The sequence below is a fragment of the Erinaceus europaeus genome, chromosome 9 (genome assembly GCF_950295315.1).
Source record: "Erinaceus europaeus chromosome 9, mEriEur2.1, whole genome shotgun sequence".
NCBI lineage: Eukaryota > Metazoa > Chordata > Mammalia > Eulipotyphla > Erinaceidae > Erinaceus > Erinaceus europaeus.
In genome coordinates, this window is record NC_080170.1 from 9,437,964 (window position 1) to 9,508,796 (window position 70,833).

General features: G+C 48.8%; 1 protein-coding gene across 4 annotated transcripts; it reads left to right on the forward strand.

The window, feature by feature from the left end:
- The first annotated feature begins 14,852 nt into the window (after positions 1-14,852).
- On the forward strand, positions 14,853-44,609 carry SFXN1 (sideroflexin 1). Of its 4 annotated transcripts, XR_009551484.1 has the most exons (12): positions 14,853-14,948; positions 23,882-24,053; positions 28,981-29,151; positions 30,864-30,962; positions 32,153-32,228; positions 33,022-33,107; positions 34,969-35,096; positions 36,043-36,092; positions 40,766-40,815; positions 41,792-41,839; positions 42,506-44,228; positions 44,260-44,609. XR_009551484.1 is itself a non-coding variant. In XM_007524366.3 (10 exons), exons 1-10 carry the CDS (start codon positions 23,890-23,892, stop codon positions 42,600-42,602), a joined length of 969 nt encoding a protein of 322 aa, XP_007524428.2. In that variant the 5' UTR covers positions 23,882-23,889; the 3' UTR covers positions 42,603-44,609. The 4 variants fall into 4 exon arrangements, 1 of the variants encoding a protein (XP_007524428.2); XR_009551485.1 differs by lacking the exon at positions 14,853-14,948 and having other exon boundaries at positions 42,506-44,226; XR_009551486.1 differs by lacking the exons at positions 14,853-14,948; positions 36,043-36,092.
- Positions 44,610-70,833: the final 26,224 nt, after the last annotated feature.

Consider the following 70,833-nt stretch of genomic DNA (forward strand, 5'->3'; position numbering starts at 1 on the left):
TCATAAATTCAGACACAGGAAAACAGATTCTGGGGGGGGGGGGGGAATCTCGCTTTCTAGAGCAAGGAAACTCCCTCCAGAAGACTCCCAGCAGATTTCCTTTGACAATCCATTCGCCAGACAGAGTTACCTGGAACCAAACATCGGCAAAGAAAGAAGTTGAGATGGACAGTACTGACTTAGAGTAATCAAGCTTTATTCTTGGGTGGCATGTGGAGAGAGAGAGTAAATACAGTCAAATGAAACAGAGGGTCTCTTGGGTCAGAGAGGTATGTGGTTAAATATTTACCAACCAGTACTCAGAAATAGATAGATGATTGATAGGTAGATGATTGATAGATAGATAGATAGATAGATAGATAGATAGATAGATAGATGCACTCTACAACTTTTTGCAGATTTATTTTGTTGATTTCATATAAGGTCAAGAGAAATAGAAAGTTTCACATGAAAGAGAGAAGCCGCTTTAGTACATGTGGCACCTGGGATTGAACCCAGAGCTTTAGACACACAACTCCTGCACTCTAACAGCTGAGCTATTTTCCCACAACAGTGTGTGTTTAGATATTCATACAAAGGATGTGAAGAGCAAGACTGACAAATCATAAGAAATTATATAACACAAATCAATTTGTCCAAGGCCATTCTAGAAAGTTCTTTCCTGCCCCAGAGCAGGTGTTCATTGAAGGAATCAGCCCTGAACAGCTGAGGAAGACAACCAAAGAGTGTGGGGGAGAAAGTCTATCGATTAACTATCCTCTCAAAGAAAAAAATAATTACCAGCTTCCCACCTGCAGGGAGAACGCTTCACAAGCAGTGAAGCAAGTCAGCAAGTGTCTCCCTTTCTCTCTCACTCTCTATCTCCCCATCCTCTCTCAATTTATCTCTGTCCTATTCAATAAAAATGAAAATTGAACAGCATTTTTTTTCTAGGCTTCTTGGTGATATTTCCAAATGCATAAAATATGAACCGGCTATTACCCAGCTTTCGAGGCCTATCCTAAACTCTGACACTATTTTCCCAGACAATATTTTTAGTCCACATGCATGTTAACTGTTGGGCTCAGGCAAAAAAGTATTAAAGTCATGGGCCACACTCCCAGCCTGTCTCTCTCTTTCCCTAGTGGGACAGGAATCTGGGGTGGTGGGTTTCAGAACACATTGGTAAGGTCATCTGCCAAGGGAAGTCAGGTTGGCATCATGGTAGCATCTACAACTTAATGGCTGAAAAAGTATTAAGATACTGTGGTTGCACAGTAGATAAAGCATTGGACTCTCAAGCATGAGGTCCCAAGTTCAACCCCCAGCAACACATGTACCAGAGTAATGTCTGGTTCTTTCTCTCTCTTTTCCTATCTTCCTCATGAATAAATAAATTCTTTTTTTAAAAAAAAGATATAACGCAGAACAAATTGTTTAATAAACAGGAACTTGGTTTGAAAAAAGCTAGTAGGTCTATTTTAGGTATATTCCAAGGGGCCTGTGACTTTACTAATTTTTGCCTGAGCCTGACAGCTAACATGCAGATGGGCTAAAGTTATTGTCTGGGGAGATGGTGTCAGAGCTGGAAGTAGGACAAGAAAGCTGGATCAGGGAAGAGAGTAGCTCCCAAATCTGGGAAAAGTACATAAATATTGTTAACTGTAATCCCCATTGATTTGATCTGGGGCCCATATTCAGCACAGGAGCCTGTGTGACCTCTGCATCCCTGTGGGTCTGAGCTCGCATTCTGTGGTCACGGCGAGGAACATTCCAGGCTGCACCAATTTCAGGACCCGTCTTCCTTGAGTGCCAGAGTTTGTTGACCAAACCTCCCTTCAGCGAATGGGGCAGTCCCAACCAATACAGTGGATCAAGCTCTTTCTTAACAGCCAAAAGGACGAGATGGGGAGCAGTCCCCAGATTCAGGGCTGTCTCCAGAGGTGACCTCCTGTCAGAGAAGCAAATCTTATCTATACAGCAGAGCAAGCACGTGACCACAGAGCATCTGGCCTCTGTCACATGAATCACCCTTTCCCTGTTATATGGGTCCTTCTCTCTTTCTGAAGACCACTCCCCTACCTTATTTCTTTCTTCCTTTTTTTTCTTGCCTCCAGGGTTATTGCTGGGGTTCGGTGCCTGCACTACAAATCCCCTGCTCCTGCAAGCTATTTTTCCCATTTTGTTGCCCTTGTTATTGTGCTTGTTGTAGTTGTTATTGTTATTATTGTCATAGCTGTTGTTGTTGGATAGGACAGAGAGAAATGGAGAGAGAAGGGGAAGACAGAGGAGGAGAGAAAGACAGACACCTGCAGACCTGCTTCACCGCCTGTGAAGCGACTCCCCTGCAGGTGGGGAGCCGGGGGCTTGACCCGGGATCCTTACGCCGGTCCTTGTGCTTTGCACCACCTGTGCTTAACCTGTTGCACTACTGCCCAGCCCTCTCTTTATTTATTGATTGATTGATTTGCCTTAGTGATTCTAGATTCATTCTCAATTTATATTCTAGTTTATTTATTACTTATTTTTCATTGAAGGTTTAATGATTTACAATCTAGTCTTTTTTTTTTCTCACCACTCCCACCACCATCTCTACCCCCATAGACAACCACTATCGCTTGTCCACAGTCTTAGTCTTAGGTTAACATTTTAAAATATTATTATTATTATTATTATTACTGGATAGACAGAGACAGAAATTGAGAGAGGAGGGAGAGATAAAGAGAAAGAGATAAAGAGACACCTGCCGCCTTGCTCCACCACTCATGAAGCTTTCCCCCTGCAGGTAGGAACCAGAAGCTTGCACCTGGATCCTTGTGCACTGTGGTGTGTAAGCTTATCCAGGTGTGCCAGCGCCTGGCCACCAAGGTTGACCTCTTCTTTTCACAGTCATGTGTTCAACTCTCTATATTCTGCATATGAGTGAAACCATTCTGTAGTTGTCCTTCGACTCCTGACTTGCTTCACTAAGCATCATCGTCTCCAGTTCCATCCACTTCATCCCAAAGGACACGGTATCATCTTTTTTATTGCTGAGTAATACTCCTTTGAGTATATGTCACAAAACTTTTTTTTTTTATCCAGTCATCTGTCGAAGGGCATTTTGGTTGTTTCCAGGTTTTTGCTATTGTGAATAAAGCTGCTGTGAACATGGGGGTACACATATCCCTTCGAATCAGTGTTGTTATCTTTTGGGTAAATGCCTAGCCGTGCAGCTGCTGGGTCCTGTGGCATTTCCGTCTGTGTTTGTGTAAGGATTCTCCACACTGTTCTCCAGAGTGGCTGCACCAGTCCGCACTCCCAGCAGCAGTGCAGTAGAGCTCCTCTCTCTCCACGTCCTCTCCAGCACTGACCTTCTCTTGTCTAGTGATGGAGCCCATTCTCACAGGTGTGAGGTGGAACCTCAGTGTGGTTTCAATTTCCATTTCTCAGGGGTCGGGTGCTAGCGCAGTGTGTTAAGCACATGTGGTACAAAGTGCAAGGACCGACTAGGGACCCCAGTTCGAGCCTCCGGCTCCCCACTTGCAGGGGAGTCACTTCACAGGCGGTGAAGCAGGTCTGCAGGTGTCTATCTTTCTCTCCCCCTCTGTCTTCCCCTCCTCTCTCCATTTCTCTCTGTCCTATCCAACAACAAACGGCATCAACAACAACAATAATAACCACAACAAGGCTAAACAACAAGGGCAAAGAAAGGGGGGGAAATAGCCTCCAGGAGCAGTGGATTCATGGTGCAGGCACCAAGCCCCAGCAATAAGCCTGGAGTAAAAAAAAAAAAAATTGCATTTCTCTGATGCTGAGTGAACTAGAGTATTTCTGCATCTGTCTGTGGGCCATGTGTATCTCCTCTCTTTAGAGAACCATCTATTCAAATCTTCTGCCCACTTTTTTATTGGGTTGTTCTTTTTCATTTTCTGGAGCTGTTTGAGTTCTCTAGCCCTATTTCATTTCCCATCTTAGCATGAGAACCCTGGCTCTGTCCCAGTTTGTCTGGAATTGGCATCCATATCCACGTAGATACTCCTTATGCACATAATCAACTCTGCTCTTCTCTCCTACGAATCTACCTGGCATCAGTGTGATTCATAGGCCAGTTGAAGATGAATCCAGAAGAAAGTGTAAGGGGGGGATTATCCATCATTTATTCATCTTCTTCGATGGCACTTTTCACCACTGAAACCTCCCATGTCTTTATTTACTGTACTATCTCCATGGCAATGGCAGCTCTGTGCAGGGGAGTCTCCGTTATTGGTCCTGCCTGATTCCAGCACTTAGTAGATCCTCAGCCCATAGATGCTGGGTGAGTGGATGAATAGGACCTAAAGACCATGTATCATATTCTCCTCAGAATAAAGAAATGGAACACCAATGGCCGGGCAGTGGCACACTGGTTAAGTGCACAGGTTACCATGCACAAGGATCCAGGTTCAAGCCCCCATGCCCCACCTGCAGAGGAGAAACTTCACAAGCAGTGGAGCAGGACTGCAGGTGTCCCTCTGTCTCTCCTCTCCCTCTAGCCTCCTTCCCTGTCAATTTCACTCTGTCCTCTTGAATTAAATAAAGTTTAAAAAGAAGAAGGAAGGAAGGGAAGGAGGAAGGGAGGGAGGAAGGGAGGGAGGGAGGGAAGGAGGGAACACCACCCCAGCTGGTTAACCAGAACAAAAAAGACATGGGAAGTCTTAGCACCCCGCTCTTTGTGCCCCGTTATGTTAGGATTAATTTGTCTAATGAACCAGTCCCAGAAAGCCCGTAAGGGCATGACTCAGCTCTCTCAGAATGATCAACATTGTGCTTAGCCTCCAGGACCTATTTAAGACAATAATTGGCTTCCAGGGGCTATTTCACATTGCTTTATTTTAAAACAAAGAGTTGATTCATGCTGTGTTTTTTGTTTCTTTTTCAGATGTTTAGTATAGGAGCTGCTCTGAGCTTTTGCTCCCAAACTCTTTTAGGATAATTGTGGGCATATCTGAGGAAGGACTGACTAGTTTACCTCTGGCAACAATCCAGACCAGGTGATGAGTAAGTAGTAGGTGGCGGGTCAATTCTACAATTATCCTGGGGCTCCAGGATTGGAAGGGAACCGCTGTGAACCCACTGAGCAGGGATTCTCTGGGCCTTTCTAATTTGGCCCATCTCTTCAACTTGGTGGCTCCTGCCTCTGGCTGCAATGTGCTCATGAGGGTAACAGGAAAAGGTGCCCTCGTGTGCTGTCGGTGGGGAGTATAAATCCACACAGCCAGGGCTATTGGTAATGCACCTGGCTGAGCGCACTCATGACAGTGTACAAGGACCCAAGTTCAAGTCTCCAGTCCCCATCTGCAGGGGAAAACTTTGTAAGTGGTGAAGCAGGGCTGCAGGTGTCTCTCTGTCTCTCTCCCTCCCTGTCTCTCCATTCCTCTTGATTCCTGGCTGTCTCTATCCAATAAATAAAGATAACAAAATTAAACATTAATTAATTAATTTACACAGCCCACAGAAAGCTGTGTGAACATTGCTCAGACATTTTAAGCCAGGAATTCCATGAGATCCAGTTGGCCTGCTTCTCAGTGTCTACGTTAAATCCACAAAGACACGGGCTCCAAGTGCTGTGGGTATCTCTAGTCATACCACAGAAATTACTTAAGATGGCCGATAGCTGGATGCAATCCAAGGGAAGGTGGATGGGACCCAGAGGAATCATGTGAAGTCAGACAAGAAGAAAGACAAATAACAGATGACATAATTGTAACAGCCAAAACCTGGAAGCAACCCAGGTGTCCAACAACAGATGAGTGGCTGAGCAAGGTATGGTATATATATGTTTCATCAGCTATTAAAAAAGGATGAATTCACCTTCTTCACCTCATCTTGGATGGGCTTAAGGGAATCCTGTGAAGTGAGATCAGCCAGAAAGAGAAGGATGAATATAGAATGATCTCACTCATAGACAGAAGTTGAGAAATAAGAATAGAGGGGAAAACACAGAGCAGAAGTTGGACTGGATTTGGTTCATGGCACCAAAGTAAAGGACTCGGGGGGGGGGGGTTAAGGTCCTGGTCTGTGATGGTGGAGGGGGACCTAGGCTGGGAGTGAGAGTGTTTCTGCTTAAAACTGAGATATTTTACACATGTGCTAAGAAAGAAAGAAGGGGAAAAAAGAAGGAAGGGAGGGAGGAAGGATAGAGGGAAGCTTAGACTAGCTGTGGCCTGTTGCAGCAGAGTCAATGACTCTAAATGAAGGAGGTGGGAGGGGTTCAGAGAGAGTCGGGGTCCAGTGGACAGTGGTGGAGGAAGACCGGTTGGTAGTGGGAGTGGTCTGTAGATACCTATCTTGGAGAGAAAAGAAATTCAACTTATGTGACAGCTGTCTTGTAAATCATTCCTTCCCCTAATGAAGGGATCTGGAAACACATCTTCACTTAAAAGTCAAAAAGGAGGAAGAGGAGGAGGAGGAGGAGGAGGAAGAAGGAAGTGATATATATACACAATGGGATAGCAAAGAGCTGTGAAAATAACAAAAATCCTGCCACCTGCAATCACTTATCCTCATTCAAAAATAGCGGAATGTGGGGGACTGGGCACCCCCGAAAGGCTCACATAGTACTAAGCACAAGGATATGCACAGGGTCTGGGTTCAAGCCCCCACTCCCCACCTGCAGGGGGATCGCTTCAGAAGCAGTGAAGCAGATCTGCAGATGTCTTCCTCTCTCCCTCTCTATCTCCCTCTCCTCCCTCAATGTCTCTCTGTCCTATCCAACAAAAATGTGTGTGAGTGTGGGGGAAGGAGTCCACCAGGAGCAGGGGATTCCTAGTGCCAGCGCCAAGTGCCAGCGATAACTCTGGAGGGAAAGAAAAAAAACCACAATTTTAAAAAATGACAGAATTTGACATACTTTACAGATGCCTAGTTTCTGTCAAAACCAATCAAAAGACGCAGGGTCACAGAACCAGTGTGCCGTGAAATGATTAACTGGGATGGGTGGACTCTGCACCCTGACATGGGGGGTGTCCTCCCTTCTTGGTCCAGCTCCAGGTTTAGCTGAGCCCGGCTGACCTTGAGGACCTTGGAGCCAGGAGCCTGGAGGCTGCGTTCACCATGTGGTACGATGGTGTGAAGAGTACTGACCTTGGCAGCGGAGGTGGCTTGGTGCATGGAGCACTGTTATTTGCTCATGTGCCATCCTGGGCTCAGTCCCCAGCACATCGTGCGCTAGAATGATGCCCTGATTCCCCCCCACCTCCTCATACAAGAAATAGATCTCTTGGGAAGTCGGGCAGTAGCGCAGTGGGTTAAGCGCAGGTGGTGCAAAGCACAAGGACCAGCTTAAGGATCCCGGTTCGAGCTCCCGGCTCCCCACCTGCAAGAAAGTCACTTCACAGTTGGTGAAGCAGGTGTCTATCTTTCTCTCCCCCTCTCTATCTTCCCCTCCTCTCTCCATTTCTCTCTGTCCTATCCAACAACGATGACATCAATATTAACTACAACAATAAAACAACAAGGGCAACAAAAAAGGGAGTAAATAAATAACTATAAAAAATTAAAAAATAATAATTGTTAAAAAAAGAAATAGATGTCTTTAGGAGACAAAAAATAAAAATAAATATAAGCAGTGAGTGAATCTATATTATAGTGCACAAGGATCTAGGTTCAAGCCCCCACTCCCCACCTGCAGGGGGAAAGCTTCACGAGTGGTGAAGCACGGCTGCAGGTGTCTCTCTGTTACTCTCCCTCCCCTCTCAAATTATCTCTGTCTCAAATAAATAAATAAATAAATACCATGAGCCTAGAGTCAAGCCAACTTGTGTGGCCTTATACAGCTGACAGCTCCAAGCCTCCTCCTTCTCCTCCAACATCTCACAGCAAAGCACGGGGTGGGGGGTAGGGGGATGGGTACCTCAAGTCAACATCACCCGATGCCATGCGATGCCATGCGATGCCATGCGATGCCATGCTTCAAGGACATCCATACCGAGGCAGGGACCATCCCAATTGTTCATACCAAGATGTGTTCCAGGGGGCAAGGCACGGTCAAGTGACCACACATCTCAAGAAGGCTTCCTGGTGGAGCTGCTGTCTTTGAACCAAGCACTGAAGGATGTACAGAAATTTGTCCAAGAATTAATAAATGCCTCCGCAGGATGGCATTCCGGGCAAAGTGTGAGAATGGAGAGAGAAAGAGGAGAGAAAAGTGTGCTGTGTTCTGGAACGGTGGGCTGATGGGTGAGTGAGCATCTGGTGTGAGGCAGGCGAAGTGGGTCTGAGGGTGGGGCCAGTGTGGAGGCTTCGACTTCTCTGGAGAAGAAGAACCAAGAGGTGGGGCGTCAGGAGCTGAGGGCAACTTGAGCTTCTGATCTGATGGCAAAAATTAAATTGAAGCACGCCCACCCAACAGTGGAGAACTAAAAAGTCTGTCCAGGAACCAAACACACCCATCCAAAAAGATGTGTGTACACCTGTATTCATAGCAGCACAATTTGTAATAGCCAAAACCTGGAAGCAACCCAGGTGTCCAACAACAGATGAGTGGCTGAGCAAGTTGTGGTCTATATACACAATGGAATACTACTCAACTGTTAAGAAAGGTGATTTCACCTTCTTCACCCCATCTTGGATGGAGCTTGAAGAAATCCTGTGAAGTGAGATAAGACAGAAGCAAAAGGATGAATATGGAATGATTTCATTGACAGAAGTTGAAATACAAGATCAGAAGGGAAAACACAAAGCAGAACTTGAACTGGGTTTGTTGTATTGCACCAAAGTAAAAGACTCTGGAGTGTGTGTGTGTGTGGGGGGGGGGTTCAGGTCCTGGAACATGATGGCAGAGGAGGACCTAGTGGGGGTTGAATTGTTGTGTGGAAAACTGGGAAATGTTATGTGTGTACAAACTATTGTATTTTACTGTAGAATGTAAACCATTAATCCCCCAATAAAGAATTTTTAAAAAAGGTCTGTCCAGGTACATCTACAACAAATGTATTCATAATAACTGAGAACCCAGAAACATTACAAGTGTCCACCAGCTGGGAAATAGATGCAAAGAATTGCAGTAGATCCATAGAAAGCAGACTTGTGCACACAGTGATCAAAAAGACACCACAGCTAAATCCAACCACGTGCAAAAATCTCCAGAAATACATTGAGGAAAAAGAAATCAGGTTTCCAGAAGTAAGTACCTGAACCCAGGGTAAGGACTTTTGCAAGTTGTAGGGTTCTGTATTTCTTTTATCACAGAAAGAGAAAGTTAACTTTGTTGACTGGGAAGATATAAAGTGGTAACATACTAGATTTGCCTTCCTGAGGTCTCAGGATCAATCCCCAGCAGCCCCTTATGCCAGAACTCAGTTCTGTGCTGGTCTCTCTCTGTCTTTCTCACTCACTCTCTTTCTCTGTCTGTCTTTCTCCTGAGAACAAATAAATTGATAGTTTCAAAATATTTGTTTATTTATTTTCCCTTTTGTTGCCCTTGTTTTTTTTTCAATTGTTGTTGTTATTGATGTTGTTGTCATTGTTGGGTAGGACAGAGAGAAATGGAGAGAGGAGGGGACAACAGAGAGGGGTAGAGAAAGATACACACCTGCAGACCTGCCTCGCCACCTGTGAAGCGACTCCCCTGCAGGGGGAAGCCGGGGGCTTGAACCGGGATCCTTAGGCCGGTCCTTGTGCTTTGTGCCAAGTGCGCTTAACCCGCTGTGCTACTGCCGACCCCCTCAAAATTGTTTTAAAGGAACTTCGCTAAGAAGGAGTCACCATAGTTAGCAAGTCATGGTGCACCGTTTCAACCATAAGGTTCCCTTTAAAATTTACAAAGGCCTTCCAAAATGGAGACCTCAAATCTCATCTGCTGTACTCTCACCTTTAGGTTCCTGATTATCAAACAATTTCTTCTCCTTTACCTCTTACTGCTTTTCAGCCATCATGCTGCAGTTGCCACTTTGACTCCGACCTGACTTCCCTGGGCAGTCGACCCCATCAATGAGTCCTGGAGCCCCACCTCCCCAGAGCCTTGCCCCACTAGGGAAAGAGAGAGACAGGCTGGGGGTGTGGATGCACCTGCCAACCAACACCCATGTCCTGTGGAGAAGCAATTACAGAAGCCAGACCTCCCACCTTCTGCACCCCATAGTGACCCTGTGTCTATACTCCCAGAGGCATGAAGCTTCTCATGGAGGGGGTGGGATGCGGAACCCTAGTGGTGGGAACTGTGTGGAATTGTACCCCTCTTATTCTATGTCTTGTTGATCATTATTAAATTGATAATGAAAAAAAATAATAAAGTAAAATGTTACAGGGCCAATGTGGCTTCTTCCTGCCTCCCGTGCTCTGTCATGTGTTATTGTTCTCCTTGTGACACATTCAGCAAGTTCTCTTCTTCAACGCACTGACCTTCTATCCTGCTCAGAAATGTCTTTGCTGACACAGCTGGGTTTGTTTTTGGGTTCATGGTCCAAAGTCCGTGTTAAAAGGCAACGTATAAAAATGGCAGCCTTTATCAAAGATCTGAGTCAGACAAGAATTCCTAGGAGGTGTCGTGACCCACAGGACTGCAGAGAACACTTGTACTTTCTGTGGAAGCTGTTCTGGAAAGCCACCTGTTGAGGATGGTGCCGGGAAGACGTCTGAATGTTTGCTTCCTAGCCTTCAACCTCCAGCTCCTCTCCATATCCTTTCCCTACATATTTATATGGCTTATTTATGTTGGTTAGACACAGAGAGAAACTGAGAAGGAAGGGAAGAGCGAGAGAGAGAGAGAGAGAGAGAGAGAGAGAGAGAGAAGCAGGCCCTGGAGGCCAGGCAGCAGTACACCTGGTTAAATGTACATATCACCAAGCACAAGGACCTTGGGGTTTGAGCCCCTGCTCCCCACCTGCAGAGGGGCTCTGCAGGTGTCTGTGTTTCTCTTTCCCCCTCCCCCAATTTCTCTCTGTCCTGTCAAATAAAAATAGAAAGAAAAAGAAAAAAAAAAAAAGGCTGCTAGGAATGGTGGATTTGTAGTGCTGGCACTAAGCCCGGTGGTGTCAGAGAGAGAGACAGAGAGAGACAGAAACTGTTTCACCGCTTGTGAAGCTTCCCCCTTGTGGTGAAGACTGGGAGCTTGAACTCAGATCTCTGCACATAGTAACATGTGCACCACAGACCAGACCCATGTGGGTATTTTTATTGGTTTCCATAATAGGAAGCCCATCTGGCTTCAGATTGGCTGAGACCCGGGCCCTGAAATAATGTCATCTGACAGCCTGTGCCTCTCTGTCCTATCCCAAAATGAAAGAAAAAAATGGCTGCCAGGAGCAGAGGGTTCATATTGCACAGAGCCCCAAAGATAACCTTGGAGAATAATAATAATAATAGCAATAATAATAATTAATAATAATAGACTCTCTCAGCTTCCCCTGACCTGGGATGCCAGTTCAGAGAGCAGGCCTCTGCACAAGGCTGATGTCCTGCCTGTCTGTCTGCCCGCACTCAGCAGGTGTGTTAGTTAGAGGGCACATACATATTAGCCACCTTATTTTGCCCTTTCTGAAAGCATTTCTGGCCCTTTCTTACCCGCTTACACCACACAGTCTTTTATCAAGTCACACACACGGTCTGGGACACGCCAAAGGTATGTGGAGGTTAACTTGGTTTTCTTACTTTTTATATAATTTAAAAAATAATTTTATTATCTTTATTGCTTTATAAGATAGACACAGCCAGAAATTGAGAGGGAAGGGGGTGACAGAGAGGGAGAGAGACAGAGAGACACAGCTACAGCCCTGCTTTACCACTCTTGAAGCTCTTCTCATGCAGGTGAGCAGTGGGGGCCTGAACTGGGGTCCTTGTGCATTGTAACATGTGCGCTCAAACAAGCGCACCAACACCCAGCCCCGGGAGGTTGATTTGGAACTGTATTCTGCTTACATGGAGGAAGGACTTACTGTTTCAAGATGGAGTCTCTCTCTCTCTTTTGTCTTCCTCCAGGGTTATCACTGGGGCTCGGTGCCAGCATAACCAATCCACTGCTCCTGGGGGCCATTTTTCCATTTTATTGGATAGGACAGAGAGACACTGAGAGAGGAGACAGAGAGAGAAAGAGAGAGGACAGACAGCTGCAGACCTGCTTCACCAGTGGTGAAGCAACTACCCCTGCAAGTTGGGAGCCAAGGGCTCAAACCTGAATCCTTGCCAGGGTCCTTGTACTTCAAACTAAGCGAAGAGGGAAAGTAGCTCACTGAAGGGCCAGGCAGTGGCGCACCTAGTTGAGCACACACATTACAGAGTGCAAGGACCAGGGTTCAAGTCCCTGCTCCCTACCTGCAGGGGGCAAGCTTCATGAGTGGTGAAGCAGGGCTGCAGGTGTCTCTCTGTCTCTTTTCCTCTGTTTCCCCTTCTTCTCTTTACTTCTGTCTCTAGCCAATAATAAATAAAAATTTTTTAAAAACAAAATAGCTCAGGCAGGTCCTACTGCTCCAGGTATGAAAACAGTGCTCAGGCTTCTTCCCCTTCCCTCCCCCTCCCCCATCTCACACGAGCTCAGTAAAGTAAATCTTTTAAAAAAGAATGGGATCTCCCTACCCATGGCTGAGATGGAATTCACCAGGTGTTAGGTGAATTCCTCTGTCCCTAAGACAAAGCCGGGAGCTCTGGCCACCGGTGACCACCAGACTGGCCCAGGGTCACCGTGTCCCCTGCCACCCTCTCAAGGCTGCTTTCAGTGAGAGTGACCGAGAGAGCTGAAGCCCCTCCCACGCAGGGTTCTCACGCCTGGAAAATGAATGAAATAAAGGGGGTGTGAGGCACCCTGGGTGGCGGGCAGCACCCAGAGCACAGTCTGGCAGGGCACGGAGACAAGGGGCCCCGGGGAGGAGCCAGGCCGGAGCGCGGGGTCAGGAAGGGCGGGGCGGCTCCCTAAGGGGGGGGGGTCCCCAGGGAGGGAAGGTCATCAGGGAGGGAGCGAGGGTCCCCCAAGAAGGGCGGGTCTCCAAGGAGAGATGGCCACCCATCCCACACACACACCCTGGGAAGAAGGGTCCCCAGGGTGAAGACACCCCCCCCCCCCCGTCCCGGAAGGAAGAGTCGCAGGGGGGAGGGTCCCCAGAAAGATGGATACTCCGGAGGGGAGTCCCCCGGGAGGGCGGGACCGTGGGGAGCAGAGTGGGGGCGCCAGGGGAGGGGGGGTGGCCAGGAGGACTAGTTCACACGAGGGCGGTCCCCTGGCAAAAGGGGTGGGGGTGCAGAACCCCGAGAGGTGGGCCCCCGGGAAGAAGCGGGCAGGAGAGAGGGGGAACCCCGGGAGGGTCAGTCCTCACTAGGATGGTGCCCCCCACCCCGAAGAAGGACTCAAAGAGGAGGCCCCCCCGGAAGATGGTTGTCCCGGAGGCGGGTCCCCTGGAGGCAGGGCGAGTCCCAGGGAGGTCGGGTCTCCCCGGAAGAAGTGGGGGGTGGGGACCCCGAGAGGTGGGTCCCTGGGAGGATGGATTCCCCGGGTAGGTAACCCCCGGAAGAAGTGGGGGGCTGGACCCCAAAAGACAGGTCCTCTGGGGGCTCAATGTCAAGGAGGCGCGTCCCCAGGACGGTGGATGCCCCCGGGAAGAAGGGGGGACCCCAAGAGGCGGGTCCCCTCGGGGAGGGATGCCCAGGAGGGCCGGCTCCCCGGAAGAAGTGGAGGGGCGGGTCCCCGGGAGGCGGGTCCAGCACGTGCCCGCGGACGCGCGCCGCCCTGACCTCGTGGCTGGTCGCGGGGCCGCGCGGCGTCGGGGGCGCGCTCGGGGCCGCGCGGGCGGGAGGCGCTTCCGGCGGCGGCGCGGGCGGCGGGAGCAGCGCAGGGGCGCAGGGGAGGCGTCGGTGAGTGGCGGGGACCCCCGGGCGGGGCCTGGGCGGGAAGCTGGAGCCGGGCGGACTTCCTAGGACGTCCTGGGGTGCGCGCAGACCCGCTGCAGGGGTGCCCCCCAAGCCTGGGAGTGGAGATCAGGGCGCTCCCGCCGTCCCGTGCCATGCTGGACACTTGGGGGCGGGATGATGCCTCCCTGAACTGGCGGGACCCGGCCGTGCAGCCGCCTGACGGCGCCCCACCTGGAGGCCCCTGGCGAGGGGCTGGCCCCCCCATGGTGGGGGTCCCCCCGGCTGCCCCCCAGGGCCCTGCCACGCTGTGTCCCCCCCTCCGGCGCCACGTGACACCCGCGGGGAGGGGGGCCAAGATGGCCGTCGCGGGCACAGTCCCTGCCCCCCAAGTCCCTGGCTTGTCACAGTTCTCGGGCCCGCCCAGGGAGACAGTCACCCCCAAACCTGCCAACCTGTGCAGGTGACGGGCATGCATGGAGCCTCCTCCTTGCAGCCTTACAGCTGGGGGGGGGGGGGGCTGGAGGTTGCTGGTGGAGTCGCTTTCCTCATCCAAAGGAGAAAGCTGGGGTTCAGAGAGGTTGAGCAAGCTGCCCAAGGCCACACAGCCTGGACGCCCCGCTGAGCAGCCTGTCACTGAACTTGGGCCTAGTGCCCCAACTCTGAGTGACCCCGGGGCTGGGGTCACGGCTGCCTGAGCCTTTCCCCTCTGGTCCTGGATGCTTCTGGGTGGCCTCTCCCTTTTCTGCGCTGGACCAAGTCGAGAGGGTTCTGCAGCGTCTCTGGTACTGAGAAGTCTGGTACTCAGACATCTGCCTGGCGAGGGTGGGGGCATCTTGGGAAGAAGAGCAAAGGCTCTTCCTAGAAGCTCAGGCATATCAGGCTGCTCTCTCTCTCTCTCTCTCTCTCTCCCCCCTCCCTCCCTCCTGGGCACCACTTAGCTCTGGCTTATGGTGGTGCTAGGAGTTCAACATGGAACCTTTAGAACCCAGGGCTTGAAAGTCTTTTTGTAGAGACATTATGCTGTCTCCCCAGCCCTGGCAGGTCCTTTCTTCCTTCAAGTCTGCAGGTGTCGGGGGCCAGGCAGTGGCACAACTGGTAAATTGCACAAGGATCCAGGTTCAGGCCCGACTCCCTACCTGCCGGGGGTTCGCTTCACAAGTGGTAAAGCGTAGGTCTGTAGGTGTCTTTATCTTTCTCTCTCCCTCTCTGTCTCCCCCTTCTTTCTCAATTTCTCTCTGTCTTATTCAGTAAAATGGAAAAAAATGGCCGCCAGAAGTGGATTCATAGTGCCCCAGCGATAAACTTGTAGGTGAAGGAAAAAAAAATCTGCAGGTGTCTCACTCCAAAATACTGGTGTTTGGAGACCATTGCTCATCTGAAGTGTGTGTGTGTGTGTGTGTGTGTTTACCCCAGGACAGGGTGGGGTGGGCTAACTTTCAGGCCTCCTGGGCTCTCAGAAAAAGCCAGAGGGCTGTATTGCCCACTGTACCTGGGTGAGGGGTGGCAGGGATTAATTCAAGGCCTGCAGAGAGTTGAGAATGTTCTGGCTGTTGTAGAGTTCATGTGATCCCCTATGGAGGGGGAGAAGAAGGTGCAGCTGGGGGCCCCTTCCTTCTCCTCCTCACTTCCTGCATAGACAGCTCAGGCCATCCCCAGCGTGACCTTCAGAACTGAGCCTCCGTCCACCTTCTCTGCTGCCTTAGAAGGAAACCAGGCCTCTCCGCCCTGCTCTATGATGCTGGCTGGCGGTGAGTGGTGCAAGGGTTGGAGTGTCAGGTGTTCGAGGTTGGGACCTTTCCCTTGAGGTCAAAAATCAGGAATCCATGGCATTAAGTCCTTAAAGAGGAGGCTGACTGAAAACGAGCTGAGAAAGGGCGAAACAGGTCAGCGAAATAGCTCACTTGGAGAGTTCGATGCTTTGCCGTGTGTATGGACCCTGGTTGGAGCCTGGCTTCCATCACATTGGAGGAAGCTTCAGTGATGTCAGTCTCTTTTGCTCTCTGCCTCTGTCTCTCCCTCTAAAGAAAGAGAGAGAGAGAGAGGAAGAAAGGAAGATAGTGGAAGGTGGAATGACTAACTTTAGGGTCTGGGTGATAACTCATAGGCTAAAACACCTGCCTTACCAGGTGCACCACCCCGTAGGACCACAGTGAACTATAGTGTGTGTGTGTGTGTGTGTGTGTGTGTGTGTGTGTGTGTGTGTGTGTAATAAAAAGAATGCAAAATGAGTCCAGCCGTAGTGGAAACGCTCAAGTAATAGGTCTTACTGCTGCATTAATTAAAAAAAAAAAAAAAATCTGTTGGGGGCCAGGCGGTGGTACACCTGATTAAGCAACATATTACCTTGCAGGGACCCAGGTTCAAGCCTCTGGTCCCCACCTGCAGAGGGACAGCTTCACAAGCCGTGGAGAAGGGCTGCAGGTGTCTCTCTCCGTCTTTATCTCTTCCTCTCCTCTCATTTCCTCTCTGTCTCTATCCAGTAGTAAATAAATAATTAGCTTTAAAAAGATTTTTTTATTAAATGTGTAGTTAACCACTATTCATTCATGGAATATTTTCACAGACAACCTACAGAATCTGTGGGCTGACTCCTAGTAAGATCCAGAAATACGATGGCCTGGCAATACCTGTATTTTTATTTTTGCCATCAATAAGAAATATGCTTGACACCCAGTTAGTGACACAGACTACAAAGAGCGAGGACCCATGCAAGGATCCAGGTTCAAGCCCCAGGTTCCCCACCTGCGGGGGGGAAAGCTTCACGAGTGGTAAAGCAGGGCTGCAGGTATCTTATCTTCCTATCTCCCTCTGTCTCCCCCTCCTCTCTCATTTTCTCTCTGTCTTATCCAATAAAATGGGAAAAAATGGCCATCAGGAGCAGTGGATTCATAGTGCTGGCACCAGGCCCCAGTGACTCGAGGCACAAAAGGAAAAAAAAAAAGTGCTTGGTTTCAGAAAACCTGGATACTGGCATGGTCCTGAAAAAAAAAGTCAACAGGTTCCCTGAGAATCGTTTTAAAGTCCAGCTGCTGAAATGTATTCACTGAAACATCTTGACTTGTTGACTTGATCTGATATTTTATGTCCCTGAGTTGACATAGAAATCCATGAGGGGAGTGGCATACAAGGACCCAGGTTCAAGCCCCCACTCTGCACCTGCAGGGGGGACGCTTCATGAGCAGTGAAGCATAGCTGCAGGTGTCTTATCTTTCTCCCTCGCCCCCTCAATTTCTGCCTGTCCTGTCAAATAAAAAGAAAAGAAAAATTGAAAAAAAAAAAAAAAAAAGGGAGGAGTGGGGAATGGCTGCAGGAAGTGTTAGATTCGCAGTGATGGCACCAAGCCCCAGCAATGACCCTAGTGGCAAAAAAAGAAGGCAACTCACTCTGAGAGGAGCAAGGTCGAACTCTCAACGCCTGACCCCCCAGCCCCGCGATCTCCGTCCTGCAGTGAGATACAGCAAGTTCCTTACCCATGCGTGGGCTGACCGAGTGCCTGTTGGCATAACTGGTGTAGTAAGCTGGGCAGTAAGGTTAGAGGTCGGGCAGGGAGAGCACACAGACTGGGGTCTTCTGGAAGGCCACCAGGATGGGCCTCCCTCTGTCCCTCTGCTTCTTACAAAGCTCCTGGGACTGCACTCTGGGTCCGTCCTCAAGTCCTGAGCAGGAATTTGACCGTTTTTGTAGGCCGATTCCAGCATCCCAAACGGAAGCCAGTAGAAGCTGAAGACATGAGTGAGAAGGGGGCCGGGGGTGTCACACCTGCTTGAGCATACATGTTTCCATGCACAAGGACCCAGGTTCAAGCCCCCGGTCCCCACCTGCAAGGCGGGGGGGACTTCATGAGTGGTGAAGCAGGGCTGTGGGTGTTTTTCTCTCTCTCTCTTCCCCTCTCCCCTCAATTTATCTCTATCCTATCAAATAACTAAATAAACATGAAATTGGGTGAGAGAGAGCTCCACCCATGCTAAGAGGGACTAATCCACCGGGCCCAAAGTTGATTGTATCATGGGATAGGGAGGACGGGGGCAGGGAGAAGACAGGTGGAAGACAGCCATCCCCCCAGGCCTTCATGCCATAATTCCATGCGCTAGAGAATCATGTCCAACACAAACGCAAGACCAGTCAAACGTGCCTGGAGAATGAATCTAATTCGAGGTCCGAGCTCAAACCTACCCTGCTTACACCCAGATGCACTGGGGCAGTGTCCCAATGCCAAGAGAGTTAGGCAATGTGCTGCTGAGTTGGCAGGATGGCCCTTGACAGAGCCATCACCTCTGGCCTCCCAGGATGGGCTCAGGGGGTGCATACCATCAAGGCACACAGGACCCATGCATCATCCGGCTGGTATCCCCTTGGGCTTGACCCCTGGCTTTTCTGAGTAACTGCAAAAGAAATTTTCTCTGAGGGCTGAACGGAGGCTTCAGTGATTAAGACACAGAGAGCCCGCTGGTGACACTTAGCCGTGTCTCCAGAAGCAGTGACTTGGGCGCCACCGGGGCCTTAATGAACCAAGCCTGGACACTCTTTGCTCTTTGAAAAGCTGGGTCCTTTCTCCAACAGCAAGTTCCCCGCTGGGTGGCTGCTGTCACTGTTAATCTTTAGCCAGGGTGAAAAAGGCTTCTCTTCCCCCAGCGCCCCGTGGCACCACGTGCCCTGCCAGTTTGTTTTCTGTGAAAGTTGGAGGGTCTTTCTTCCCCATCAGGTAAACATTTTCTTGGCCTGTGATTCAAAGTGTGCCATGAAAGTTATCTTGGAGAACAGTTTCCCTTTTTCATTGTTTTTTTTTTAATTTAATTAAATTTATTTATTGCTGGATAGAGACAGAGAGAGACACCTTCAGCCCTGCTTCACCGCTTGTGAAGCTTTCCCCCCACAGGTGGGGAGCTGGGGATTGAACCCGGGTCCTTGTGCACAGTCATGTGTGCATTTAACCAAGTGCGCCACCACCTGGACCCTTTTTTCTCATTTTTAAAAAGTTCTTGATGGTCTTCTGGAAGCTCAGGCAGCCTGGTTCCATTCCGTCTGCCCTCCACCACCCTCCCGCCCCCACTGTCAGTGACATTCTGGGCAGGAGGACTGTTACCTCTCCCCACAGAGCAATGGCTTCTGCTCATGGTCCCCACCTTTTTTTTTTTTGGGGGGGGGCTTACCCTGGTTAGCGTTCCAGCAAGCAGTTGCATTGTGGGTAAGTGTGAGGGGCTCCCATGGCCTGTCCAGGTGGCCAGGTGCACTGTTCTCTCTCCAGAAAGATTGAGACTGACCGTTAGCCATGACGCTCTGCCTCCATCCAGCCCCCTCTCCTCCCTGGAGATCAGGGTGGGGATAGATGGACATTCCAGCCTCACCTGGCATCTAGCCCCTCCCAACACCCCCCAATTCTTAGGTGTTTCACCCAGAGTCACCGAAGAGACACCTTCATCCCATCCTAGGCTTAGGAGATGTTCAGGGGTGAGAGCCTTGACGCAGGAGCTGTAGATGAAAACAAATTCTCTCTCTCTCTCTCTCTCTCTCTCTCTCTCTCTCCATCTCTCTGAGAATCCCTTCCTCCTGCTAAGTTACAATGTTGCCAGACCCCTCCACAGCCCTCAGAGCTGACTCTGCCCTCCATCTTGTGCCTGAGGAGATGCAGGGCCTCACCCAGTAACGGCTGTGGAGAGAAGGTGACAGCACCCAGACTCCAGCCCAGGCTGCCTTGACTCAAGGCAGCTCTGACCCAGCAGCCAGTCAGAAGGGGAGGTGCTGGGCACTGGCCATGGGTCAGGGTGTCTTCATAGAGGCACCCAGTCAGAACGAGTAAGCCCAGCACCCAGCCTGGAGGGCCCTGGAGCCAGTCAGACCCTGGCCTGGTAGGTGAATGGGTTTCTTTCTTCTTTCTCTTTATAGTCTTCCTGACATAGCTTCCCGGTCCCGGGTGTCCCTCTTGGACATCAGAACCCCAGGTTCTGCTGAATTAAACTCTCCAGGGAACTAGCTTCCGGGTCACAGAGTGGTGTCAGGGGTCATCTGGCCACTTAGTGACGTGGAAAAGCTCAGGGTTTAAGAGCTGGGAGAAGTGGGTGAAGGCACCCCCGCTTGCTCAAGGGAGTCCTCCCACTGTCCTGGTATTGCTCAGAGGATCAGAGCTGTAAGAACGGCTCTCAGACTAAGTGGTTATTACATGTTATTGGCTTCCGCTGGAAGGCCCGATTATGTTGATAAAGACACAGACACTTAGAGCAGTACGGCAGTGTCTTCAAGGTCACGGGGTGGAAGGTGAGGCTGGGACTGGAACTTGTGTCCGTGACCTCCATATACACAAACTCCTGGCAACTACACATCCCTGCCCTCCAGCTGGGGGGTGGGTGGGTGCCAAGTGACATATATATGGAATCTGAGGGGGAGGGAGAGACAGAGAGAGACCTGCAGCACTGCTTCACAGCTCTTGACGTTCCTCCCCCCTACAAGTGGCAACTGGGCGCTTGAGCAAATGCTCAACCAAGTGTGCCACCACCCAGCCAGGAAATTTTAGCCAACTTCTGATTTCTTCAAGTTACTGTTTTAAGTTATAAAGTTAATTCTACAATCTCCTGGCCAACTCCCCAGCCTTCTGGAACCTTCCTTCGCAGGTCAACTGTCACAGAACCAGGCACATCTAGGCAAAGACAGGACCGGCTCCTCTCCCCTGGGGGGCAGATTCATCCCCCCACCACCACCACGCAAAACATAGGGCTGGCAGTTCACACCAACCAGGCCTTGGAGGTCAGCTCTGCTTCCAGATAATTCTACAGAACCAGCAGCTCTGGGGAACCAGGCTCCCTGTTTCCGGGGAATAGATGGATGGATGGATAGATATATCCCCTCTAGATTTTTCTGTGGGGTGTCCTGGGGCTTTCAAATCAGGCTCACTCGTTTCACTAGAACAATGGGGTCTTTTGGAACCTGTGGGCAACCTGGGTCCTAGTCATTCCTCTGCAGTCAGACTCACTCGGTCGTGATCTGATAACCCGGTTCACTGGCTTAGGCCGCAGAGCTGGCTCAACCTGTCAGACCACAAGCTTGCATGCCTAAGGCCCCAAAAGTCATGTGTTCAACCACTGACACCATCTGTGCCAGGGCTGAGTGAGGCTCTAGTCTCTTCCCTCACTCCACTCTCTCTCTCAAAAATAAAAACTTATTTATGTATTTGCTCAGGTCCGGTATATGATGGTGCTGGGGGTTGAACCTGGGACCCTGTGCTCCCACCCGAGCTATGTCAGGGTCCCTGGGGCTCTCACATGGCGAAAGAGGGTCTATAAGTGGATTGGGGGAGGGGACCTTTCAATTTCCTGTTCACTGTGTACCTGGACTCTTTCTGAGGCCTAGTAGAGGCCTTTGGTGGCTACTGAAACCTACAGTCACTTTTCATCTGGGAGATAAGGAGCAAAAGGACTTGGAGGGGCCAAGCGGAGGCATACCAGGTGAAGTGCACGTAGTACTAAGCACAAGGATCCAGGTTCGAGCCCCCGGCTTTACAAGGAGGGGGGCTTTGCAAGCAGTGAAGCATGTCTGCAGGTGTCTTATCTTCCCCCCCTCCTCAATTTCCCTCTGTCCTGTCCATTAAAATAGAAAAAAAAAAGGCCATCAGGAGAAGTGAATTTATAAAGCTGGCACTGAACCCTCGAGGGAATTAAAAAAAAAAAGGAGTTGGAGAATTTTGTCCTGCAGGGACTCTTAGCTAAGACTCTGTTTATACTAAACTTTAACCAAGACCCTGACTTCTTCCCTCCATTAGGAGATTGTCTCTGTCTCCTTCGGGCATCTGCATATGGAACACGGAAAGGATTCTTCGCGTAAGGAGGGTTTTGTCTGGGGTCATCTAACGCTATAATTACGCTGGTCGCACCATGCGTGGTCGTCACTGGACGTCGCTTGGTCTTAGCGTCTGAGGTAGCCGTCAGCCACAGAAAAGCTCGCCTGAACCCCTTTCTGTCCCTTCACCCCAGCCCCAGTCACCTCTCCAGCCTCCTTGGCCACAGCTTAGCCTTCTCTGACCTCTGAACGCTGGGGTCCTGGGACCTCTTCTCCGCTTCCGTTCACTTCCTCGGCTCTCCTCCCAGGGAATTCTCTTGTCTCCATGAATGAAATTTTCAGAAGGTCCACTCTGCTGGCCACCTGCCTGGCCTGCCTGATTAATCTGGGATTTTTGACTGAAGTTCAGTAGTAAGAGCACCCCGACCGGAGGGAAAACATCTTGGAAGCTGGAATAAGAAGTCAGTGGCTTAAAGTCTTGATAGTGGTTCCATCTTCTATTAAAGTGACACCAGAGAGGGGCTGGGTGGTGGCGCACTTGGTTGAGTGCATGTTATGATGCACAAGGACCCAGGTTCAAGCCCCTAGGCCCCACCTGCAGGGAGGAAGCTTTGTGAGTGACAAAGCAGTGTGGCCAGCGTCTCTCTTTTTTGCTCTGTTTTTTCCCTTCCCTCTCAATTCTGGCTGTCTCCAATAAATAAATAAAGATAATTTTAAAAATTAAGAAAAAAGATTACACAGAGAGATCCCATCTAAGGGGGTCACCAGCTCTGGGGGGTGGGGTGGGAACAGGCATCTTTATTTATCATGGATTATTTATTTATGAATAATAAAATTATCAGCATTTTCCATCATGAAAAAGAGAGAGAAAAGAACTAACATTAAAGGGGCAGACTCAAGATAAACATTTAGTACCTGCAAAATTCTCATGCAACAAGTACCCCAGAGAGGGTGTATTGCTCCAAAGCAAAGGACTCTGGGGAAGGAAGGGGAGGGGCGGGGTGAGGAGAGCTTTTGGGTCCTGTTGTAGGACCAAGTTGGAGGCGAGTGTTGTGCAGAGAACTTCCACGGGGGATGAGAGATGGTTTACCCATCTGTGCTGGAACTGTTAACACTCCCACCCCCAATAAAAGTGATTTTAAAAAGAAGAGTACCAGTAAATCAGAATGCTAGACTATAGACTACATATCAAGTATGTCGGCCTCCTTTATCATTTTTTAAATATTTATTTATTCCTTTTTGTTGCCCTTGTTGTCTTATTGTTGTAGTTATTGTTGTTGTTGATGTCGTCATTGTTGGATAGGACAGAAAGAAATAGAGAAAGGAGGGGAAAACAGAGGGGGGAGCGACTCCCCTGCAGGTGGGGAGCTGGGGGTTCGAACCGGGATCCTTACGCCAGTCCTTGCGCTATTTTCTTTTTAATTATATTATGACGTGTTCAGAAAATGTACAGAAACATTAATAATGGTTGTTTCTGGGTGGTGAAATTACAGCATTGGGTTGACTTCTTTATTTGTGAACGTGTACACGAAGCCAGCGTGGGTTACAACAACAGAAAGCGGTTCTAAAAATACCTATTACTCTGTCAGAACTTAGTTATTTTTTTTTTTGGGGGGGGGAAGGTATAGTTCTTAGCCAGAAAGAAATTGGTGTTTTCTTAGTAGAATAATATGCCCCAGTGTGGTTCCAGTGCGTGCACTTGTCAGATGTGTCTTCCCCACTGTGTTGCCGCCAGACTGCAAAACAGAGATGCTCAGACAGAGCTGGCGCTGTACATGCCGAGCAAGGCTGAGAGAAGCGGGAGAATGTCTTCCTTGGAGCATCCTCACGCAGAAGCCTTTTTGCATAGTTGGGCCCATCTACTGGTGGGCAAGATGAACTGAGAGCACAAGTCAGTAGTCAGTTAGCATTTGTTGTTTCACCTGGGGGCGAGGGAGAAGGGATTTTTAAACTTGAGAATTTTGTGACAGCTGTTACTTTAAAAAAAATTTTTTTAATATTTATTTATTTACTTATTCCCTTTTGTTGTTATATTGTTGTTGTTGTTGATGTCATTGTTGGATAGGACAGAGAGAAATGGAGAGAAGAGGGGACGACGGGGGGGGCGGAGAAAGATAGACACCTGCAGACCTGCTTCACCACCTTTGAAGTGACTCCCCTGCAGGTGGGGAGCCGGGAGCTCAAACAGGATCCTTACACCAGTTCTTGTGCTCTGTGCCATTGATAGCAAAACTGTTTTTGCAAGCAGGGGGGCTAGTAAGACTTGAGGTGAAAGGCCCAGGGACTGTGGGATGTCTCCATGCCTCGTGACTGACTTGGACTTTTTGACCTTCCACAGTTGGGAAGATGTCGGGGGACCTGCCACCCACCATCAACATTGGAGAGCCTCGCTGGGATCAGAGCACGTTTGTGGGGCGCGCCAAGCACTTCTTCACCGTGACGGACCCCCGGAACATCTTGCTGAGTGATGAACAGCTGGAGAACGCCAGGAAAGTGGTGCACGATTACAGGTACCGCCCAAGCTCTGCGTGTCCGCTGACTGTCCTACTAGGGCCTCCTGTCAGCCTGGTGTCTGAAACGGCCCAGGTGGGCTTTTTTATGGCGGCTGCAGCAAAGAAGTCAAAGTCTATACCCCAGCCTACTGCATGCAGAGGGAAAAAAAGAACGTATTTTGCTAAGACTGAACTATGATGATAAGGTTATTGGGTCTTTCAAATTGCCCTGTCATCTTTTTTTTTCTTTCTTTCTTTCTTCTATTTTTTTTTTTTTGTTTGTTTTAAATTTGTGATGAACAGGGGGTTACAAGATTGTAAGATGACAAGGTCTAGCCCCACGCCACACCCACCACCAGAGTTCAGTGTCCCCAGCCTCCCGCCTCCCAGAGATAAACACCAGAATTCTCACAAGTCTTAGGAACAATTTGCTTGCTCCTGTGGTGGGTTTTGTTTGTTTGTTTTTTTCATGTAAATCAGCTCTCCAGATTCCACATCAGACTGAAACCATCTGGTGGTTGTCTTTCTTCTCTTTACTTAGTTCACTAAACATAACCATCTCCAGTTCCATCCATTTTGTCCCAAAGGACATACTATCTTTTTTTTTTTTTTTTTTTGATTTGCAGGGTAGTATTCCATGGGAAGGAAAAAGGGAGAGACATTTGGATGTAGTAATAGGTGTAGGTGTGACTTGGAAAGGAAGAGAAAGCAGGACCACAGGGTAAAGAAAGGGGATGGGGGGCTAGGGGGTGGCAAATATATACAAATATAGACAGATAGTCGTAGAAATAATAGTTAACCCATAACACCTGTGACCTGAGAACTGCTGTAGCTTCCAGTGGAAGGACTGGGGACACAGAACCCTGGTGGTGGCAACGGTGTGGGCAGGGTCATATCTCTGTCATCTTGAAATTTCGTAAATCAATTTCGACCGCTAATAAAATTGTTAAAAGAATTCCGGATTCCAAAGGAGTCGCTTCAGCTGGAAGCAGGACAAACAGGGGGGTCAGTCCGTGAGTAAACGGCCACAGGAGACGGGCAGCAGGAATGGGCTCTCCATCTAACCCAGCACCTAGCTGCCACAGTCAGCCAGTTACTGATTCTCCACCAGCCATATGGGGGGAGGGGAGGGGGAGGGGGAGGGGAGTGGTGGGGGCAGCCTAACCCAGGCGCCATACATGCTGGGGCCCATGCTCGGAGACTCTTATGTGTGAGGAGTTTGCGGATAACTTTCCTGGGTCAGAGCCCTCCGGCTGCTGGGTTAGGCATTGATCACACATCAAGTCTGAAGTCGTCAGATAGCCAGCTAGAATGTGCGGCCTGCCACAGAGCCAGCCTGTTGGCGACCAGAATGTAGCAGGTGCAAAGTGGACTCGGAATCCTGCCTACCTGAGACCTGGAGAGACCGTTAAACCACTGTCACCTCGATGTATATAGTCACAAAGATGGGACGGGGGAGACAAGCATGATGGTTCTGCAAAAGACTCTCCTGCCTGAGGATCTCAGGTCTCAGGTTCGATCCCCAGCACCACCATCAGCCAGAGCTGAGCAGGGCTCTGGAGTCCCTCTCATTCTCTGTATCTTTCCCTCTGTATCTCTTTCATTCAAAATAAACTTATAAAAAAGAATAATTTTTTTGAGTCATAAAGAGGTAGCAAAGAGCCTTAAACTATCGGACAAAATGTTGATCTTCACTTAGAGGACTGGTAGACAGCCTATTACCTAGCTATTGCCAACTAGCTAAGTAGCACTGCTGATCAGAATAGTCCAGTCAAGCCCATTGCCTGAAGTCACAGAGAAATGTCAGAACCCTGCCCTCCAGCCCTTCCTTTGAGGGGAAGTGGTTCCCTGTGTCCTGTTACATGTGTTGAGTGCAGGGGTCTGTCTGTGGAGCCAGTGGCTTTCCCCAACCCGTGAGTGGTGGCCTTCTCTAATTCCTGGGCCAGACAGATAGAAGATAGTTGGATGGATGGATGGATGGATGGATGGATGGATGGATGGATGGATGGATGGATAGATAGATAGATAGATAGATAGATAGATAGATAGATGATAGAAGATAGATGAAAGACAGACAGATGATAGAAGATAGATGAGAGATAGACAGAAGATAGATAGATAGATAGATAGATAGATAGATAGATAGATAGAAGATAGATGAAAGATAGACAGACAGATGATAGAAGATAGATGAGAGATAGACAGAAGATAGATAGATGGATAAATAGATAGATGATAGAAGATAGATGAGAGATAGTCAGATAGACAGAAGATAGATAGATAGAAGATAGATGAAAGATAGACAGACAGACAGATGATAGAAGATAAATGAGAGATAGTCAGATAGACAGAAGATAGGTAGATAGAAGATAGATGAAAGATAGACAGACAGACAGATGATAGAAGATAAATGAGAGATAGTCAGATAGACAGAAGATAGATAGATATAGATAGATAGATAGATAGGAAATAGCTCACCTCATAGTGCACTGCTTTTTCATTTCAGTGGTCCAGGTTTGAGCTCAGCCCCACTGCACTGTGGGGAGCTTTGGTGCTTTGGTGTCCTCTCTCTCTCTCTCTCTCTCTCTCTCCCTCAAATAAAATGAATCCTGAGTCAGAGGTGGGGCTGGAAGTCTGGGCCCCCAGATTCCCTTGCCCCTGAGCCATGTGCTCTCTGGTCTCCATCGGCGGGCGGGCAGCCCCTCGTCCTCCCTTCTCCTCCCTAAGAAATTCCACCCGCGGTGTAAGGTGTCCTTGCTCACTAATTCACGAACGACACCGGGAGAAAGCAGAGACAGAAAGGCATCCCAGGAGGAAAGAGCGGGTGACAGACCTCTGGGGCACAGCGCCAGATGGACACATATCTTTATCTTTCTCCCTGGCTCTCTGGTTATTTCTTGGCATTCACTCTGACTAGTATTAGTATTCTTCACAGCCTGTTAAACACAGCAGCCCTCCTTACTGCCCAGCCCGCTGCGAAGCAGGGAGTCTGTGTCTTCTCTTCCGCACTATTTCAGGGAGCAGGCAGTAGAACTTGAAGAAGAAGGGCTGCTCTCCAGCAGCTGACCTCTCATTTCCCCCCTAATTCAAATTGAGTCTGTGTTTCCTGACCGCTGTCAGAGCAGTGGCAATCAAGTTAGAGCCTGTGTATCAAAGTCAGGTCACCGGAGCCATCTCTGATGCTTTTTGTTTGTTTTGTTTTAGTTTTTTCTACCTCCAGGGTTATCACTGGGGCTCAATGCCTGCACTACAAATCCACTGCTCCTATGGCCATTTTTTCTGTATTTTTTTTTGGATAGGACAGAGAGAAATTGAGAGACAAGGGGAAGATAGAGAGGGGGGAGCAAGAGAGACATCTGCAGACCTGCCTCACCACTTGTGAAGCGACCACCCTACAGGTGAGGATCTGGGGTCCTCGAGTAGGGCCTTACCTTTCGTACTTAACCGGCTTAACCCAGTGTGCCACCACCCCACCCCCTGCCATCCTTGCTTTGCAAGGACTCCAGCCATCGAGTGTGGATCTGACTCTGATCAAGAATGATCTCGTGGAAGTAGGTTCTATCCACGAAGAGGCTGTTTCTGCGGGAGGTCAACTTCAGAAATCAGAGATGGGCGTGAGTTTGTTTGTTTGTTTCTTTGTTTGTTTGTTTTGGGTGGGGGGGGACATTATTTATCCCTGCACAGACGTTAGAGGGAATATCTGAAGATGGAGAGATGTTATCAAATAAAAACGTGCTTCTAAATCGGGGAGTATGGCACGATTCCCGCCTTTGAATAAACACACAGCGTGTGTCAACCCTAAGAAGAGTCAGATGTGCCCATTGCCATGGTGACAAGGAAGTGAAAGGCTTGAATGGTTTTAATTGTCCTAATAAATGTCTGTGTTTTACAAGTTCCTGGTGATGAATCTGTGTTCCTTTGATAAGGAAGTAGTAATAATAATAATTGTAATAATAATAAAATACAAGCTTTTCCCTATTCCAGGTTAAAAAGAAAAAAATAATCAATATTCTTGATTGTCGTGGCTTTTGTCTAAAGGGTTAGGAATATTTCAGGATGGGGCCTGGTTAAACACACACATTTCAGCGCTCAAGGGTCCAGGTTCAAGCCCTCAGTCCCCACCTGTAGGGGGAATGCTTCATAAGTGGTGAAGCATGTCTGCAGGTGTTGTCTGTCTGTCTGTCTATCTCTCCCCACTCCTCCCCTCTCAATTTCTCTCTGCCTCTATCCAATAATAAATTAAAAATAAATACAAGGGGTTGGGCGGTAACGCAGCGGGTTAAGCACACATGGCACAAAGCACAAGGACCAGCATAAGGATCCCGGTTCGAGCCCCCAGCTCCCCACCTGCAGGGGGGGGGGTCACTTCACAAGCGGTGAAGCAGGTCTGCAGGTGTCTGTCTTTCTCTGGCCCTCTCTGTCTTCCTCTCCTCTCTCCATTTCTCCCTCTGTCCTATCCAACAACGACGACATCAATAACAACAATAATAACTACACAACAATAAAACAAGGGCAACAAATGTGGGGGAAGCAAGTTAAAAAAATAAACAGAAATAGAAATTAAAAAAAAATAAAAATATTTCAGGGGTAGCAAAGCCCAGAGTACATTTCTTAAATCTGTCCTTTAAGACAAAGGCAACTTCAGAGTTGAAGACCGCCCTGACTGCACGGGTCTGTTTTGTTTTGTTTTGTTTGCCACAGACACAGGCGATTGAAGAGATGGGGGCTCTGAGATGTTCATTTTGAATGCTGGGGACTCTTGTGCTGTTAAAGTGTCACAGGCTTTGTACAGGCGTCTCACTGTCACTCCACCCCATGCCCTTGTCTGAGGGAAGCTCACACTGAGGAAACTCCTAGCTTTTTTTTTTTTTTTTTTTTTGTCTCTGGCGCACCAGTGAGCAATCTGAAATAACCAATGGCCACATCACTTGTTGTTTTTCTCTAGGCAAGGAATCATCCCTCCAGGTCTGACAGAAAATGAGTTATGGAGAGCCAAGTATGTCTATGACTCAGCCTTCCATCCTGACACGGGAGAGAAAATGGTCCTGATTGGACGGATGTCGGCTCAGGTGCCCATGAACATGACCATCACGGGATGCATGATGACCTTCTACAGGTGAGCGCACCCCCCCCTACACACACACACACGCACACGCACACGCACATGCACATGTGTTACCAGAACCCTGCTCAGCTCTGGCTTACGGCGGTACGGGAGATTGAACCTGGGACTTTGGAACCTCGGGAATGAGTCTCTTGGCATAACCAATATGCTATCTCCCCAACCCTCCCCCCCGACACACACACACACACACACACACACACACACACACACACACACGTTATCCACTTTCCTGCATGGAAGCTTCAAGTTCATTCTAGGTGCTTATAGTTTGGGAGAAATACATGGCCTTTCTTGTTGAGCTGCGTTGTGTATAAATAAACCCTCTGGGTTGTTCTAAAGCAGGTTGAATAACCTTCCCACCCACCCCCACCCCCAGCTTAGACCCAAAGGAAGTGAAACAGAAAAAGAAAAGACAGCGTCTCGGGGCAAATTCGCCTTTTAGTCAGCTCACGTGCTGAAGGTTGTGTCCGAACAGATGCAGACCCGAGGCGTGGAAGCCTGCACAGCTGGCCAAGAGGCACCAGAGCTGCTCAGTCTGCAGGTGGCTTCTTTCTCTCCCCAAGAGGAGGACCTTGGCCTTGGTTGGGGGCCTAGCCACTGCCAGCCCCGATACATTGAGGATCCGACCAGGACAGATAGCTTCTTCCTTCATCTGAGCTTGGGCTTAACCCACAACAAAGCAAGGAGGAAGCCCAGGAGATGGCACGGTGGCGGATCAAGGGTTGGATTGAAACATGAGTCCCGAGTTCGATTCCCAGCATCTCTTATGCCAGAGTCACTCTGTTTCTCTCCTCCTCCTCGCTTGCTCAAAAATGAATATGTGTTTAAAGAAGCGGGGGGGGGGGGGGGATAGTGTAATGGTTATGCAAACAGACCCTGAGGCTCTGAGGTCCCAGGTTCAATCCCTCACATCACCAGAGCTGAGCAGTGATCTGGTAAAATAATAAAAAAGGGGGTGGGTGGGTGGGGAGGGAACCAAGGCACACTGGGTTAAGCTCACATAGCACAAAGTGCAAGGACCTGCGCAGGGATCCCCGTTCAAGTCCCCAGCTTTCCACCTGCAGGGGGAAAGCTTCACAAGCATTGAAGCAGGTCTGCAGGTGTCTCTCTCTTTCTCTATTTCCCTCTCAATTTCTCTCCTATTGAAAAAAGAAGGAGATGAAGAAGAAGAGGAAGGGGCAGAGGGTAGATAGCGTAATGGTCATGCAAAGAGTCCCTCACTCCTGAGGCTCCAAAGTCCCAGAATCAAGCCCATGCACCACCATAAGCCAGAGCTGAGCAGTGAGCTGGTAAAAAGAAGAAGAAAGACAAGAAGGAAGTGGGGCCAGGCGACGGCACACCTGGTACAGTGCACAAGGACCCAGGTTCAAGCCCCCGGTTCCCACCTCGGGGAAAGCTTCATGAGTGTTGAAATAGATGCGGGTATCTCTCTGTCTCCCTCTCTACCTCCTCCCCCCTCTCTCTAATAATAAATAATTTTAAAAAATTAAAAAGAAGAAAAGAGAGGGAGGGAGGGCAGAAAGAAGGAAGGGAGGAAGAAGGGAACGGCCAGAATCGGACAAGGTTGGAAGCCTGCCCATCCACACAGCCCTAGTCCCTGTCCCAGCTCCCTCCCTCCCTCCTCTCTGCCTCCCTGGGTGACTGCCGGGTCACAGGGGACAGTGGGCGGTGGCATGGTGAGTGTGACAGCCCCTCTGTTTCAGGACCACGCCCGCCGTGCTCTTCTGGCAGTGGGTCAATCAATCCTTCAACGCCGTGGTCAACTATACCAACAGGAGTGGGGACGCGCCCCTGACCATGAAGTAAGCCCCCTGGTCGCTCGCACCTTTGCCTGCTGGCCCAGTCCTCACTCACACCGCCCTGCTCTGGAGTGTATTTCTCAGTCTCAGCCCTGCTCCTGTCGTATTACCGATGTTTATTCCTAACAATGGAGCTTCCCCCAGTGCTATGGTACTTCAATGTGATACCAGGGCTCCAAACTGAGCCACATACAAAGCAAGACACACATCCTACCTGGCAAGCTGTCTCTCAGTCCCCAGATGTCTTTAGACCTTCTCTCTCTCCCTCCCCTCTTCTCTGTATCTCCTCTTCCCCTCTCAGTTGGTCTTGGTCCTATCAGATCAAAATAAAATAAAAAAATTAAAGGAAACAGGCCAAGTGTGGCATGCCCGCTTGAGCACACATTGCAGTGTGCAGGGACCTGGGTTCAAGCCCCTGCCCCCCCCACAGGGGGGATGTTGCAGAAGCAATTCTGCAGGTATCTCTTTCTCCTCCTCTATCTCCCCCTTCCTTATCCATTTCTGTCTGTCTCTACCCAATAAATAAATTTAATTATTGAAAAATGGCCACCAGGAGTGGTGGGTTCATTGTGCAGGCAGTGGTGGCTGGAACACGCACACGTGCGCACACACAAACACACGCACATACACACACGTGCACACACATGCACACACTACATTTCTTTGATTTTTTTTTTTTCTCTTTCAGTGGATGGATGGATGGATGGATAGATGGATGGATGGATTTTGAGTATTGTTTTATTCTGTATTGTTAGAGAGGGAGAGATGGGGAGTGACACCAGGCACCCCTCCACTGTCCATGGGCCTCCTCCGGTGCTGCCCACGGCACTCCCAGGTGGTGCTGGGATGGAGCCCAGTGCTTCCCACTGGCAAGGCTTGCACTCTGCCTGCTGAGCCACCTCCCAGGTTCCATAAGTCACATCTATTATTGTAGCAAAGCCGCCAGCTTTAGCCCCATAAGCGTTTCCCTCCATTTCATGTTCCCCGCCCCCTCTCCCCCCCACACACGGAGACGTCCTGTGTCTCTGCTTGTTGTGCCGGCTGACTAGGTCCCCGGTGAAGAATGCAGGTGGGAGGCGGGGTAAGAACCAGTGTTGTATCTCCATTTCCAGCAACTCCTTTACACGGCCTCAGAAGACAGGCCCCCAGATCTCGCTGACCCTTTCTTTCTTTCCCTCTCTTCTTTCTTCCAGCGAGTTGGGGACAGCGTATGTCTCAGCCACCACCGGTGCTGTCGCCACGGCCCTGGGCCTCAACGCCCTCACCAAGGTACCGGCTGTCCGTCCGTGGCATGAGGCTCCTGGGCTGGGTCTCACCCTCGGGGCCCTGAGCCTCTGCTCTTCCTGAAAGTGGCTCCCGTCGCTGGCAGCCTCTCATAACAGTCAGCGTGCTCCCTGCAAGTTGTGATCACAGCTTCCAGTGGGGGGGACAGGGGTGTGGGGGCTGAGTCTGGCTCTGACTGGCTCTGTGCGTTTAGGATAAATGTCCCCCCAACAGAACAGAGCAGCCCACACTGTGCCTCTGGCCCCTCGTTTCTGAAGAACTGGGGGAGCAGAGGCCAGTTAGTGATGCACCCAGTTTTAGGCACATGTAGCACGAAGTGCAACGACCCGCACAAGGATCCGGGTTCGAGCCCCCGGCTCCCCACCTGCAGGGGAGTTGCTTCACAAGCGGTGAAACAGGTCTGTAGGTATCTGTCTCTCTCCTTCTCTGTCTCCCCCTCCTCTCTCCATTTCTCTGTACCATCCAATAAAACAGGGAAAGAAAAAAAAAAAAAAAGGCCTCCAGGAGCAGTGGAATCATAGCCAGCATCAAGCCCCAGCGATAACCCTGGAGGCAAAATAAATAAATAAGTAAAATAAAAAGAAGTGAGGAGCCGGATTTGAACCATGGCTGCCCCCTCCCCCGTCAGCCCGCGTGATGGAGAAGTGTCCATTGTCCCCGGTGCCCAGCTGGGCACAGACACCCCCTCTGCCCCAGAGATCTTTGTTCCCACCTCCCTCTGCCGGTGGCCAGGAGCCCCGGGCCGACAGGGTCCTCCTGGAACTGTCTCTCCCCGCAGCATGTCTCCCCGCTCGTCGGCCGCTTTGTCCCCTTCGCCGCGGTGGCCGCCGCCAACTGCATCAACATCCCGCTCATGAGACAAAGGTGAGTGCACCCCCCCTGCTGCAGGGCCCTCGTCACCCATCACCCCCGCCTTAGCTGAGGCCCTCCACGAGGTGCCCTGCGGGCTACAGGGGCGCTGGGGGTGGAGGGCAGGGGCCGAGTGCTCGCTGACCACCTCTGTCTGGTCAAACATCTGGAAACGTCTCCAACGTGCACCTGGCATCTGGCTGTACTGGGGCGAGGCCATGCCGTCGAGTGTCCAGGGGAAGTTTTGGATCCCAAAAGCCCCTTGGCCGGGCTCCCTTGTCTGCGGGGTCTTCCTGGTGGCTTCCAACCCTTGCAGTCTAGCTCAGTCCGACAGCGCACTGCTTCACCACATGCACAGCCCAGGTTCAAGCCCAACGCCGCCGCCCTCCGAGTTTAAGGGTGCTTCAGAGCTGTGGCCTCTCCCTCCGTCTCTGTCTTCTACTTCTTTCATCCTTTTTTAAAATCTTTATTTATTGCATAGAGACAGCCAGAAATCAAGAGGGAGGGGGAGGGAGAGACAGAGAGACACCTGCAGCCCTGCTTCATCATTCCTGAAGCTTTCCCCCTGCAGGTGGGGACCTGGAGCTTGAACCTGGGTCCTTGTGCACTGTGACTCATGCACTTAAATCAGGTGCGCCACCTACTGGCCCCTCTGCTTCTCTATCTCTGTCTTTAAAAAAGAAATTATGATTTTTTTTTTTTTTTTTTTTTAGAACTGCAAAGAATCGAGGGCCCAGAAGGTGCCTTACCTGATTTAGCACACAAATCACAGTGCTCAAGGATCCGGGTTCAAGTCCCCGGTCCCCACCTGCAGGGGAAAGTTTCACAAGTGATGAAGCAAGGCTGCAGGTGTCTCTCTGTCTCTTTCCGTCTCTCCATCTTCCCCTCCCCTCTCAATTTCTCTCTGTCTCTATCCAGTAACAAAAAAAAGGAAAAAAAATCATGAAATATCGGGACCAGGTGACGGTGGTGCACCTGATTAAGCACACACATTACAGTGTGTAAGAACTCAGATTCGAGCCCCTGGTCCCCACCTGCAGGGGGAAAGCTTTTTGAGTGGTGAAATACATCTGTAGGTATCTCTCTGTCTCTCTTCTCTCTCAATTTCTGGTGGTCTCTATCTAATAAGTAAAGATAATTTTTAAAAAAATTTAAGAGAAGAAAGATGGAGAGAAAAATAAAAGCATCTAGCTGAGGCTACAGAAACACAGGGTCAGGACAGCGACACGGTTGTGGTTGACAGGTGTGACTAGTTGCCGCTGTGCTTGTTACTAGCTAACCAGGTGCTAATTACTCTTTCAATGCATAGAAACAGAAATTGAGGGAGTTGGGCGGTCGCGCAGCCGGTTAAGCACAAAGCGTTAATGGACCGGCATAAGGATCCCGGTTGGGGCCCCCGCTCTCCACCTGCAGGAGGGGCACTTCACAAGCAGAAAAGCAGGTCTGCAGATGTCTCTTTCGGTGTCTCCCCCTCCCCCCCCAATTTCTCTGTTGTATCAAAATGGGGAGGGAAAGAAAAAAGGAAAAAATGGCCACGAGGAGTAATGGATTCATAGTGCTGGCACCCGACAGGAAGCAAAAGAGAGAGACAGAGACAAAGAGACATCTGCATCCCTGCTTCACCACTCATGAAGCTTCCCCCACGGGTGGGGACCAGGGTCTCAAACCCAGGTCCTTGCACAGGGTAATGTAACCATGTGTGCCACTGCCTGAGCCCCACCCCTCCCTTTTTTTTCTTTTTTCCCAACCAACACTCCTGGTGTGATTTAACTTGTGCGTCTACCCCGTGAAGGTGAGCCTCGCACCTGGCGTTCACTAGGGCATTTTGGCCGCCCAGGCCCCCCATGGACCCTTGTGTGTGTGTTTTGCTCTGCAGGGAACTCAAGGTGGGCATCCCAGTCACGGACGAGCACGGTGCCCGTCTGGGAGAATCAGCCAACGCCGCCCAGCAGGCCATCATGCAGGTCGTGGTCTCCAGGATCCTCATGGCCGCCCCTGGCATGGGTCAGTGGGGGCAGGAGGTCAGGGGTGGGAGGGACAGACAACTACCTAGCATGAGAGGAGGCCCACCAGGAGGTGGTGGCTGGTGGCAGGTGTCCCCGGGCAGGGACACCTGGTAACGGCCATGTCTGTTCCCTTAAGGTCTGATACATTCGTGGCAGCTTCCTGTCTGTCTCCAGACGGTTTTCCCATCATGCACACCTGTCATGCCAATAAAATAAATAGTTAAGAGGCAAGGGGCCTGCCTGGGTACATTTGGCGAAGTACATGTATTACCATGCACAAGGACCCGGGTTCAAGCCACGCCTGGTCCTCATCTCACTTCAGGAGTGGTGAAGCAGGGCTGCAAGTATCTTTCTGTTTCTTCCTCTCTAGCCCCTCCGCCCCCAGTTTCTCTCTGTCCTATCAAATAAATCAATTTTTTTTAATTAAATAATATAGGGCTGGGTGTTGGCTCACCTGGTTGTGCACACATGTCACAGCGCACAAAGCCCTGGGTTCAAGCCCTCAGTCCCCACCTGTAGGGAGGGAGAAGCTTCACAAGTGTTGAAGCAGGGCTGCAGATGTCTGTCTGCCTGTCTCTCTCCCTTGCTATCTTTCCCACCCCTTTCGATTTCTCTCTGCCTCTATCCAGTAAATAATTAAAATATTTTTAAAATAAAAAAAAGAAATCTTTAAAAAAGTTAAAATGTAACTCAGGGACCCTTTTATTCAAGAGTATCAAATGCTCCAACTGGCAAAAGTATTGCATTATAATGGGTTTTTTTTCCCCCTTTAATCTAGAGAATGAGAATGCTGGATTATTATTTTTTTAATACTAAAAGGATTTTAAAGAGCACTTCAAGTCAGGGCCATAAACCTCTTATCAAACAGCTGCAGGGAGGGGAGGTGGAGGGGACTGAAAATGGGCTCTTAATCGGAGTTTAAGTGGTGCTCCTTCTCCTTCCAGCCATTCCTCCTTTTATCATGAACGTGCTGGAAAAGAAAGCCTTCCTCAGGGTGAGTCTGCTCTTGCTCTGCGGGGCGCTGAGTGGAGGGGAGAGTTGTGTGTGTGTTTGTCTGCCGATAAATGTGATAAATTTATCAAGACGATAAATTTGAGTCCCCCCCCCAGAAAAAAAGTTTCAAATCCAAGGTGTTATTTTGTTTGTTTTTTAAGCTTTAATGAGGATGAGAAAGCAAACAAGGATATGGGTTCAAGCCCCCGCTCCCCACCTGCAGGGGATGCCTCACAAGCAGTGAAGCAGGTCTGTAGGTGTCTTTCTCTCCCCCTCTCCATCTCCTCCTCCTCTCTCAATTTCACTCTGTCCTATCCAATAAAATGGAAAAAAAGGCTGCCAGGAGCAGTGGATTCATAGTGCAGGTGCTAAGCCCCAGTGATAACCCTGGAGGAAATAAATAGGATAGAGGATGAGAGAAGCAAGAACAGGCGGGGACAAGGTGTGTATAGAGCATAGAGTTGGCCCAGGATATAGAGAAAAAATCCCTCAAAAGTCCTTTATAAAAAGCACCCTAGGGAGTCAGGCTAAGCAGGCACTGCAGGTTAAGCGCACGTGGCACAAAGCGCAAGGACCGGCATAAGGATCCCGGTTCAAGCCCCCCGCTCCCCACCTGCAGGGGAGTCGCTTCACAGGCGGTGAAGCAGGTCTGCAGGTGTCTATCTTTCCCCCTCTCTGTCTTCCCCTCCTCTCTCCATTTCTGTCCTATCTAACAACAACGGCATCAATAACAACAATAATAGAAAACAAGGCAACAAAAGGGAAACTAAATAAAAAAATTTTTTTTAAAAAAGCAACCTAGTTTTTTAGAACAGGATCTTTTTTTTAATCAGATAATCACATGAGAAGATGTTCAACTTTTTAGGCATCAGGGAAATCTGAACTGAAACTCTTTGAGCCACCACTAAATACTGTTAGAATGTCTAAAGTGTAAAAAGACTGACCATAACAAGTGTTGGTGAGGAATTGGGGGAGCTGGAACTCTCTTACCTGCAGGCAGACATACAGAATGCTACTGCCACTCTGCAAAATAGTTCAGCAGTGGTTTGGTTTTTGTTGTTGCTGTTGTTGTTAAGAGTTCATTATTGTATTTATTTATTCATTTTTTTCCATTTTTATTATCTTTATTTCTTGATTGGATAGAGATAGCCAGGAATTGAGAGGAAGAGACAGAGAGACACCCGCAGCCCTGCTTCACCACTCACAAAGCTTCCCCACCCCCCTGCAAGCGGGACCGGGGGCTCAAACCTGGTCCTTGCACATTCTAATACGTGTACTCAACCAGGTGCAATAGCATCTGACTCCATATTCTTTCATTTTCGACGGGGAGGGGGGGCATTGCCCAAGTCTGCCATGTACAAACATTGCTGACACGTGAAAGAACCAGAACTCTCATACTAACCCGGATACGGCAGGTCTGGGAAAAGCCAGGGCAGGAGCTGACCATCTCCGATGAGCCCTCTGCCATCTTCGAGCACAGTCAGCGGCCCAGGAGACATTATTTCCTCCTCTTGCTTGCCTTTGAAGGGTGCTCCCCCCACACACACTTAAGCTCTACATCTTGCTCCCCCTGACAGCCCCGTCTTCCTTCCTCTGGTCCTCGTGGCTTCCCTTGCGCGGCGCCTCACTTCTTCTTCTTCTAGCATTTGCCCTTCTTCCATAGCCAGTCAACAGCATCAGGTTGAGCCTGATGTCAAGTTTCGAGACCTCCTTTGAATCTGGAGAGGTGGCAGTCGTTGACTATGTGGGTCGTAGTCTGTCTGGAGCCGCAGGGGCAGTTCGGGTCGTCTCTGGCCCCCCAGCGATGGAACATAGCGGCGCACCGGCCATGGCCTGTTCGATAGCGATTGAGGAGGGCCCGATCATAACATGCTGGGTCAAAGCCGGGTTGACGCTTGCAGGGGTCTGCGATGAGGTGTTTGTTCTTTACCTCAGCTGACTGCCAGCTCTGTTTCCAAGAGTCTGGAACAGAGAAGTTCAGTGTAGGCGTAGGGGACCAGATTGGGTGACGAGACGTCAAGCGTTGGACAGGGTGGGCGAAGATATCCGCGTATATTGGCAGGTCCGGTCGAGTGTAGACGTGGGAAATGAACTTAGATGATGCCGCATCCCGACAAATATCTGGCGGGGCGATGTTGCTAAGAACTGGCAGCCATGGAACCGGGGTGGAACGGATGGTTCCAGAAATTATCCTCATGGAGGAATATAATTTGGAATCGACCAAGTGGACATGGGGGCTACGGAACCATTCCTGGGGCACAGTATTCTGCAGTGGAATAGCATAATGCCAGAGAGGATGATCGTAGTGTGGAAGCGCTCACTCGGGCGCAGTCTCAGGGACCCAGCAATGCCTCTCAGCAAGCCTCGTGTGACTGCGGCCTTTTAGCAGCTTGTGTGAAGTCTTGTCACAGTGGCTGCTCTCATCACTCCAGTTCCCAGCCTGGTGGCCCCGTTTCAATGGCAATTTATTCAAATAACTCCGAGTCCTTTTATAAAACTAAGCATCTAACAGCATTCATCCTCCCCCAAGACCCACCAGTTCCCCATTAGAGAAGTGATAGGCGGGAGTCGGGCGGCAGCGCAGCGGGTTAAGTGCAAGAGGCGCAAAGCACAAGGACCGGCTGTTAAGGATCCAGGTTCGAGCCTCAGGCCCCCCACCTGCAAGGGAGTCGCTTCACAGGCAGTGAAGTAGGTCTGCAGGTGTCTGTCTTTCTCTTCCCCTCTCTGTCTTCCCCTCCTCTCCATTTCTCTCTGTCCTACCCAGCAACGATGACATCAATAACAACAACAATGAAAAACAAGGGCAACAAAAGGGAAAATTAATTTAAAAATTAAAAAAAAAGAAAGAAAAGTGACAGGCACGAAGTTTGGACACTCACAGTGGTCTTAATTGTGTGCCTAGCAGCCAAAATCACCAAAGGAATGCGTGTGTCGGGCACCTACCACATTCCGGGCTCTGTAGCAGAGCCCAGTGGCTCGTAGGTTCTAAATGCAAAACTGTGAAATGTCTAAATAAAATCGATTTAGAGGGAGCAGGTGGTGGCACACCTGGTTAAGCACATACACTACAGTGCACAAGACTGCAGGTTCAAGGCCCTAGTCCCCACCAGCAGGGATGAAGTTTCACCAGTGGGGAAGTAGAACTACAGGTGTCTCTCTGTCTCTCTCCCTCTGCTCCTCCTCCTCTCTCAATGTCACTCTGTCTCTATTCAGTAATAAATAAATAAAAGTAAATGTTAAAAATATTTTTTTAAAAAGAAAAGTCTTAAAATCAAATAAGTCATCTTGAAACTCAGTTAAGTGAAAGGTTTTCTGGGTGTTGCTTCAGAAGCAGTTCATCAAGTGTTGTTTTCGCTGGGCTGGCTTCACGGGTGGGTAACAGACGACCAGGGACTCATGGTTAAGCTGTAGGCAGTATCTCTTTATTCATGCAGGACGCAGCACAATCTAAGCCGAGCTAAGCTAAACTCAAGGTACCATAAAACTCACAATGCTGTCTATATATACTTGCCAAGTAGGGTGGAAACAGGATGTGACATAGAGAGGGTGGAGAGAAAAGTGACTGGTGAAAATCAGAGTGTGACAAGGAGAGGATCAGGGTGTGACAAGGAGAGGGGGTGGAGCAGGCGAGAATTCTATCACTGAACCACTAATGCCCTGGAGGGAGGGTGGAACTTGTTAACAGCGGTTATGTAAACAGAATGAAGTGTTTATGTAAATAGAATAGTGTTAAGCAAGGGGGATTTAAACCAAATGAAACAGAAGGGGTCTCATGCATACCAACAATCAAGCACTAAACAATAAGTGGGGGTCCCCTTATTGTTAAGGCTCTGTTTTGTGAAATCTTGAGAGAGGATAAGAAAGCAAGAAACGGGAGTCTGGCAGTAGCTCAGCGGGTTAAGCTCACGTGGCGCAAAATGCAAGGACCAGCCTAACGATCCCGGTTCGAGCCCCCTCGGCTCCCCACCTGCAGGGGAGTCGCTTCACAGGCGGTGAAGCAGGTCTGCAGGTGTCTGTCTTTCTCTCCCCCTCTCTGTCTTCCCCTCCTCTCTCCATTTCTCTCTGTGCTATCTAACAACGACGGCATCAATCACAACAATAAGAATAACCACACGCTAAAACAACAAGGGCAACAGAAGGGAAAATACATGAATTAATTAAAAAGAAAGCAAGAAACACACTGGGAAGCAGATGTATGGAGAACATGCAGAAGGACTTGTGCCCAGAATGTAGAGTCTCCACAGTGCTCACTTCTGCAGGTAGCGGGCTCTTAAAGAATGGCTGAAGAAGCTGATGTGTCTTCGCCCGCACTCTTTAGAGAGCTGTCATGGGGGCTGGGTGGTGGCGCACCCAGTTAAGTGCACACAGTACTAAGTACAAGGACCTCGGCTCCCCACCTGCAGGCACCTCCCAGGTTATATGCAAGAAGGGAACATATATATCTGAGGAGACCTTACATCTCTGCTTGTGTGTGTTCATGGACCGATTAAGGAGGCTGATAGGAGTCAGGGCTAGTGCACACCACACACTGCAGTGTGAACCCCGGATCCTCTAACCCCAGTGCGTCCTGCTCCTCTTATGATTCCGGACACTCCCTACCTGCCGAACACCAGGAGGAATGGTCTCTGGGAACCCGCTGTAGGTTGTATTCAAGTCACTTCTTTTTCCACACAGAGATTCCCGTGGATGAGTGCACCTGTTCAAGTTGGCCTGGTCGGCTTCTGGTGAGTGGAATGATTCTGTGCTGCCCAGTTCTCATTCTGGGATAAGTATGGGACATGTAGAACACAGGTTATGAAATTGAGACTGTCAGAGAATGGTCTGGAACCTATGGGTTTTCATAATCAGACCGAAGTCCATTGTCTTTCTAGAGAAGCCAACCACATGTGCCATAATTTGTGAGATTTTTTTTTTTAATTCCTGTAGCTCTTTGATAAAAACAAAATTATATATATATATATATATATATATATATATATATATATATATATATATATATATATATATATATGTTTACACACACATGTATATATAAGTATTGCTTTTGGCAGTCCCTGACAATATAGCTCACATGATGGGGCATATATTTTTGTAATACAATAATACTTTAAAAAAAAAAAAAAAAGCGGGAGTTGGGTGGTAGCGCAGCGGCTTGAATGCAGGTGGTGCAAAGCGCAAGGACCGGCGTAAGGATCCCGGTTCGAGCCCCCGGCTCTCCACCTGCAGGGGAGTCGCTTCACAGGCGGTGAAGCAGGTCTGCAGGTGTCTATCTTTCTCTCCCCCTCTCTGTCTTCCCCTCCTCTCTCCATTTCTCTCTGTCCTGTCCAACAATGATGACAACAATAATAATTGTAACAAGGGCAACAAAAGGGAATAAATAAATAAAATTTTTTAAAAGAAAATTATTTCTTTAAAAAAAAAAAAAAGCAAAACCAGTTTGGGAGGTAGTACAGTAGTAAAGAGGTTTGCACAACAGACTTTCAATGCCCAAGACTCCTGAGGTCTCAGGTTCAATTCCCTGCACCACCACAAGCCAGAGCTGAGCAGTGCTCTGGTTAAATAGGAGAATTTTGAGAATAAGCATTTGCAAAGACAGGACTGTTAGAACAGTGAAGTAATGCACAAGACCAGTTCGAAATGCTCTGATCTGCCTCCTTTTTGGTTGTTGATTTTTTTTCTTGTTCTTCTTTTCTTTTAAAGCTTGGTCTTTGCAACACCTCTGTGCTGTGCCTTGTTCCCTCAGAAGAGGTACGTGTTTCTTAGTCTCTGGCCTGGTGATGAGTTCTGGAACCCAGAAACCATTGACAAGGGGGAGGCCGTGGTTCCACTCATGCCCCTGATGGAGAAGTGAAGACTGGAACAGAGCAATAACCCTGTGATCTTGAGCAGAGAGGGGCGGGGGGTGGAGGGGAGAGCAGTCACCCATGTGGGCTTCAGTTCCCTACTTCCACCCTCGGCAGCTGGAATTCTGCCTCATCAGTCCACTTAGCTCTGGTGCAGATCTGTTTGTACACATTTGCCATCTAGTTCACCACCAAAAACAATAATAGCTTTGTCATATAAAAGAACTCCAGCCCCGTCCCCAGGGACACAGCTGAGGTGGCCAGGGCCTCTCCCTGCGACCCGTCTCCTGACCCGTGGAGCCTGGTCTGTCCTCACACTCGGGTCTCGCTTTGGATGAAAGCAACTTCCTCCTCCACAAGGTTGTCCTCCCCTCTACACTCTCCCACTCTATTTACACTCTGGTCTTTTTGTTCATCTAAGATTCATTCAACTGAGGGCATGTGCCCACGACCTCCTGATGCTCTGCCTGTTTTCTGGCATTCCTGGAGCAGGACTCTGGCTTGGAGGGGATGGGGGCCCCTCTTTCCCAGCCCTGCCCGCCTCACGCTGTCATCTCTCCCTTGTCCCCAGCTCCATGTCTGTGACCAGCCTGGAGCCCGAGTTGCAAGCCGAGATCCAAAAGACCCACCCTGACTTACAGCGCGTGTACTTCAACAAGGGACTGTGACCGATGGGGTGGTGTCCCCTCCCCACACCGCAGCCCGCCACAAACCCAGCGGGCCAGGAAACTCAGTCTGGCTTCTCCTGGTTCCAGAAACCTTAAGAGTCAAGCTGCTACTTCCGGCCCCGCACGCCGGGTGGACAAAGACCCAAATCCTTCTGGCCCCTCAGTACTCAAATCATGTTCTCCTTTACAAAAATGTCCTTCCAGTAGCTCCCAAGACAGCGTCCCAGCCTTCACTCAGGCCAACAGCAGAGATGGTCTCTGTCTGTTCACAGACGTTGGTGGATCAGCCGTCGTGGGGAAGAGATCTGTTCAACACAGTCTAGTCTGCATCCCACTCTTGGCCTCTAATCAACCCGCTTTCAGGAAGGATCGTGGAAAAACAAAAGAGGCTCAGTGGCAAAGCCGTTCAATGAGTCACAAAAGCTGTAGGAATAACAGCCACCAAGAATAAAATCTTAAAAACCGAAGGACCGCTCGCTTCCAATCCGGCAAACCCACAACAGATGCTGAATTGTGTTTCTTTAGTAGTTTTTTTGAGGTCAGTGGAATCAGGTGTCCCACCCACCTTCAAGTCACAGTACTTGACAAGAGTTCGCCGTGCTAGTGGCTTTCTGTGGGTGGCATTTGGACGTGTTCCTGGTGACGTTCTCCTGACGATGCCGAGTCTCAGCTGACACTTGTTGACTTTCTGGCCACTTCTTGGCATCTGTTAATACGATGACCACTGAGATGTACAAGTGTCCCGTTTGGGAACTTTGCTCCCACACCAACACTTCACGAGGCCGGGTTGCATCAGATGAGTCTGTGGGTTTGCTTTTTTAAGGTGTGAAAAGTCCGATTCCAGCCTCCTACCCGCCTTCTTTTCTGTCATCCCTTTGGCTTCAAGAAAGACAGGGAAGTGGTGTGACTGTGGGTCCGTATGAATAATTCTGGAGATTCCATTCTGCCCCGGTTGACGGGTTAGTCTCTGGATTGTACCCAATCGTGGGTTGTACCACACTGCCCTGTCCCAGCAGCGCTGTGTCTGATGTCACAGAAGACACACGTGTGCCATCTGCCACGACCCAGAGGTTCCAGGCAAAGCCCTCAGCTCCGCTGTGATTCAGAGCCTTGTAATCAGAAAACAAAAATGTAGACTTCGCTCTTGAGCAATTCGGGCCAACAGTGCGATCAGACTGATTCCCTCCTGAAGTAAAAACATGACTTCACTTTTCACTGGAAGGACTCCCGGGTCTAGAAAGGGAGTTGGAGGGGCCGCTCTGAGCCTTCCTGTCTTAACTGCCAAGATCTTCTCACATGGCCTTGCTGTTAGAGGGAGCTTTTTAGCAAGAATGTGAAGAGGTACAGTTCTCTTTCCCACCTGCCCCAACTTAGCACAGAATCCTGAAGCACGGTATCCATCACCCAGTTCAGAATGTTAACCTTCACTGAAAAATGCACGACCACTAAATGCGCTCTCCTAAAGGCTGGCGGGGGACTTGTAGATGTTATATCCAGAAGGAAACTAGGACCAGAATACCACTGTGTGTGTGTGTGTGTGTGTGAGAGGGAAAGAGAGACAGACAGAGACACCAGGAACCTGCAACTGTGTCGTGTGTGTGTGTGTGTGTGTGTGTGTGTGTGTGTGTGTGTGTGTGTGTGAGAGAGAGAGAGAGAGACACTAGGAACGTGGAACTGTGTCTTTAACATTTTTGACTGAGGCTTTGACTATTGATAGTTTTTTTTTTTAATAGAAATATTAACTGTATTATTTCATTATGGTTTATCAAAAGGAACAAACAAACCCAGGGTTTGGCAGTCTTTGCCCAATGCATAGATAAACTACTTTTTTTTTTTTCTGGGGAAATGTCCAAGCGGAGTGCGATAAAGTGTGAAAGGCGGCCGGGTGTGGGCAAGTCTGACTGGCAGCGCGTCCCATCATCAGCGCAGTTGTCTCACCAGCGTCAAGCCCATGTGTGATTTCAGCTCAACTGGATGAAATGTGAAATAAACTCAGACTGGCTCAAACTCAGTTCTCTCTCTCCTTTGTCAAGCGGCCGGTGGCACAGACTTGGTGGGACAGCCGGCGGGACCTTCCAGGCAGCCTTTCTGTCTGGACGTTGTCAGTAACTCCTAGTGAAGAGTCTGACACCCACCCCTGCATTTCACCTGCCAGCAAACACCAGCTGCGTAGGGGAGCCCCTTTCCCACCCACCACGTGGTGCAGTTCCTGGCACTCTGGGGTGAACAGGGAGAGTGAGGTTCCTACTTTAAACCCCCTGGTGGACCCTTGGGGGGGGGGCTCCAGTGCTGTGGTGTGTCTCCTATGTCTGTCTCTCTGTCTCTCTCTCTGAAAGTACAGATGGGAGGTCCCAGTTTAAACACAATAATAAGAAAGCACACTATGGTGGGCGTAACTCAAGACACACAAAAATTTTCCCCGGGGCTTTTTTTTTTTTTTTAATTTCCTGCTACTGTTTTGGATTCTTGAGTAATAGCTTTGGAGATAAGTACCAGTCAGCTGTCACAAAAGATAAGCTGAGAAGAAAGTGGAGATAAATAACAGTTGCAGGCCACACGTTGTAAACTAAACTCGGAATTGGGGCTGTCTTCTGCTGGTGGGGTTACAAATGATAGATCAGGGCAGGCGAGATAACTCCCCTGTGTTCCTGCTTTGCCCAATGCAAACCTGGGCTCAGGCCCAGCCCCCTGCTGCATTGGAGAAAGCTTTGTGCTGTGGTGTTGGTCTGTCTGTCTGTCTCTTCCTGTCTGAAAAGGAAGGAAGGTGATTGCCTTCCTTTGGTGACGAAAAGTAAAAATAAATGATAAATTGTCTTTGTAGTTTTCTAGTTTTCCAGATTTTCTGCTTCTGGACTTAACATATAAGTGCTGTGGAAGAAAAAACAGGGATCAGGTGGTGAGGTCAGCGCCTGGCTCAGTTCACATGTGGCCGTGCTCAAGGACCCAGGTTCAAGCCCCCAGTCTCCACCTGCAGGAGGAAAGCTTGCAAGCCGTGAAGCGGGGCTGCAGGTGTCTCTGTATCTCTCTCCTTCTCTAGCCCCTTCTCAATTTCTCTCTTTTCTCTCTGTCCTATCAAATGAAATAAAGTTAAAATATATATTTTGGAAAAGGAAGAAATGTATTTACAGGCCTGAAGCCCCAGGTTCAATCCCTTGGCATACCAATGTTTCTAATACACATACATTTTTTTAAAAAAAATAATTACCAAAAATAGAGCCAAAGTTTGTAATAATTGATAAACTCATGTATAAAAGACAGGAAGATAGAGCCCAAAATAGTTACTGTGACGTCTGTTTAACTTTTGTTTCTGGGATGTTCCTATTATATTTGTTTCATTAGAAAAAGCACCAGGAGGGTCGGGCAGTAGCACAGCGGGTTGAGCGCATGTGGCACAAAGCGCAAGGACCAGCATAAGGATCCGGGCTCCCCACCTGCAGGGGAGTCGCTTCACAGGTGGTGAAGCAGGTCTGCAGGTGTCTATCTTTCTCTCTCCCTCTGTCTTCCCCTCCTCTCTCCATTTCTCTCTGTCCTATCCAACAACGACGACATCAACAACAATAAAACAACAAGGGCAACAAAAGGGAAAAATTAATAATAATAATAAAGGAAAGGCACCAAGCCAGACTATCCAATGAGCTGAGCACAGACTCAGAAGCAGATCCTGGGGCTGCGGGGGCTGGGGGTGGGGTGGGGTGGGGTGGGTGTCTCAGCTCCCAAGTAAGGGAGATTTCAGCCAATCACTGGTGCTCTCCTAACTCTGAAAATGCTAACAGACCATAGTGACCACCTGGGCTCCAGGTGTGAAGGAAGCCGCCGTACCCGATCTCACCGCGAGGGGGCAGAAGAGTCCTCAAGATTGCTCGGCTGTAGCCGGGCGCTGCTGAGAATCACCAGCAGGTGGCGCAAAACGTCCACAGTTCAGGAGGAAAGGTGCGGGGTTTGATGGATCAGAGCAGGAAGCTGTCTTTGCATGCTGGCTGCAAAGACACCCTGGGGTGGGATGGAGCCTTCCATGCAAGACTCTGGACCCCTGGCCCCAGATGGTCAATTGACCCCCCCAGCCCAGAGGGATTAGTCTGGCTGGTCTTGCCCCTCTTTCTGAGCCCCATCTGCAAAACAGAGAATCCAGCCCACCCCAAGGCGCCAGCAGAGCTGCAGGGGGTATTAGTTTTCCTCTCCTAGGCTTTTCTTTCCAGTGGGACAGACAGACAGACAGACAGGCCGTCCCAGACTTGTTTCGCCGGCTTTAGTAACCAGGGGAGCTCTCCTGGGTGATTGCAATCAGGAGCCCGGCCTTCCCTCTGGCCCCTCTGGATACGCAAAATGCATTTTAACCATGTGTGTCTCCAGGGAAGGGCAGCCTGGAGAAAGATGGGAAGAAAGGGGGAAAGGGCTAAAAATGAAAACAAAAAGCATAGGCTATTGAAATGCAAAAGGAACCAACCTCATTGAGATACAACTAGAGATTCTTGGTGTCAACGCTTCCCAGAAACTCCCCCTCCCCAGAGCCCTGCCCCACTAGGGAAAATAGAAACAGGCTGGGGGTGTGGATCCACCTGCCAACACCCATGTCTAGCAGAGAAGCAATGACAGAAGCCAGAACTCTCAGCTTCTGCACCCCATAAAGAGTTCTGGTCCCTACTCCCAGAGGGGTAAGTGACAGGAGCAGTAAACCAGACATCACTGGACCCCAATTCCACCAGGACCCAAAGCCTTTGTCACCACTAACTTTGTTTTCATTTTATTTATTTTTTTATCTTTATTTATTTATTAGATAGAGACAGCCAGAACTTGAGACGAGAAGGAGAGTTAGAGAGGGAGAGACAGAGAGATACCTGCAGCACGGCTTCACCACTTGCAAAGCTTTCCCTTTGCAGGTGGGGACCAGGGGCTCGAACCCAGGTCCTTGTGCATTGTAACATGTGCACCTAACCAGATACACTACCACCTGGCCCCCTAATCTTGTTTTTATATCATCAATGAAAAGGAAGCGATTCTGGAAAACATCAAGAGGAAGCCGGGGCACTGTTTCTCTTACCTGAGAGAGCAGAGGAAAAAAGGGAAGACACCTGGAAGTGGTAACAGGTGTAGGGGTGACTTAGAAAAGAAGTGAAGGGGTGGCCTGCACGTGGCGCACCCAGGTAAGTGCACATAATACAAAGCAGAAGGAGCTGTGCAAGGACCAGGCTTCGAGCCCCTGGCTCCTCACCTGCAGGGGGGATGCAGATGCAGCAAATCAGGTCTACAGGTGTCTATCTTTCTCTCTCCCAGGCACCAAACCCTAGTAATAACCTGAAGATGAAAGAAAGAAAGAGAAAGAGAAGAAAAGGAAGAAAGGGAAAGAAGTGAAGGCAGGATTGATTTTAAAAATGGAGTATATATATATATATATATATATATATATATATATATATATATATATATTTATAGAATCTGCCCATATCTGTGACCTTGGGAGAACCACCAGTTCTGTGGAGGGAATGGGGCACAGAACTCTGGTGGCGGGAACTATATGGAATTCTACCCCTGTAATCTCACAATTTTGTAAATCACTAATAATAAATAAATGAATGAAATATTGTTGGTGGTGCAGAGGAAAGGGGAAGGAGTGGACAGGAAGTGGGTCCTGTAACCAGCCTGGAGCATCACAGTGAGTGGCTCTGGCCGGAGCAGTGGAAGGTTCCAGAAGGATGTGTGCCTTGAGCACAGGGCTGCAGAGAAGTCCAGGGGAGGTGGAGGTGGGGATGGGAGGGCTCCATATCTGGGTTGGTGCTGAGGGGCCCCGGGTGACGTCATGAACATCTCTACCCCCCCCCCCCAGTTCAACTGCCCCCAGCCGTGCCCTTTGCTCCTCTGCTCCCTGTGACCCTTCCTGGTAGCGTCAGAGCTACTCAGCTCAAGCTCCAGGGAGCCACTTCTGGCTCCAGATCGTGGTGGAACTGAGGGAGCATGGAGAGAACCCACAGGCTGGGTTGCCAGGAACCACAAGGCAAGTCCTCAGTGACGGGGCGGGAACCAGAGGCCAGACTCCAAAGCCCAGGCCCTCAGCTGCTAAGCCCTGCATTGTTCTCAGATGGTTCGTGTCTTTGTCCGATACTTCATTCCTTCATCCACAGGTCCGTCTATCCATCCATCCATCCATCCATCATTCATTGATCCCCTGATCCATCCACTCATCCACTGGTTCATTCATTCATTCATCCATCCATCCATTCAGGTAATCACTGCTTCCCTCATTCAACTCTGTGTAACAGCAGGAAAGGACAACAAAGAAATTGTTAGGGAGAAAGACTTTAATTTGCACTTCTCTGTTTTAAGCAAGAAGAAATTGTTAGGACGAGGTTGTAACTGAGTCACTAGCAGTGGAGAAGGGACATTCACACATCCCCCTGCATGGCAGAGACCTGGGCTGAGTGACAAAGAAGCACCAGACATGCCACCAAGCCACAGACACACTGGGGAGATGACAGACCTGGGGCTGGGGCGTCAGAGCTGGGCACGGCCGTCAGCCTGCACATGGCCCATGAATTGGCTTGCTTCGATCACTGTTGTCCCTGCTGATTAAATATTTTCTTTATTTGGTGGGCAGCCACAGAGAAATCGAGATGGAAGGGGAAGACAGAAACAGAGCAACACCCATGGTTCTGCTTCACTGCTTGCGAAGCTTCCCCCTGCAGGTGGGGAGTGGGGGCTTGAACCTGGGTCCTTGCACATGACAATATGTCCACTCCACCTTTGGCTTTTGATGAATAAGCCTTTCTTTCTGGGCAGCAGTAATGGCTTAGTCTATAATTGATGACAACCAAATGAATTAAGAGGCTTGTATAGTTTCTACATATTTTTTCTTTATTTATTTGATATAAATTAAATAAATTGAGAGAGGAGGAGGTTAATAGAGGGAGAGAGGAGTCGGGTGGTATCGCAGCGGGTTAAGCACAGGTGATGCAAAGTGCAGGGACCAGTGTAAGGATCCTGGTTCGAGCCCCCAGCTCCCCACCTGCAGGGGAGTCGCTTCACAAGTGGTGAAGCAGGTCTGCAGGTGTCTATCTTTCTCTCCTCCTCTCTGTCTTCCCCTCCTCTCTCCATTTCTCTCTGTCCTATCCAACAACGACATCAATTACAACAATAAAACAAGGGCAACAAAAGGGAATAAATAAATACATAAATATTTTTTTAATATTTAAAAAACAATAGAGGGAGGGAGACATAGACACTTGCAGACCTGCTTCACTGCTTGAGAGGTGACCCCCCCCCGCCCCCACAGCAGGTGAGGGAGTGAGAACTCAAATGCAGGTACTTGTACATGGTGATAAGTGCAGTTAAACAGGTGTGCCACTGCCCAGCCCCCAAGATTTCTGGAGGTTTTTGTTTGTTTGTTTTTTGCCTCCAGGGTTATCACTGGAGCTCAGTGCCTGCACTACAAATGCACTGCTCCTGGAGGCCTTTTTTTTCCATTTTGTTACCTTTGTTGTTATTGCTGCTGTTGTTGGATAAGACTGAGAGAAAATCAAGAGAGGAAGAGAAGAGAAAAATAAACACCTGCAGATCTACTTCACCACTTGTGGAGTGAGCCCCGTGCAGATAGAGAGCCAGGGGCTTGAACTGGGTACTCGAACCGGAATCCTTATGCCGGTCCTTGTGATTTGTGCCATGTGCACGTAACCCTCTGCGCTATCACCTGGCCCCTGCTTTCCCTATTTTTGTCAGCTCTCTTTCAACTGCTTCATTCATTCAACTGGGTCATTCATCCATGAACTCATCCCTTCCCTGCCTCATTCATTCATTCATTCATTCATCTCCTGGTGCAGTTATTCATTCCCTGATTCACTTGTTCATTCACCAATTCATTCCTTTCTCTTCCTTTTGTGCATGTTATGCAATCATCTGCTTTCTTTAAGTTCAGGGCCCAGAATGACACAAAAACCCCAGGCCCTGACCGCTGTCCCTAAGTCCTGTGTGTGTGTCATACATGCTATGAGGTGGCACCAACCCCTTGACCCTGCTGTGGGGCCTTTCCTGGGTCAGTCCAGGGACAGAAAAGCCAGCTACCCAGTACCCCCACCCGGTGAGTAGGAGGCACTCCACATGTGCTGGGGATTTACCTCTGTTCTGAGCTCTTGGATAGGAACGAGGATCTAGAGTCTCTTCCCTGGGGGAACCCGGGCCCCAGTCTAGAGAAAACAGGGGTTGAGTGGGGGCTGTTTGGCTTCTGGAGAGCCAGGAGAAATGTGCCCCCCTCCCCCCCCCCCCCCCCCCCCCGCTTTCTGTATTCTCCACCCCAGGCCTGGGAGCCAGCATTTAATCACTTAGAGGCTGGATCCTGGGGGACCGGTTTGCATAAGTAAGGAGGCGGCTGAATGGGAGCTCCTGGGGTCTGCCTTCCAGCCACTCCAGGGGCCTTTTGTTCTCCGTTCCAATCATTTTCTGGCAGTTTTGTAAAAAGGCTAAAATAAAATAAAAGGTGGTCCAAGGGGATATCAGTTCGGGGTGGGGTAGGGAGGATGGGAGGAAGGGAGAGAAATATGATCATAAAAAATAAAAAGAAGAAGAAAGAAAGGAAGGAAGGAAGGAAAGAAGGAAGGAAGGAAGGAAGGAAGGACGGGTGGATTTGAATTGTGAGTAGAAAGCTGCTTCCTTCCTCCTTTCCTCCTTCTGCCCCAGGAGAGGGACAGAGAGGACTAGACAGGAGCAGAAGAGAAAGCAGGTGAATCCTGCTTTTGTTCTTTCTTGTCTCCCTTCCTCCTCCTCTTCATCTTCCTCACCCTCCTCCTCCTCTTTCTCTTTCCCCTTCTCCTTCTCTCCCTCCTCCTCCCTCCTCCCTTCTTGTCTCCTCCTCTTCTCTTCTTCCTCTTCCTCCTCCTCCTTCCTGCCTCCCCCCCCCCCCCCGCAGTCTGGGGCACTGTGTCTTCGTGAGCACAGGGGGCCTGTCCCCCCCAGCCCCCCCCACCGCCGCCCCGACCCGCACCAGAAGGCAGGACCCCCAGGGACTGCTGCCCTGCCTCCTCAAACCAGCAGGACCGGGGCAGTGGCAGGGACCAGAGATGAGGGGAGAAACACAGGAAGGGGGCTACTCTCAGATCAGCTCCCTCCCCCAATTCAAAGAAACCCCCTTCGGGAAGGATCCCTGAGCTTGGGTCCTCTGTCTTTTCGGGCATGGCCCAGGCCTGCTGAACAGGGCGCCCCGAGAGGGGAGACCCCTCTGGATGTATGGGGAGGCCCTTACTGCACATTGGTTTATCTAGAGAATCGCGGCCGGCTGTGAGATATTGGACACATGCAAACAAAACACTTGAAATGTATTTGCATTTCAAGGGTATGACCCACAGTGGGCAGAAAGGCTCCCCTACTGAGGAGCTGAGGTGAGGGTCCTCTTCTCCAGAGCTCCCAGGCCTCACCTTGAATGGAGCACAAGCAGGGGTGAGGCCCCAGGTTTGAGCCTCAACACTGTCCATGCCAGGGCTCACGCGTGCGCTCTCTGTCTCTGTCTCTCTGTCTCTCTCTGTCTGTCTTTCTCTCTCTCTGTCTCTCTCTCTCTCTCTGTGTCTGTCTCTGTTTCTTTCTTTCTGTGTTATTTCTTTTTTTAAAAATATTTTACTTATTTATTATTGGATAGAGATAGAGAAATTGAGAGGGAGGGGGAGACAGAGAAGGAGAGAGACAGAGAGACACCTACAGCCCTACTTCACCACTCAGGGGTTCAAACCTGGGTCCTTACACACTGTAATCTCTTGATAGTCTGTCTCCTATCCGTATATATGTGTCTCTCACTCCTAAAATAAATCTCTTTTTAAAAGAAAGAAAGAGGGAGTCAGGCAGTGGGTTGAGCATAGATGGTGCTCAAGGACCGACGTAAGGACCCCGGTTCAAGCCCCCGGCTCCCCATCTGCAGGGGAGTCGCTTCACAGGCAGTGAAGCAAGTCTGCAGGTGTCTCTCTTTCTCTGCCCCTCTCTGTCTTCCCCTCCTCTCTCCATTTCTCTCTGTCCTATCCAACAACGACGACATCAGTAACAACAACAATAATAACTACAACAGCAATAAAAAAACAAGGGCAACAAAAGGAAATAAATAAAATAAATAAATCATTTCAAAAGAGAGAGAGAAAGATAGGCAGGAAAGAAGGGAGAGAGAGAGAGAGGAGCCAGATGCTCCCAGGAGCCAAGGGTGAGTAGAGAGGAAGCCCACAGGGCTGAGCAGGCTGGACTGGAAGCCTGCAGCTCAGGGTGGGGAAGGATGTAGAAATTCGTCACCAGGGATGCCAGGTGGTGGCACCCTCAGTTTGAACACACACACTGTCATGTGCTAGGGCCCAGGTTCAAGCCCCTGGCTCCCCACCTGCAGGTGGGGAGCTTCATAAGCAGTGAAGCAGGGCTGCTGGTGGTCTTGCTTCCTCTCTCCTTCTCCGTATCCTCTTCTCTAAACCTCTCCCTGTTCTATTAAATAAAGGGAGGACGGAAGGAGGGATATGACTGCTGAGAGCAGCTATGCAGGGGCTGAGTCCCAGCGATGACCCTCTTGGTGAATAATAATAATGATAATAATAGTAAATTAGTCATGAGAGGAGAGAGAACTCTGAAACTACCAGGGAACTGTCTGTACAAAAGCTTCTGGCATTCCAAATATGAGAGAGAATGAGAAAGGGGAGAGTCGGAAGAGGAGGGTACAGCTCAGCTCTGGCATCAGGGGATGCCAGGGACTGAACCCATAGCCTCTGGGAACTCACATGTGAAAACTGCTGCTCTAACAGGCTGGGCTGGCTCCCCACACCTGAAGGGATGAGACTTTTAATGTTTTGTGGGAGCAGCCAGAGTGCCCTGGAACCCTAAAGTGTCCAAGAGAAGCAGCACCCACACTTGGTGAAGGCACAAGACAGACTTCCTCGGTTGCTTTGTTTTCGCTTGTTTGACTTGATTGGGGCCATATTATATCACAGTACAGTAGCTGACACATGGATACAGTTTCTTGACCAGAGTCCTGCTTAGCTCTGGCTGCTGGTGGTACTGGGGACTGAACCTGGGACCTCAGAGTCTTCTGCAGAACCACTCTGCCAGCTCCCTGACACCCAGACAGATCTTCTTCAGTCTGGTGCCCTCGGACAGAAAGACTCCAGCAAAAGCCCAGCTTCCCCTAAGACCAGGGCCCAGGAGGAAGTGGTGAGTGACCACAGGAACTCAGAGGCCAGTTCCTGAAACCAGCTCAGTCCCGGGTTGAGACAAGGAGCATCCTGGGAGCTGGAATTCACCTGAGCAAGGGCTCAGCATGGGAACAGGAATCCCCTTTGGGTGGCGGCTCAGACTAAGGGGTTCCCAGTGTCACTGCAGCATGGGGCCCCAGGCTCCCAGGCCCAGCCTCTGTCCAAGTCTTTACCACAGGAGACAACTGTGTCTCGGATCTGTTGGGCCATCTCACTCCCACTAAGGACTCTGCAGCTCACAGGCCTGTGGGCTGGGTGCTGTCTTCAGACAGCACAAACACACAGTGTGTCTTCACCTGGGGTTCCTGCCCTCGCTCGCTTTACTCAGATCAAGCTGGGTCTCTCTGCCAGTGTGGGAATCAAACATGACAGCTCCTTTTTTTTTTAATTTTTTTTTTTACTTTTTATTTTATTTATTTATTCCTTTTTGTTGCCCTTGTTGTTTTATTGTTGTAGTTATTATTGTTGTTGTTGGATAGGACAGAGAGAAATGGTGAGAGGAGGGGAAGACAGAGAGGGGGAGAGACAGACAGACACCTGCAGACCTGCTTCACCGCCTGTGAAGCGACTCCCCTGCAGGTGAGGAACCGGAGACTCGAACATGGATCTTTATGCTGGTCCTTGGGCTTTGCGCCACGTGCGCTTAACCCGCTGCTACCGCCGTACTCCCAACGGCTCCTTTTTTAAATTTTTTTTTCCTGAGAATCATCTCTGGACAAGGGGAAGTCCCCCCCCCCGGAAAATACGGGGAAAACCCAGCTCTCTTCACTCTAAACAGACCGGGATTGTAGTCAAGCGCTGTCAAAATGTTCAGTGGTTATTAGACAGGTAAAGCTATGGAAGAGAGCGAGTTTGGAAGGAGAAGAGGTGTGCAGGTGGTGGAGGGGTGTGGGAGGCGGCTCTGCAGAGGAGCACAGGATGTACTTGTCTGAGGTCACAGGTTTGATCCCCAGCACTGTATGTACTAGAGAATGACTCTGATCTCTCTCTCTCTCTCTCTCTCTCTCTCTCTCCCTTGTGAAAAAAACGAATATATCTTTTTAAATGAAAGAAATCTATAGCTCTGGTGAAAGCTATAGCCTAATATTTCACAATGAACTAGAATTCAACCAAAAAGTATGAGCATGTGTGTGTCTGGCCCATATAGGTGTATTAGGTATAGACAGAGACATAGGTGTAAGTAGGCATGCATGACCGAGGGTCTAGGGGGTGCTTCACCCAGTAGAGTGCACACACTACCAGGCACGAGGACCAGGGTTCAAGCCCCCTGCTTCCCACCTGCGGGGGTGGGGATGATTCAGGAGTGCGAAACAGTGCCGCACTATATCTCCTCTATGTGTCTCTCTCTCTCTGTATCTCTGTCTCTCACCTTCTATCAAACAAATCTGGGAGTCGGGCGGTAGCGCAGTGGGTTAAGCGCACGTGACACAAAGTGCAAGGACCGGCATAAGGATCCCGGTTTGAGCCCCCGGCTCCCCACCTGCAGGAGAGTAGCTTTATAGGCAGTGAAGCAGATCTGCAGGTGTCTGTCTTTCTCTCCCCCTCTGTCTTCCCCACCTCTCTCCATTTCTCTCTGTCCTATCTAACAACAACGACATCAAGGACAACAACAGTAATAACTACAACAATAAAACAACAAGGGCAACAAAAGGAATAAATAAAGAAATATTTTTAAAAAACATAAAGCTGATATTTAAAAAAGGGGAGATGAATGCCACGAAACACTATTAGGAAAAGCTCAGGAATGAGTGAAAGGTGCCCCTGTTTAATTCAGAAGTGAAGGCTGCTCTAAAATAATCAAGAGAAAAGAAACACCACACAAGACAAGCATCAGAGAAATAGAAAGTGAGAGGAGGAGAAGAAAAAAAGAAAAACAGATGGAACAGAAATGAAATTAGAAGACTTGAGAGAATGCGATGGGCTAAGGAAATAGGAGGGAATACGGGCACAGCAGCCGGAGGGGACAGAGATAAAACACTAAAAAAAACAACCCAGAAAAATGCATGAGTCGGGGCCGTGTGTTGGCGCACCTGGTTGAGCGCACGTATTACAGTGTGCAAGGGCTTCAAGGCCCGGGTCCGCGCCTGCAGGGGGAAAGCTTTCTGAGTGGTGAAGCAGGGCTGCAGGTGTCTCTCTGTCTCTCTCCCTCTCTATCTTCCCCTTCCCTCTACATTTCTGGTTATCTCTGTCCAATAATAAATAAAAAGAATTTTTTAAAAAAAAATAAAAAGGAAAAAAAATGGATGAATTTCTGAAGAGGGAAACATCAGCTTGGTCTCAAACCCATCATCAGAAAGCTTATTTATTTATTTATTTATTTATTGGGTAAAGACAGAGAGAAATTGAAAGGGGAGGGGGAGATAGAGAGGGAGAGAGACAGAGAGATACCTACAGCCCTGCTTCACCACTTGTGTAGCTTTCTCCACCGCCCCCCCACAGGTAGGGACCAGGGGCTTGAACCTGGGTCCTTGCACACTGTAATCAGAGTGCTTAACCTAGCCCCAGGAAGTTCTGTGTGAGCATTCTAAGAGCCCCTATCAGATGTGCAAAAGGACAAGGCAAGAATTTTATACCAGCGAAATAGGGAGGAACACAGACAGGCTCCCACAAAAAAAAGTGGGAGTCAGGCGGTAGCACAGCGGGTTAAGCGCATATGGCTCAAAGCGCAAGGACCAGCCTAAGGATCCAGGTTCGAGCCCCTGGCTCCCCACCTACAGGGGAGTCACTTCACAGACGGTGAAACAGGTCTGCAGGTGTCTGTCTTTCTCTCCCCCTCTGTGTCTTCCCCTCCTCTCTCCATTTCTCTCTGTCCTGTCCAACAACGACGGCATCAAAAACAAGGCAACAACAGGGAAAATAAATATATATATATAACTTTTTTAAAAAGTATACGACCACCCAAGGATGAAAACTATGTGATTCCTGTGACCCCCTTTCTTGAGAAAGCTTGCTCAGCAAAAGACTTGAGGGGGCTGGGGGGCTGGGGGATAGCTCACTTGTATAGTGCGCTGCTTTGCCAGGTGCACCTCCCAGATTTGAGCCCGACCCCCACTGCATTGAAGGGATCTTTGGCACTGTGGTGTCTGTCTGTCTATCTGTCTTCAACAGCAGGGTGAGACTGGAGTGTGGTGACTAGAGAAAAGGCCTCATCTGTGACTGTTACCTGTTCAGTTGGCTAGACTTCATTTTTAAAAATCCAGGTCTGAAAAGTAAATGGTCTCATCAGCATGGGTGGAAAAGTCGCTGCTTTAAGATGCTATTTAAACTGAATGCCAAGGCAGAGGGAGGGCAGGGAGGGGAGCATGAAAGTAGCTTTTAATTTCAGTAATTCTCACAGTTGGAAGTCCGCAGGCCTGAGTTAATGAAAGACTAAGAATCCCCTGCCATGCTAGCCCTAAAAAAGGTGGTGGCCCTTAGGAAGGAAATATCAGACTTCCTGAGTGGCCAAGGAGATAGGCCCCAGCATGAGCAAGCTTTCTCAGGAAGGGGGTAACAGAAATCAAATATTCTTGATCCTTGGGTGGTCATATACATTTTTTTTTTTTTGGCGGGAGCCTGTCTGTGTTCCTCCCTATTTCGCTGGTATAAAATTCTTGCCTTGTCCTTTTGCACATCTGATAGGGGCTCTTAGAATGCTCACACAGAACTTCCTGGGGCTAAGTTAAGCACTCTCATTACAGTGTGCAAGGACCCAGGTTTAAGCCCCTGGTCCCCACCTGTGGGGAGGAAGCTGCATAAGTGGTGAAGCAGGGCTGCAGGTGTCTCTCTGTCTCTCTTTTGGGGATCAAGGAGACAGTTCACCAGAGGGGAGCCTGCTTCACCAGGCACACAGCTCAGGTTTGAGTCCCTGGTATATATCACATGGGAGCCCAGTAGTACTGGAGAAACATCAGTGCGGAGCTCTCTCTCTCTCTCTCTCTCTCTCTCTTTCTCTCTCTCTCTCTCTCTTTCTCTCTCTCTCTCTCTCTCTTTCTCTCTCTCTCTCTTTCTCTCTCTCTCTCATTTTCTTTTTTTTAAAGATACCTTTTTAAAATATTTATTCCCTTTTATTGCCCTTTTTATTGTTGCTGTAGTTATTATTGTTGTTATTGATGCCGTCGTTGTTGGATAGGACAGAGAGAAATGGAGAGAGGAGGGGAAGACAGAGAGGGGGAGAGAAAGATAGACACCTGCAGACCTGCCTCACCACTTGTGAAGCGACTCCCCTGCAGGTGGGGAGCCAGGAGCTCCAACTGGGATCCTTAAGCAGGTCTTTACGCTTTGCAGTCACCTGCGCTTAACCTGCTGAGCTACCGCCCGACTCCCTCTCTCTCATTTTCTTAACCTGAAAAAGTCAGCCCAGAGCAGTGAAGCAATGACAAAAGAAAGGAAGGAAAGAAGGAAGGAAGGAAGGAAGGAAGGAAGGAAGGAAGGAAGGAAAGAGGGGGGGAAGAGTGAAGGAAGGGAAGGAGAGAGAGAAGGAAGAAAGAAAAAATGGAAACTTCTAGACCCCTCTGAATGCACCACCTTTCTTATTTGTCTGTTTTTTTTAAATGTGTAGCCATGTAGGTGTTTGACATGCTATTTGAAAAGTAAGGCAAAAAAGGGATGAAAAGAAAAATTTCTAAAGGAAAAAGCAAAAGCAAACAGGGAACAGACAACCAAACTAAAAAACCTGGCTGTGCAGGAAGTTAGTGGCTTAGTGGCCCACGGAAGAATTCTTTCAAGTTCCTTTTTACAAAGTTAACCACAACAGGCAGGAGAAATAGCTCAGCCGGCAGGGCATCAGACTTGCATGCGTGAGGCTCCTGGTTCGATCCTCAGTGCTGCATGTACTGACAGGTGCACAGGCTTGTGTCAGATGTTGACACATGGACCCAATATGGAACAAACACATACATGTTAAAAGATAAAAATAAATCCTTTAGACTTTTTAAGTGACAATATGAACCAATATATTTCAAACTGAACTCAGTAGCTAAGTGTTTATTATAATGATCAGTACTGTTATGTTAAGCCCATGTGAACATATGTATAGACCAAGGCCCTACATATATACACATAAAGATATGATATATCATGTGACTATCACATATATATGTATATATATGTATATATATATCCTATATCTAGGATAAAGTAAATAAACAATTATATTGATGTGATTAGAAACCAAGGTAATTAGTTAGGAGTTGGTGTATTGCATCAAAGTAAAAGACTCTGGGGATGGGTGGAGAGAATACAGGTCCTGGAAAAGGATGACAGAGGACCTAGTGGGGGTTGTATTGTTATATGGAAAACTGGGAAATGTTATACATGTACAAACTATTGTATTTACTGTTGACTATAAAACATTAATCCCCCTGACAGAGGACCTAGTGGGGGGTTGTATTTTTATATGGAAAACTGGGAAATGTTATGCATGTACAAACTATTGTATTTACGGTTGAATGCAAAGATTAATAAAAAAATTAATCCCCCAATAAAGAAATTTTAAAAAAGAAAAGAAAAAAAACCACACTGGCTTCACAGAACACAGTAACAGATTTGCTGTTTACCTAGTGATGGGAAAAAAAAAAAAAAAGGAGAAAAAGAAAAAGAAACCAAGATAATTAGTATGTTAAAAAAATTAGGTAAGGAACCCAACATATCCATCCCAAAATATCTGTGTGCACCTATGTTCATAGCAGCACAATTTGTAATAGCCAAAACCTGGAAGCAACCCAGGTGTCCAACAACAGATGAGTGACTGAGCAAGTTGTGGTCTATATACACAAAGGAATACTACTCAGCTACTAAAAATTATGAATCCACCTACTTCATCTCAACTTGGATGGAGCTTGAAGAAATTCTGTTAAATGAGATCAGCCAGAAAGAGAAGGATGAATATGAGATGATCTCACTCATAAGTCAGAAGCTGAGAAATAAGATCAGAAGGGAAAACACGAAGCCAAACGTGGACTGGAGTTGGTGTATTGCACCAAAGTCAAAGACTCTGGGATGGTGGGGCAAGGGTTCAGATCCTGGAACATGATGGCATCAGAGGACCTAGTGGGGGTTGAATTGTTATGTGGAAAACCAGGAAATGTTATGCAAAATACAAACTATTGTATTTTAGTCTCAACTATAAATCCCCCAATAAAGAAATTACAAAAAGGAAAAAAAATGAGGGTCAGAGAGCTGGCTTACCAGGCAGGGTGCTCGCACTAAGACGTACTGGACCCAGGTTCAAGAAAAGACAGCACACAGGAGTATCATAGCTGGGGCAGCGAGCGGGGAGGGACTCTGTGATGTCTCTCTCTCTGCTTTCTTTTTCTTCTTTCTCTGTCTTTCTATCTGAATGGAAAAACAATAACAAAAAAAACAGTTTTCAATGAAGATCCCCTGAAAAAATTAAAAATATTTCTTTTAAAAAAATTTAATACTTATTTATTCATTTTCCCTTTTTGTTGCCCTTGTTGTTTTATTGTTGTAGTTATTATTGTTGTTATTGATGTCTTCGTTGTTGGATAGGACAGAGAGAAATGGAGAGAGGAGGGAAAGACAGAGGGGGAGAGAAAGACAGACACCTGCAGACCTGCTTCACCACTTGTGAAGGAGACACCCCTGCAGATGGGAAACCGGGGGCTTGAGGTCCTTGCACTTTGCGCCACCTGCGCTTAACCGCTGCACTAACGCCTGACTCCTAAGAAAAAGATGTCTGAGAGAGTAAATGCAGCTCTGTGAGTTCTTCATTCAGACTAGAAATGATCTTGGGCACTCGCTCTTCCCTTTTTAGAGAGCTGTGTCCCTGTTCTTGTCCACAGAATCAACAGGAGTCCTGACAAGGGGCCAGGTGGTGGTGCACCTGACTGAGCGCACATGTTACAGTGCACAAAGACCCGGGTTCGAGTGCCTGGTCCGCACCTGCAGGGACAAAGCCTTGCAAGTGATGAAGCAGGGCTGCAGGTATCCTTCTGTCTCTCTTCCTCTCTATCTCCTCCTTCCCTCTTGATTTCTTACTGTCTCTATCCAGCAAATAAATAAAGATGATTTTAAAAATTAAATATGAGGTCCTGAGTTCGATCCCCAGCAGCACATGTACCAGAGTAATGTCTGGTTTTTCTTTCTCTCTCCTCCTATCTTTCTCATAAATAAATAAAATCTTTAAAAAAAAATAAGAAGAATAAAACTTAGAAGGCCCTGGTCTATGGAGAGGATGGGCAGAACATCTGTTTTCAGTTCTTCTGGGCTGTATTTTGAGTTTTCCTTTTCAAATGATCCTCAGGCTTCTTCCTCCTGGATAACTGGCCTCACCGTGCCTTCCCAGTCCTTGTAGCTCCCCAAAGTTCTCTGCACCAGAAGGCTTTCTGTCGCATCCGAGGTCACATGGCTTCACACTTGTCTGATGATTAGTCCAGCCCCAAAGGGCCCAGAGGGATACGGAGTCAGTTCTCCACACCCCTATAAGAGCATCAAAAATCATGTGCAATTGCTAATGGCATCAGGTATCCATCCCAACCTTTACATCCCCACCTGAGGGAGGACAGTCATCACCAATCAGTTCCCTGAGGAGACGTTTATTTTGATCCTCACCACATCAGCCACCCAAGAGACTTCAATACCTCCAACATACTCTCCATGCCATGGAGTCATACTTTATCAGTGATTTAAAATTGACTTACAAAAATATAAGATATCGGGTATAATTCCCACCACCAGAGCTCTGTGTCCCCATTCCCTCCATTAGAAACTATAGTAGTTCTCTCAAGGTCACAGATAAGGCTTGACTATTAATTCTGTAACTATCTATATTTACATATATTCGCCCTACGGTCCTGCCTTCTCTTCCTTTCTAGGTCACACCTACATGGATTATTACTTGCAAATGTTCTTCCTTCTTTTCTTCTTCCCTCTCTCCAGGTCCTGGTGGAGTTGGAATTCAGAGCCCTGTGGTCATCTTCCCCTAACATTTCTTCTCCTCTCAGAGTATGAACCAAAATTCTTTTTTATTTTTTTATTTCTTTTTAAATTTTTTTAAAATTTATTTTCCCTTTCGTTGCCCTTGTTGTTTTATTGTTGTTGGATAGGACAGAGAGAAATGGAGAGAGGAGGGGAGGACAGAGAGGAAGAGAGAAAGATAGACACGTGCAGACCTGCTTCACTGCCTGTGAAGCAGGTAGGGAGCTGGGGGCTCGAACCGGGATCCTTATGCCAGTCCTTGCACTTTGTGCCACCTCCGCTTAACCCACTGCGCTACCACCTGACTCCCTTTATTTCTTTATTTGATAGAGATGGAGAGAAATTGACAGGAGAGTGGGAGGTCGTGAGGGAGAGAGAAACAGAGAGACAGACACCTGCAGCCCTGCTTCACCACTCATGAAGCTTTCTCCCTGCAGGTGAGGGCCAGGGGCTTGAACCTGGGTCCTTGTGCACTGTAATGTGAGCGCTTAACCAGGTGCATCACCACCGGGCCCCTGAAACAAAATTTTTATGGGGTGCAGAAGGTTGGGAATTCTGGCTTCTATAATTGCTTTTGCACTGAACATGGGCATTGACAGATGGAATCATACCACCAGCCTGTCTCTAGCTTTTCCTAGTGGGGGCTGCATGCTGGAGAGGAAAGCTTCCCGGGACCATAGGTGAGGCTGTCTGCCCAGGGAAGTCAGGATGGTATCACAACAGCGTCTGCGACTTGCTGACTGAAAGGGAGTAAGATATAAAAGCAGGACAAAAAGTTTAATAAACAGGGACCAAACAGTAGGAATAGAGCAGGCAAGAATAGGGGTCTCAGGGTGGAACTGAGATAGATTCATGTAAGTCTGAGCTTCCTCTGATAGAAAGACGACATGTCACCACCACCCCCCAAGCCAACATTTACCTTCTCAGATGCCCTCTCTCAGCTATTGGCAGTGCTTATCTGGATGATCACCACTGATGGTCTGAGGGTAACCTTTATCTTGGTGGTATCTACAGAGACCATCTGAACTCAATCATCCTTCTCAAACGTGCAGGCCAGCAGATGTTCGGGCCTTCTGAGATAAGGCAACGGGAAGCTCCCCGGTGAGTAATACTTGCACAACCCCAGAAAGGGCACATTTGACTTGAGCTGAACCTTCAGTGAGGACTGGTTTAAAGGAAATCCTGGGGCACCGGGCTGTGGTGCACCAGGTTAAGTACACATAGTACGAAGCTCAAGGACCTGTGTAAGGATCCTGGTTCGAGCCCCTGGTTCCCCACTTGCAGGAGGGTTGCTTCACAAGTGGTAAAGCAGGTCTACAGGTCTCTCTCTCTTCCTCTCTCTTTCTCCCTCCCTCCCCCTCTCTTTCCCCCTCCTCTCTCAATTTATCTCTGTCCTGGCCAATAAAATGGGAAAATATGGCCACCAAGAGCAGTGAATTCATAGCCAGCACCAAGCACCAGTGATAACCCTAGAAGCAGAATGAGAGAGAGACAGAGAGAGAGAGAGAGAGAGAATTCCCAGGACAGACAAGAATGCTAAAAGCAGCAGGACTCCCCGTTAAAAACATGCTAAGGGAGTTGGGCAGTAGTGCAGCGGGTTAAGCACAGGTGGCACAAAGTGCAAGGACTGGTTTAAGGACCCCGGTTCAAGCCCCCAGCTCCCCACCTGCAGGGGAGTCGCTTCACAGGCAGTGAAGCAGGTCTGCAGGTGTCTATTACTCCCCCTCTCTGTCTTCCCCTCCTCTCTCCATTTCTCTCTGTCCTATCCAACAATGACAACATCATCAACAACAATAATAACTACAACAATAAAGCAACATGGGCAACAAAAGGGAATAAATAAATAAATATTAAATAAATAATAATAACATGCTAGGAGATCCGTCAAAATAGCTCACCCTGTTAGTGTGCTGCTCGGCCATGTGTGAGACCCACTTTGAGCTTGGCCCCCATTGCACTGCAGGTAGCTTTGGAACTGTGGTCTCTTCTGACTGTCTCTGTCTCTGTCAAGGAAATGGAAGGAGTAGAGGCTGAGAGGGCCGTGGAAGCAGGCAGCTGATCAGTCTCAGAGCTAGGTGAGGGGACGGGAGGCATCTCCAGATTATCCTGCCTCTGCTGCTTCCTCTGTTGGAAAGTTTTCATAACAAAAAATGATTTTTTAAGATATCCTCTTGTCCAACACATTGAAAGACAAGCACGAGCAAAGAAAGCCACTCACTGGCTCCTCTTGGGGATTAGGGGTGGGTGTCTCCCAACAGTTCAGTTTTTACAAGGACACAAAATTAGGTTTTGTGTACCCTTTTTTCCCCCAGTGTTTAACTGTTAGCAATCAGTTCTGGTTGTATTTGCTTGTTTGTTTTTATTGGGGGCATGACTGGCTTACATCGGACAATAAATACGGCTGTTGGTACCTTTATAAAATTTCTCAGTTTTCTGCAAAACACTCTTACCCCAAGTCTAGGTCCTCCTCCACCATCGTGCACCAGGACCTAAAATGCGCGAGCACACACACACACACACACAGACACACACACACACACACACACAGACACACACACACACATACACACACAGACACACACACATAGACACAGACACACACATATAGACACAGACACACACAGAGACACACAGACACACACACATACACACACACAGAGACACACACATATACACACACACACAGACACACACACACACACACACACACACACAGCCCAGGATCCTTTACTTTGGTGCAAAACACCAAAAGTTTTGGTATATTTGTTTTTGTTGGTTTGTTGGTTTTTTGTCATCACTGGGGCTTCACCTCTCCATGTCAACTAGAAAAGAAAGGCAGAAAATGAAAGGAAGAGATGAGAAGAGACCACAGCACAGTAGCTTCCTCCAGGGCACGGGAGTGGGGGGCTGGCTCAAACCTGGCTTGCTCGCGGTTCTTTGTTATTAATTGTTTGTTTGTTTGTTTGTTTCCAGAGGCCAGCTCCACTCTAGCTGATGCTGGGGACTGAATCTGGGAACTCTACTCAGGCAGGAGAGTCTGTTTGCATCACCATTATGCTATCTCCTTCGCCCATGGCACACTCTTTTGCACCGACAGAAATGTCTTTGAAGATACAAGAGTCTGCCAGACTTATTCTCACACCCCAGTGTGTTTTATCTTACCTGCACCCTGTAAGAGGTGTCTTGGGAGCAGACATCCCTGGGGAGGGAGGGGCTCTGCATATAGTTAAGGGATGGGGGTCAGAGGGAAGGGAAAGGAAGGACAGACTAAGCACTAAGAAGATATCTCTATTGCCAGTCGGATCTTGTTTGTATCTCTTGAGATTCTCTGGACACAGAGCTGGGGGTGGCAGGCTCAAGAACTGTTTCCCTGGTTACCCAAACCCACTCCTCCCAGTTCTTGGGGTGACTCACACACCCCCAAGTGTACATGTTTGCATCTGTGCCCACGCCAAGCCCAGCAGACTAGCTGCCAGATAGAGAGGAACTCACAGAGGGTTCCACTGGTTTAAGCAGACACCTTGGCAGCCGGAAACCGGGACCATGTCCCAGCTCTAGGTCCAGTATTTCCACATCCTCCCTGGGGTATCCGGCCAGTGTCATCAGAAAGAAAGGACACCCCTTTTCCCAGGAACTTATTCATCCCGGTTGTATCAGCAACTAGTGAAGAATTGAAAAGCACCCTGCATTCCAAAATAGCAAATGATTAAGCAAACCAATTCCAGACACATGATGAAATATATTACGGTCATTAAAAGTCTATTTAGGGAGAGCGGGTAATAACCAAGAGAGAAGAGGAGAGAAAAATTAAAATTACGGCTGATTATGACAGCAGCAACCACAGAGCCTTCTCCCTAGGGGGGACAAAAAGGAGACCCAATTAAAAGTATATATCTAAAAAAAAAAACAACAACAAAACAAAACAGTAAAGAGAGAAATCTCCTAGGGGGCGTGGACGAGATAGAGAACTCCTTTTGTCCTGGTGATTATCCAGAAGGAATGTTTTCAGATCATCAAAAACAGTTTAGTACGTCTTAAAACTGCAGGGAATGGGAGTCGGGCAGTAGCGCAGCGGGTTAAGCGCACATGGCACCAAGCTCAAGGACCGCCGTCAGGATCCCAGTTCAAGCCCCCGGCTCCCCACCTGCAGGGGAGTCACTTCACAGGTAATGAATCAGGTCTGCAGGTGTCTGTCTTTCTCTCCCTCTCTCTGTCTTCCCCTCCTCTCTCCATTTCTCTCTGTTCTATCCAACAACAACGACATCAATAACAATAATAATAATAACTACAACAGTAAAAAACAACAAGGGCAACAAAAGGGAAAATAAATAAATAAATATTTTTAAAAAACTGCAGGGAAGGAGGCAAAAGCAAACTCACGTTAAGAAGGTCCAGGTTATGAGGTTCAGCGCCCTGGGCAGGAGAGTCAGAAAGGAAACTGAGGCAGTGAGGGGCCCAGGCAGGAAGCTCCCCTCTTTCTTCCCTGTGGTGTTGGGAATAGTCTGAGCTGCCCCGCTCAGGGTGTTGGGAGGGTTTTATCTGTGGTCTCACCTTTTCCCTGCAGCTTCATGCCTGCGCACACATTCAATAGCAGGTGTGCTCTGAGCATCCCCCCACCTCCTGACTGTTCCCTCATCTTTTCACGCTCTTGCTGAACACCTACTATGTGGCAGAGATGCTACAATGGAAGAGGAAGTAGCTGGGGAGCTGGGGGGGGCAGGGCTGTGAGGGGTGGGAGGGGGACTCCAGGAGGATATGTAAGGCTTGAACTCCAGTGACACCAGGTGTGAAGTCCAAGCTCCACACTTCAGGGAGACTGAGAGCTGTGTCACCCAGTCAGTCGTGGTTGGTGACTGAAACAGACTGGGTGTTGGGGGGGAGGAGGGGATGGGGATCTGGGCAGGCAGAGCTATAGGTACCCAGGTCCCTGGTGAACCCAGGAACGTGTCCCCCTTTCCACTCCACCTGAGCAAATCTGGAGAGACAGCATGATGCTTCTGCAACAAGACTCTCCTACCTGAGGCTCTGAGGTCCTAGGTTCTATCTTCAGCACCACCAGTAGCCAGAGCTGAACAGGGTTCTTGGGAGAAACATGTAAAAAATGATTTAAGAGCCAAGGGGTGGCATCGCTGATAGAGTGCACACATCGCTCTGCATAAGGACCCAGGTTCAAGGCCCTAGTCTCCACCTAGGGGGTGGGGAACTTCATGAGCGGTAAAGCAGGGCTGCAAATGTCTCAGTGTCTTTCTCCCTCTCTATCCCCTATCCTTCTCCATTTCTGTCTCGTAAAATTTTTTAAATGATTTTAAAATATTTTTAAAAAGGAGGAGAGAAGAAGGAGGAAGGGGAAGAAGAAGCGGAGGAGGAGGAAGAGGAAGGAGGAGGAGGAGAAGGGGGAGGAGGAGGAGGAGGAGGAGGAGGAGGGGGAGGATGGGGCCATGCAATAGTGCACCTGGTTGAGCACACATGTTACAGTGCACAAGGAATCAGCTTTGAGCCCCTAGTCCTCACCTGAATGGGGAAAGCTTTGCAAGTGATGAAGCAGGGCTACAGGCATCTCCCTGTCTCTGTCTCTCTCCCTCTCTATCCCTGCTCCATCTCCATTTCTGTCTGTATTACATTTTTTTAAAACAATTTAAACCATTAAAAAGAAGAAGAGTTGGAGGCCCAAGTATGATGTCGTAAATTTGATCCCTGACATCCCTCGGTCTCTTTCATTAATCAATCAATAATTAAAAAAAAAAAAAGTTCTCTCTGGTGGGACCAGGCGGTGGCGCACCTGGTTAAGTGTTCACATTACAGTGCGCAAGAACCCAGGTTCAAGCCCCTGGTCCCCACCTGCAGGGAGGGAAGCTTCACAGTGGTGAAGCAGGGCTGCAGGTGTCTCTCTGTCTCTCTATCTCCCTCTCCTCTCTCAATTTCTCTCTGTCTCTATCCAATAATAAATAAATATATATTTTTTAAAAAGAAATGAATGAGTTAATTTAAAAAAAAAAAGAGTTCTTCCTGATGATTCCTTTGACCCTCACAAATGCTAATATTCTGTTCTCTGTGCACGACTTTCTGATGGTGAGCACTGCTGGGTATGGAGACAAGCCCCCCCAGACTGTGAGCACAGGGGTTCAGACACACAACCCAGGCTGTCACAACCATCAGGAGAATCCCCAGCAGCTCCCAGGAGCCAGAAGCATCATTTGGAGCTAAGAAAAAGAAAAATCGCTGGCTCCGATGTGCTGTGGGAGAGGGGGTGCTGCCCCCACCCCAAGCAGCCTCATGGTGATCACCCCTGTCCCTGCTCACTTTCAAAGCCAGGGCCAGTGGAGTGACAGCTGACAGCCATCTCTCCCAAAAGCCTTTCCAGCCACGCCGCCAAATCAGCTCAGTAAATTATATGTAATCAGGGAGGAATCAATAAGGACCACGGGTACGGTGGAGAGTTTGGCAGATTCATTATGTATTTAGCACATTCCATCCAATTTGCAGGGAATTCGTGGGAGAAGCAGACGGGTGACGTGTCAGCAGCACTGCTGACTGACACCTGAGAAGACTCACAGCGAGTGGAGGGGGAGCGGACACACATCAGATTCAGAGCATCAGAATACAAAAACAGGCCCCTGTCTTGGCTGGGGGTATGGATTCACTTGCCAATATCCATGTCCAACAGGGAAGCAATTGCAGAAGCCAAGACTCCCACCTTCTACAACCCATAAAGAATTTTGGTCCATACTCCCAGAGAGTGGGAGGAATGTTAAGGGAAGATGACCAGTGGGCTCTGAACCTCAATTCCATCAGGACCCAGAAAGGAAAGAGGGGGGAGGAAGGACAGGGGTTTGGGCAGTAGAGCTGCGGGTTAAGCGCAGGTGGCGCAAAGCGCAAGGACCTGCATAAGAATCCCAGTTCGAGCCCCCGGGCTCCCCACCTGCAGGGGAGTCTCTTCACAGGCAGTGAAGCAGGTCTGCAGGTGTCTGTCTTTCTCTGCCCCTCTCTGTCTTCCCCTCCTCTCTCCATTTCTCTCTGTCCTATCCAACAACAACAACAACAACATCAGTAACAACAACAATAATAACTACAACTATAAAAAGGGCAACAAAAGGGAAGATAACTAAATAAATAAATATTAAACATTTTTTAAAAGGAAGGACATTCATAAGTAGTAATAGGTATAGGTGTGACTTAGAAAGAGAAGACAGGACCATAGGAAAAAATGAACAGAAAAAAAAAAAAAATATATATATATGGAAATACTGGTCAACCCATATCTGTGACGTTGGGAGAACTACCGCCATTTCTAATGGAGAGAATGGGGATAAAGAACGCTGGTGGTGGGAACAGTGCAAAATTATATCCCAGTTATCTTATAATTTTGGAGATTAATATTATACCACTAGTAAAAAATAGAGAGAAAAAAGAGCCTCTGTCTCAATGTGCCAACCTGCTTGGACAATGTATGGAAGATGAGAGAAAAGGGGGAAAGGAGCATTGAGGAAGGAAGAGAGGAAAGAAAGGGAGATGAAACACAGAAAATATTAAACTATTTTTTTCATTATTTTTTATTTATTGGATAGAGACAGCCAGAAATCAAGAGGGTAGGAAGAGATAGAGAGGGAGAGAAACAGAGAGACACCTGCAGCACTGCTTCACCACTCGCAAAGCTTGCCCCCTGCAGGTGGGGACTGGGGGCTCAAACCCGGGCCCTTGCACATTGTAACATGTGCACTCAACCAAATGCGCCACCACCCGGCCCCTTAAACTCCTTGGGGTCTCAGTCTTCCCCCCAGCGCCTCAGCAGCCTCCTGCCCGTCAGAGCGATTTCTTTGCCAATTTGGTCAACAAACATTGTCTGAAAGCTGGTTCTGTGCTTCATTCAAGGCCAAGCCCGGGATCTGAGCCTCCCTTTCAGAAATGTCCAGTCCAGCCTCAGGAGAAGGCACGCAGAGCCGTGTTACAGCAGCCCAACGGGAGGCTCGGCCCCCCTCTGCCCCAGGTGGAGGAGGAGCCGTCTCAGAAGAGAGAGCTGAGGGTGCTGAGGGTTGCCTCTCATGGAGAGACACAAGTCCTCAAAGACGCAAAGGCGAGAAACTGGTTTTGGGGGATGGTGAGTGGGGAGAGCACTAGGCACGGGAAAAGATCTGCCACCCCGTTAGTTGAGATGAAGCCTGGTGGTCCAGGGAGACAGTGCATCAGACTTGTATGCCTAAGGTGCCAGGTTCAGTCCCCAGCACCACCAGAAGCTGGAGCTGAGCAGTGCTCTGGTTTCTCTCTTCTCTCTCTCTTTCTCTCTCTCTCTCTCTCTCCCTCTCTCTCTCTCTCTCCCTCTAAAAATAAATAAGTAAATTTTAGGGTCTGCATGGTGGCATACCTGGTTGAGGTTACAGTGCACAAGGACCCAAGTTCAAGTCCCTAGTCCCCACCTGCAGGGAAAAGCTTTACAAGTGGTGAAGCAGTGCTGCAGGGGTCTCTGTCTCTCTCCCTCCCTATATGTGTCCTTCCTCTCCATTTCTGGCCGTCTCTATCGAATAAATAAAGATTATTTGAAAATTAAAAATAAATAAATATTAAAAAGAGATGAGATCTGGGAGTTCTTCCTACCTCAGGGTTTCATTTCTGGAAAACTCCCATTAGCTAGGTTGGTCTGGATGGCATTTTATTTCTTATAAAGCAAACCTGGCCTGTCTCCATGCCAGATGCACACTGAACCCCAGAGGTGTGGCCACAGGACCACGTTGGTTGAATTTAACCAGGATCTCTCGCCCACATTTCCATCTTTTCTTGTTTTCCTCCCCCTCCCACAAGTCTTCAATTGGTATCATCTCTTAATATCACTATAAACAAACAGTTTCTTCAAGTTGATCAGTCTCTCTCTCTTAACCCCCCTCCCTTGTATCAGGGGTCCCTCCCCCCCACCTTTTCATCAGCGGGAGTCATGGCTATTGGGGAACAGGCCAGAGAAGATAGCTCAGTGTGCCATAAGGCTTATGCAACCCATGGCCTAATTGTTCTGTATGACCAGCAAAGATCTGAAACTTCTCAAACACGGATAGGTGTCAATGAACCCAGAGCGCCAGGACACAGCCCCTCACACCTGACGTGAAAGAGGGAGCAGCTGACGTTGCAGCCGT

What these genes read in the sequence shown, in the direction of transcription:
- SFXN1 (XM_007524366.3), top strand. Translation starts at nt 23,890, where the DNA reads ATGTCGGGGGACCTGCCACCCACCATCAACATTGGAGAGCCTCGCTGG. An exon ending in AAAGTGGTGCACGATTACAG is followed by an intron (nt 24,054 to 28,980) that starts GTACCGCCCAAG and finishes GTTTTTCTCTAG; the next exon opens with GCAAGGAATCATCCCTCCAG. An exon ending in CATGGCCGCCCCTGGCATGG is followed by an intron (nt 35,097 to 36,042) that starts GTCAGTGGGGGC and finishes TTCTCCTTCCAG; the next exon opens with CCATTCCTCCTTTTATCATG.